This window comes from Calonectris borealis, unplaced genomic scaffold (assembly GCF_964195595.1).
Source record: "Calonectris borealis unplaced genomic scaffold, bCalBor7.hap1.2 HAP1_SCAFFOLD_146, whole genome shotgun sequence".
NCBI classification, from domain to species: Eukaryota; Metazoa; Chordata; class Aves; order Procellariiformes; family Procellariidae; genus Calonectris; species Calonectris borealis.
In genome coordinates, this window is record NW_027441532.1 from 46,328 (window position 1) to 115,529 (window position 69,202).

The 69,202-nt window shown below is 56.2% G+C and overlaps 1 protein-coding gene and 2 long non-coding RNA genes across 24 annotated transcripts; 2 read left to right on the forward strand and 1 right to left on the reverse strand.

The window, feature by feature from the left end:
* Window positions 1-5,387: 5,387 nt before the first annotated feature.
* On the reverse strand, window positions 5,388-36,281 carry LOC142077082 (uncharacterized). 21 transcript variants are annotated; one of them, XM_075139260.1, is made up of 20 exons: window positions 36,189-36,274; window positions 35,020-35,040; window positions 27,469-27,520; window positions 26,711-26,902; window positions 26,404-26,515; window positions 26,018-26,216; window positions 24,757-24,798; window positions 21,764-24,167; window positions 20,337-20,404; window positions 14,446-14,584; window positions 9,787-9,940; window positions 9,285-9,541; window positions 8,804-8,889; window positions 8,260-8,375; window positions 8,056-8,173; window positions 7,540-7,663; window positions 6,956-7,084; window positions 6,507-6,652; window positions 6,095-6,220; window positions 5,388-5,541 (listed from the first exon to the last, which is right to left on the reverse strand). In XM_075139260.1, the coding sequence occupies exons 10-20, from the start codon at window positions 14,539-14,541 to the stop codon at window positions 5,421-5,423; spliced, it is 1,473 nt and encodes a 490-aa protein (XP_074995361.1). In that variant the 5' UTR covers window positions 14,542-14,584; window positions 20,337-20,404; window positions 21,764-24,167; window positions 24,757-24,798; window positions 26,018-26,216; window positions 26,404-26,515; window positions 26,711-26,902; window positions 27,469-27,520; window positions 35,020-35,040; window positions 36,189-36,274; the 3' UTR covers window positions 5,388-5,420. The 21 variants fall into 21 exon arrangements, with proteins under 21 accessions (XP_074995361.1, XP_074995362.1, XP_074995365.1 ...); XM_075139261.1 differs by lacking the exon at window positions 26,711-26,902; XM_075139264.1 differs by lacking the exons at window positions 26,711-26,902; window positions 27,469-27,520; window positions 35,020-35,040 and having other exon boundaries at window positions 21,764-23,239; window positions 23,914-24,167; window positions 36,189-36,281.
* Window positions 36,282-36,376: 95 nt separating this feature from the next.
* On the forward strand, window positions 36,377-41,635 carry LOC142077083 (uncharacterized). 2 transcript variants are annotated; one of them, XR_012671536.1, is made up of 5 exons: window positions 36,377-37,209; window positions 37,334-37,457; window positions 37,829-37,951; window positions 38,309-40,154; window positions 40,803-41,635. It is a non-coding gene; the product is annotated as an uncharacterized LOC142077083 (long non-coding RNA). The 2 variants fall into 2 exon arrangements; XR_012671535.1 differs by having other exon boundaries at window positions 36,393-37,209; window positions 38,309-41,635.
* A 3,345-nt stretch (window positions 41,636-44,980) lies between these two features.
* LOC142077078 (uncharacterized) lies at window positions 44,981-45,581 on the forward strand. Its single transcript, XR_012671532.1, has 2 exons — window positions 44,981-45,148; window positions 45,300-45,581. It is a non-coding gene; the product is annotated as an uncharacterized LOC142077078 (long non-coding RNA).
* Window positions 45,582-69,202: the final 23,621 nt, after the last annotated feature.

The following is a 69,202-nucleotide window of genomic DNA, read 5'->3' on the forward strand; positions in this document are numbered from 1 at the left end:
GGCTCCAGTGAACGTCGGAGGTACGGGGTAGAGGAAGCCCAGAGCCCCTCGCTTTTCCGGCTGCGAAGGGCTTGCGAAGGGAAGGTGCGAGCCGCCAACACCTTTCGGTCTCGGCTGATTGTGAGTTGGAGCCCGACGGGGTGCTTCTCCGTTTTGGAGTTCGGCTCCGGCACGCTGAACGGTTGTACGGCAGAGCAAGCGCGGAGCCCCGGTGCTAGTGGGGCTGTGAAAGGGCATGTGTGGTGCTGGGCACTGGGGCTGCTGGATGCTGGGCACGGCTGGGTGAGGGCACTTGGGTTGCGGCGTGTTGGGCACGGGGGGTGCTCAGTGCTGAGCATGTCCGTGTGCTGAGCATGTCCGTGTGCTGGATGCTGGGCGCTTGGCGTGCACTCTGCGAGGCGCTGAGAGTGCTGGCTGCTGAGCAGTTCGGGGAGATGGGTGCTGGTGGCTTGGCATGTACCGGCGTCGAGCAAGCAGCCCGCAGCACCTGGACATGCCCAGCACCCAGGAACCCAGTGCCCCGCACACCCAGCCACCTCCAGCACTCAACCCCTGAGCACCAGCATCCGAATATCGAGCACCTGGCCGTCGCGAGCACTGCCAGCTCCTGAGCAAGCCCAGCAACACACATCCAGTACACCGTACCTGGACATGCCCAGCACCCCCAGCTCCCAGTCCTTGGACATGCCCAGCACCGGGACATGCACGGCACATAGCATGCCAGTGCCCAGCATGCATCCCCTCTCCATGCCAGAGGGACAACCCAGCTCACCTAACTGAACGTCCCCATCCATCCTGTCCCCATGCCAGAGGGATGTCCCCGCTTCAGGAGAATGGCCCCATCCAATTCCCCTGGGCTCCAGCGAGTGTCAGAGGTACGGGGTAGAGGAAGCCCAGAGCCCCTCGCTTTTCCGGCTGCGAAGGGCTTGCGAAGGGAAGGTGCGAGCCGCCAACACCTTTCGGTCTCGGCTGATTGTGAGTTGGAGCCCGACGGGGTGCTTCTCCGTTTTGGAGTTCGGCTCCGGCACGCTGGACGGTTGTACGGCAGAGCAAGCGCGGAGCCCCGGTGCTAGTGGGGCTGTGAAAGGGCATGTGTGGTGCTGGGCACTGGGGCTGCTGGATGCTGGGCACGGCTGGGTGAGGGCACTTGGGTTGCGGCGTGTTGGGCACGGGGGTGCTCAGTGCTGAGCATGTCCGTGTGCTGAGCATGTCCGTGTGCTGGATGCTTGGGGTGCACTCTGCGAGGCGCTGAGAGTGCTGGCTGCTGAGCAGTTCGGGGAGATGGGTGCTGGTGGCTTGGCATGTACCAGCGTCGAGCAAGCAGCCCGCAGCACCTGGACATGCCCAGCACCCAGGAACCCAGTGCCCCGCACACCCAGCCACCTCCAGCACTCAACCCCTGAGCACCAGCATCCGAATATCGAGCACCTGGCCGTCGCGAGCACTGCCAGCTCCTGAGCAAGCCCAGCAACACACATCCAGTACACCGTACCTGGACGTGCCCAGCACCCCCAGCTCCCAGTCCTTGGACATGCCCAGCACCGGGACATGCACGGCACACAGCATGCCAGTGCCCAGCATGCATCCCCTCTCCATGCTATGGGGACAACCCAGCTCACCTAACTGAACGTCCCCATCCATCCTGTCCCCATGCCAGAAGGATGTCCCCGCTTCAGGAGAATGGTCCCATCCAATTCCACTGGGCTCCAGCGAGTGTCAGAGGTACGGGGTAGAGGAAGCCCAGAGCCCCTAGCTTTTCCGGCTGTGAAGGGCTTGCGAAGGGAAGGTGCGAGCCGCCAACACCTTTCGGTCCCGGCTGATTGTGAATTGGAGCCCGACGGGGTGCTTGTCTGTTTTGGAGTTGGGCTCCGGCAGGGTGGATGGTTGTGCGGCAGAGCAAGCGCCGCGCCCCGGTGTCGGGGGGGCTGTGAAGGGGCTGCCCAGGGAAGGGGAGTGCCCCCAACAGCTCCCAGTCCTGTTTTGTCCTGTGTTGGATCGCCATCTGCTGGGTGTCCGCTTCGGAGCTGGGCTCTGCTGACTCTGAGGGAGAGGGTGACGTTAGGTGGGAGAAGAAATGCAGAGGTCCGGTGTTGATGGGGCTCAGAAGGGGCCGCCAAGGGACAGGGAGTGCCACCAACATCTTTCCCTCCAGGCTAATTGTGTGTTGGAGCCGGATGGGTGCTTATCTGCTTTGGAATTGGGCTCCGGCAAGGTTGTTTGTTGTGCGGTAGATCAAGCGCAGAGCCCCGGTGTTGGTGGGGCTGTGAAAGGGCATGTGAGGTGCTGGGCACTGGGGCTGCTGGATGCTGGGTGGTGAGCATGTCCGTGTGCTGGGCATGTCCGTGTGCTGGATGCTGGGCGCTTGGCGTGCACTCTGTGGGGCGCTGGGAGTGCTGGCTGCTGGGCAGGTCAGGATGCTGGGTACCGGGGGTGCTGGTTGCTTGGCGTATACCGGTGCCCAGCACCCAGCCCGCAGCACCTGGACATGCCCAGCACCCAGGAACCCAGCGCCCCACACACTCAGCCACCTCCAGCACTCGGCCCCTGGGCACCCGAGCACCAGCACCCCAATATCCAGCACCTGGATATCGCGAGCACTGCAGGCTCCTGAGCAAGCCCAGCAACACGCATCCAACACACAGTACCTGGACGTGCCCAGTACCCAGCACCCCCAGCTCCCAGTACCTGGACGTGCCCAGCACCGGGACATGCACGGCACACAGCGTGCCGTGATGATCTGGCAGCCTAGCCGCTCACAGCAGACCACCAACGATCCCCCACCAGCGCTGGGTTAGTCCTCTGAGGCCCTGCCTATCCGCCAGGGACCACGCTGCTCAAGACTGATTAGGGAGAAGCAGAGGGGGGCGGTGGCGGAGCAGCAATCCCAGGAGACAATTAAACCAGGAGATGACTTGCCATCCACCTTCAAAGCCACCCATGGCCTCTGTCAAGATCGCACCCAGGCAGCCAGTGCAGCCAGGTCTGATTCAATTCCACCTTTTTCATGAGTTTTGCCTTTCAGCCCCGCAGTGTGCCTCCTACTAGAGCAGGGCACAGCGAGCATGCTCCTCGGGACAAACCTGCGCTTGCTGCTGCCTCCCGGGGATGCATCCACCAAGTGGAGACAGCAAAGGGCCCTGCGAGCTGGGATGCTCAACACCATGGTCCCAAGGACCAAGACGAGGTACCTTTCTAGGGGTCCGTGCCAGCAGCGGCACCCGCTAATCGTGAACCCTCGGAGGCAGGGAACCTCAACTGCTGCTACGGTTCTGGCCTCGGGGCCACCAAGAGCAGCTATGGGCCACCAACATTTTCTTGGGGCCACCTGCAGAGCGTATGCTGGCGGCTGCTCCTGAGACAACTCATTCACCTTCGTTTTCTCAGCTAATATGGGTGCTGACCAAGCCCCGGGCCATGGCCAAATGAATTAGCCTTTGTCTGATGGTTGGTGCCTCCTAAAACAAGCACAACTAGCTCGGTAATTGCCACGCTTCTGGCTCCAGCCTCCATCCTGCACGGGGAAGAGGTGTGAGGTCTCGCCGGGATGCGACTCCAGTTATCCCGAGAGGCTCACGCTGGGGGAGAACCTGGCCCAAACCCTCCTGCGGCACCACGGGGCTGCAGCGAGCTGTCCCAGGAAGCCTCACGAGAAATGCCCAGCCCAGGTCTGGAAGCCAGCTGGGAGGTGGATAGCTTGCATTAGCAAGACTAAGAACGGCGGCTGACACAGCTCCGGGGCTTCTGCGGAGGTGTCTCGCTGCAGTCAGGCCCCGACAAAGGCTTGGAGTTCAGAGAAGCCCCAAATCTCTCTTGGTGATGAGTTTGTGAGCGCTCAGCTCCACTGAGGCAGAAGCTCCGCCCCCCCAGGCCCCATGGTCGCCTCCGGGGGGCTGCCCTGGCCCCGGTCCGGAGCCCCGGTGGAGCCGGGAGGAGGAGGGGAGAGGGGCAGAGCGGCAGGGGGGGGTGGGGCAGGGCGGTGGCGTGGCCGGAGAGGGACAGGAGCCGGACAGAGGGACGGGAGCAGGACAGAGGGAGGAGGAGAACGGGGGGGGGGCTGGGCAGGGAGTGGAGGAAGGAAAACTGGAGCCTGCAGGCAGGGGAGGCACCTCGGCTCCCAGGATGCTGCAGGGTGAGGGACCACAGCTCCCAGCACGCCGCAGCCCAGGTCTTCCTTCCTCTTCGTCTGGGGTCGGTCATGTACAAATCTTCCCGCTGTCCCTCCCCAGATCAACTCCAGGTCGGCCTTGGCTTTCCTGGCCCTACCCCTCACCATCAGACAGCACCTCTCGGCTTCTCCTGGGTCACCTGCCTCTGTCCCCACCTCCTGTACCTTCCTGTCCGTGCCTGAGCTCAGTGAGGAGCTCCTCACTCATCCATGCCGGCCTCCTGCTGCCTTTGCTTCATTTCCCACTTGTCGGAAGGGTCCTTTCTTGAGCTTGGAGGAGGTGGTCCGTGACTATCAAGTAGCTCTCCAGGACCCCTTTTCTCTCCAAGGCCATATCCCCTCGGATTCTTCCAGACAAGGAAGGATCTCTGACAAGGTTGAAATCTGCTGTCCTGAAAGCCAGGGCTGTGGTCCTGCTCCTTGCCCTGCTCCCTCCCTTCCGCATCCTGAACTCCACCATCTCAGGGCCACCGCAGCCAAGGCTGCCGCTGACTTTCAAATCCCCAACCAGTTCTTCCTTGTTCACCAGTGCCAGGTCCAGCAGAGCACCTCTCCTTCTTGGTTCCTCCATCACCCGTGCCACGAAATGCACTCTCAAAATCTCCTAGATTGCTTGAGCCCTGCTCGATTGTCCTTCCAGCAGGTGCCAGGGTGGTTCAGCTCCCCCATGAGGACCAGGGCCTGTGAATGTGAGGCTTCTTTCACTTGTTTGAAGAAGGCCTCATCTACAGCTCCCTCCTGAACAGGAGGTCCCTAGCAGGTACCTGCTAACACGGCACCCACATTGGTCTGCCTGCTGATCCTGACCCGTAAGCTGGCTCCTGTCCCACCCCGAGCAGGAGGCAAGTCCACCTCCTCGCCTCCCCAGACGGTCCTTCCTGAAGAGCCCGTGTCCCTCCACCGCAGCCCTCCCGCTGTGCCATCTACCCACCACACCTCCGAGGTCCCAGTGTGGTCCCAGCCCTGTCATCACACACAGACTTCTGGCCCTGCTGGTGGTTCTCCACGCCGCGTGCGGGAGCGTGCTGGCACTTCGGGGAGGCTCCAGCCGTGCTCCTCTGTCGTGCTGCCTGTGTGTTGGGATGTGCAGGAGTGGGGCTGCACGTGTTCGAGCTGTGGGCTATGTGTGGACTTTATTCCCTCCTGCCCCTGCGAGCAGTTCCGGGATCACACAGGGGGTGTGTATAATGCCTTTAGACCAATCCATCACCAGGCACAGGCCTGTCAGTCCGGCTGGGAACAGCCCCAGAGCTCTTTATTTTGTATTTATAGGTGGATCTCGGCAGCTGAGAAGCCTCCCAGCCCCTTTGCTAACAGCCGCTGCCACAGCCGCCGCTCCGGCACCTTCCCCTCTGCTGCGGTACTGGCATCTAGTGCTAGGGAGGAAGAAAGAAAAGTCTATGAGCGTATGGACAGGGAGAAGGCAGAGACATCCTGCAGGCGTAGCTCAGGCCCCCTGTGATGGGACCTGCTTGCGATGAAGCCTCAAGGTGCCTGTGAGGTGGCAGAGGCCCCTGATGCCCAAGCCCAGGAGAAGGTCCCAGGTGCAGCTGATCAGCCTGGGGCTGAGTCAGGTTGGGCCAAGACCTTGAGTGTCTTAGGAGATGTCCCCCCTCGGGGCAAGGTGTCTTGGCCCAGGACTCTGCAAGGGAAGGCCATGCTCTCTGGCTTGCAAAGGGGAGAGCCAGCCATCAGAAGAATCCCTCTGCCTTCAGCCAGGACTTTCACGTCCCGCAGGGAAAGCCAGTTCTGGGTGCCCAGGCAGTCCCCTTGCGTGTCAGGGAGGTCCAGCCCAAAGCCAGCCTCCAGAACCTGCTTCTGTCTCGCAAGGGGTGTCAGAGAAATGCCCCCTTTCCCCCAGGGCTGCCCTCCGTAGAGGGATGGGCCTTGCAGCCGCGGGAAGCACCATCCCTTTTTGGAGACAGTTACCAGGGGAGCTGCCTCTGCTGCTCTTGATGCCGCCTGTTGTTCTCAGCGACGTGCTTGAATATGTTCCTCCGTGCCTGATGCGGCTCCAGCCTTCTGAGGACCTGGAGCGCTCGTGGGGAAAGGTGGCTGCAACAACAGGGAGACATCATCCCTCAGCCTCTGCCGGAGACCCCTTCTGCCTCTCCCCTCATCCAGCCTCTGCAGCCACCCGGTCCCGCGTGTACCCACCCTTTCACCCTGTGGTGAGCTCTGGGCCTTGGCTGTGGGGGTAACCCAGGTCACGCCCGTGTTAGGAGACATCAGAGGGTGTCCTATGCAGCCCCAGGACGCAGGGACGGGGGTCCTGGACATCTCTGCGGGGTCACGGCTGCTCGACTGCCCCAGGCTGTGGCCAGAGCTGGCGCACACTTACTCAGGCTGGAGTCTCTTCAGCTGGGCTGCTGCTGCCATCTCCTCTGCTGGGAGAGGGTTTTCAGCCTTCCTCCACCTCTCGTTGACCTCCTTTCCCCTGGGCTGGGCTGGAGGGTGGGGAGTCCAAGCGCCTCCAGTGCCGAGTGCCTGCCAAGGAGGAGACGCTCTCAGCAAACCAGACGGCAAACAGAGGTGCCCTTTCCCAGACGACCTCTTGAAAGGAGCCCGCAGCAGGACCCGGGAGCCGGGAGACTCGGCGCCGCGTGCCCGTCGTCTCGGCTGACGGCTGCTTTTGCCCCTCGGATCCTGCTGCCAACCTCTCCCTCCTGGGGATGAGCAGGCAAACCCCTGCCCTGCAGCTGGGTGCCCGTCCTGCTCCCACCCCCTGGAGACCTGCCGCCCTGGGTGCCCCCACAGAGAGGGTCGCTGCTGCTCTCAGCGGTGTCGTACCTGGGGCGGCTGTCGGTCCTCCCCTGCAGACCAGGCTTCCCACGCCGCCCATTCTGCCTGGGCTTGCTGTCGCCGCTCTTGCCACCCGGTCTTCACTTGCTCCCACTCTGCAGACAGCTGCCAGACCTCCTGGAGGGGACGGAAACGCAGCAGCAGGCAGCATTAGTCTCGGCTCCTGGAGGGGCTTCCTTTGGGTCTGACCCGCGTTGGTGCCCCTTGCCTCAGCCGTCAGTCGGCAGCGCTTTGCCCCTAACAGATCAGGGGCCGTGGAGTCATGCCAGGCTCCTCAACTCATGGCAAACAGAGCTGAGTGACCAAAGACCTCCACTGTCAACGACCTAGAAAGGACTTGTCCATTTTCCATAGCCCCTGGCCAGCATAACGTGTTTCATGACAACCCAGGGGGCAAGAACAGGCAGGCAGGGTGTGCAGCACCCTCCTTTTCGTGAAGAAGATCCGAAGGAGGTGACAGACAGGTCACAATGAACGCGTGCCAAGGGATCCTTTCAGGATGGCTCTCTGCACAAAGAGGCTTTTGCCGAGTCTCAAACAGCACGGTAGTTACGGCAAGGCAGAGCACGTACCTGCAACGCTCTCCTGCAGCCTTCAGAGGACGGGAGTGCAGCGGTGGGCCTGGCTGGAGGAGCTGGCTCCTGCCTGCCTGCCTCCTTCGTCCTGGGGGAGCTGCCCGGACATGGGGGGAGCACACTGCGGAGAGACACCAGGAGGAGTCGGCATGAGCACGGGGCAGTTTCGTGTCCCATTTTCGTCTGGTATCAAAGCTCCCCAGGCTGGCAGAAGAAGCGGGGGAGGTGGGGCCGTTTCCCATGGCAAGGGGGAGCCTCTCCTGAACCCCATCCGATGGATGGGAGAGGACCGCACCTCAGGTCTGAAGTAAGGGCAAGCAAAGTGATGTGGGGTGCGCTCAACATCCGCCGCCTTCCCCACTAAGGGGCCTGCGATGGGGCAAACAAGCTCATAAAAACCGTGGCGCAGGTGTCGGGGACCTTCCCGAGTCCCTACAGCCAGAGTGTCCAAAGGGGATGTCCCTCCTACATGGGTGCAAGGATCCCTTTCACCCCTTCCCACAAGGGTCTCACCTGGCAGAAGTCTCCTTCCCCATGTCTTGCTGCCTTGTGCCTGGCCCCTGGCTTGGCAGCACGGGGAGGGAAAGCTTCACCCGCCTCTGCAGCAGCTTGTCAGGATGCCCCTCTGCACCTGGGAAAGGAGGAAGCTCTTCAGAGCAGCCCCATGGAGTGCGTTTTAACCGGGCTGTGGTCGCCCAGCGTGGGGCAGGGCCCCACCTGGACAGCAGGGACCCGCTCCCGTGCCTCTTCTGATCTTGTGCTTTTCTGCAGCCTTCTCGTGCCAGGTGGAGAAACCCTTGGCCACTGCTTCGCGGATCACCAGGAACTGAAACCTGGAAAGCAAATGATGACACAGGCTTGAAGAAGGGTGACCCCCTACCCTCTGCAGCTTCCCAGCACTAATCCTCCTGACTGTCGTGCAAGGCATGGCATCCCTTTCCTTTGTGGCCATGCACAGGTTTGATTGGCAAGCTCCCCCCAACACCAGAAAACGTCGCTTAAAATCCTCTCTGCGTGCAGTTGGTTCTCTCTGATGGGAATGACAGTAGGCTGGGCGTGAGAGACACGATCACGATGCCCGGTCACTCCAGGAGAATACACGCGTAGCCCCAGCTCAGCATTAGTTAACCAGAAACCAGTCAGTTCAGGATTGATCCCTGACTCCCTGCTGAGTGTCGAGCCCCGACAACGCACGCTGCTGAGCAGAAGCTGGGAAGCCACCCGCTCGGTCGCTCGAGGGCTGCAGAGGAAACGCACTCACCTTGGGAACGCGTGGGCAGGAGCAGCCTGTGTCTCCCGAGCGGTGGTGGCTCCACTGGAGACAGCTGCACCTGGCATCCACAGCCTCTGCAAAGTGACACAGAGCTGTCAGAAGGTTTCCAGGGCAGTTTTCTCTTGGCTCCCAAAGGAAGCAGACCTGTCTCCTGCTCCAACAGAAAGCCACTTCTCCAAACCCCTATTCCAAATCCTCCTCCGTGAACATTAGCCCTTGCTCTGCTCTGGAGAAGCTGCACAGCAAACACTGAGACTGCGCAGTAACACTGCTGGGCTTTCTGTAGGGCAAGGATCCAGAAACTCAGCAGAAACTTTCTTTGCTAATGGAGAAGTCAGCGGGGGTGAGCATGGGGAAAGGCGTTTGACTGGCCTGCCACGTCCAGGCTGGCCAACGGCGACTGGGTTGCTCACCCTTCAATAGGCTTCCCAAAGACACTGGAGCAGCCCTCAAAACCGGAGCGACTTACAGTGCGAAGCAGTGCAATCCGGCTGGCCTTGCTCGCCAGCCCTGTGACGCAGTCGTAATAAAACCGCATGCACAGGACGTCGTCTTTGCAGGACAGAACGCCAATGCCCTTGAAGGCGAAGGCGAGGCGCTGCCTGTTCCTCAGCTGGAAAGAGTACAAGAGTACGGTCTCTTGCACACAGTTCTTCACCACGTGCCGCGGGAAGGAGGTGGCTTGCGATAGCCACTTGTAGTTCAGTGGCTTGATCTTGACATCGCCTGTAAGGAGGAGGAACATTGTCACTGCCACAGCAGGCCAAATTTCTCTGTAAGGTTCATAACAAAATGCCATAGAAAAGGTCGTTTATAGAAACAGCCCTTGGGGAGTGGTTTGTTTTGGGGGAGCTCAAGCCGTCCCCCGACCTTTGGAGGCAATTCTCTATTTCTCTCAGCCCTTTCCAAAGAGCAGAGAGCGCGCACCCCACCCCCAGGGGGAAAGTGGAGGGTGGCCGCTGCCTTCTCACCAGGGATAACCACTGTGGGGAACGCGAGCTCCTGCAGACGTAACGCATCCACGTCCAGCCGGAAGACGGGTCTTCGGACCACATACACCTCTCCTTCGCCGTGGAATTGCTCTTGGACCATAGCGAAGGTCCCGAGTCCTGTGACCAGGACACCCTGCCCAGGAAAAAGACAAAAAGGCTCATGAGTGAGTACTTTAGAGATGGGAAAAGGGAAAGCTTTGGAAAAGGCCCACATTCTCCATTTGTTTTCTTCCCCTCCTCAACATATTTGCTAACCTTCTCCCTTGGCTGGAGAAGACCCCAGGCGTTTCCAGCACAGGGAATACCTATGGAATCGTTCTTGGCACGGACCCAGCATAATCCCCAGTCTCTCTGCTTGGTCTCTCCACTCTGACCACAGCAAAGGGTGAAGCCCTGTCGTGTGCCAAATGCTTTCTCAGACTAGATCTGGACTTGGTTTCCCTCCTGGTTGACCAAGAAGCAGCTCTGGGCACACGGGGTTGTCTCGGCGTGCTGCTGTGATGCTCAGGGAGGGATCACTCCCCGGGGTCCAGGCTCTCCAGGGCAAAGGAGGACCAAGACGCCAGCCCACCTTGTCCAGCTTCAGCTGTCCCAGGATGTACGCAGACACAGCATCCCAGATAGACACAACATCTGGAAACAAGGGAAAGAGGTCTCAGGCTCCGGGCCAGCCAGCTCACAGCCTCTCGGCAAGCTCCTCGCCCAGGGGGTGACAGATGCAGGTGTCCACAAACAGCCCAGACAAACACCGCCACGGCTGCGGAGCTGGGCTGTGCCCCAGTTTCAGACTGCCAGCCTTACTCTGCTCCAGGGGCAGGGCTGGAGCAGAAATGGGGAGGTGGGAAGGGCTCAGGACCAGGGCTGTGGCCATCTAACCCCCAGAAAGCGATGGCACCCCAGCGCCCAGGACATGATCTGCCAGCCTGGTGGCACAAGAGGATCCCCTGGGAAGGAACAGAGGTTCTCCCAAAGGAGACTAGTTCAAGGTAAAGGGTTGATTTACAGCAGAGGCATTTCCAGCTGGCTTGTGAGAGCCCTGTGGGACCTGAAGGACACCCCAGCTCGTGGGACACAGGATCCCTTTTCATCCCAGAGCCAGAACCCCATGGCCCCGCGCAGCCCCCCTCGTGAGGGGACCGAGCCATTTCCACGGGAGCCTTGGGGCTCAGGGCAGCCCCAGCACCATGACCCGGGAGTCCTGGTTGCCACATTGTCCCGAGCCCGGTGGGATCCTCAAGCAGGGCTCTCGCGGCCGCCCCCAGCCCTGTCCAGCCACCCCCACACCCCAGCAGCTGCAGCTTTTGACAGCTGACAGCCCTGGTGCGACCCCTCGGGAAGGAGCTCCCAAAACCCATACCCTTGGTGGAGAGCTGCAGGAGTGTGGGGAACAAGCTGCTCAGCTCCAAGCCGACGGCCACGGTGCAGCAGCCCTCCATCGCGCTTGCCGCTTGCCCTCAGCTCAGGGAAAGGGATGCTCTTCGCAGCTCCTCGCCCAAAATTCCTTTCCAACGTGCCCCTGCTCTGCCTGTCAGCAAGGGTGCTGCCTGTCAGGGAGGGTCCCCCAGCGCAGCCCCGCTGCCTCCCGACCCCGCTCCTGGCTCTGGAGCAGCTCCGAAGGGCAGCAGTGGGGAGCCCCTGAGCAGTGCCCAGCAGCGCCCAGGCCTCGCCGGCAAGTGCCGGCACCGCCGCGGCGCTGGGGAGACCTCCCGGTGATGTGGGTCATCCCCCTGTGACATCAGCCCGCATCATTTGAAGGTGCATTATGACACCAGCAGGGAGACAGCACAAACGGGGAGAGAGGAGATAGATTTCCCCTCTTGTCCTGGGAAATGGTCATCCCCTTTCTCCCCACTGCTGTTCCAAAAACCCTGTCTGCCCCCTGCACCAACATGTCTCTGCTATTGGGAGCCCGTCTGGGCAGGTGGGGTTTGGGGGTTGGCTGCGGTTGGGCAGTTGCAAGAGATGGGATTGAAGGCCTGTGGGATGCAACAGCCCCTCCAGCGTGCCCGAACACTCCTCTCTGCTGTGTGTCGCTTGTGTGGCAGGAGTAGGATGAGCTTTACCGCACTGGTTTTGGCTGGGATGGAGTTAATTTTCTCCCTAGGAGCCCAGATGGTGCTGTGCGTTGGATTTGTGACCAAAACAGCCCTGATAACACACCAATGTTTTAGCTATCGCTGAACAGGGCTTGCACAGCATCAAGGCCGCTTCTGTTTCTCACGCTGACCCACCAGCAACTTGGCTGGGGATGGGCAAGAAGCTGGGAGGGGACACGGCCGGGACAGCTGACCCCAACAAACCAAAGGGATATCCCACACCATATGACGTCGTGCTCAGCAATAAAAGCTGGGGAAAGAACGAGCAAGGTGTGGTGGGGGGGTGTATGTTCGAGGCCATGGCGTTTGTCTTTCCAAGTTACTGTCATGTGTGATGAAGCCCTGAACATGATGAATAGCAAAAGGTTCAGTTGCCCTAAATTTCGGCATCTGCTGCCATTTCAATTGGCCAGAGGAATTTCCCAACAACCTCCATGAAGATGCCCCCAGATGTTGCCTGGTCTCTCAGAGTTGCTCCAGCAGAGCTTGCAGCTACCTGCACGTATCTTGGACCATCTCTAGTACCTCACATGTCACCAGGTGTTTGTGTCCGAGCAGCTCACTGCTGCCCTCCATCTCCATTAATTAGCATCAGAGCTGGGACAAGGACCCTTTCTGGCCCCAGGACTGAAAACACAGGAGGAGGCGCCTTCATTGACTCAGCTGAATCCCTTCCCTCCGCAGGGGTAAAGGAGATCCCTCCCTGGCACTGTCTGGGTGTCCTGCCTAGTGACGGGACAAGGAAAGGCAATTCTCATGCCCAGTTTTTTCCCTGAGATGAGAAACGACACTGCCGGAAAGAAATCTCTCTCCCTGGACAAGGAAGGGAACATCCGTGACGCCTTCGGCCTGTTTCACAGCAGGTTCCCCTGGAGCCCCAGGGACACCTGAAGGGAGCCCAGAGGGGGAAGAAAAAGTGACGCCTTGGGCTGGTCCTCTGCTGCTGAGCCGGGCTGGGCTCCCGGGACGGAGGGAGCTCCCGGCAAGTGGGCAGCGCTGCAGAGAGACAGCTCTGCCCAGGAGCAGCTCCTCTGCAAAGCGCAGCAGGGCTGAGGGCACTGCCTGCAGGCACCGAGGGGAGAGGAGCGAGGCAGAGAGAGGTTAAAGGCAGCCTGGAGTAGGAGGATCCTGAGAGCTGACTGGGGGAGGAACGTTGCAACCACAGAACGAGCTGAAACTGGCAGATGCAAGCAGAATGAAGAAGAAAAGGACCAAGGAAACAATTCCAAGAGAATGAGGTAACTTCAGAAGAAGGCCAGCCCAGCGACCAGGAACACCAGTATTGAAATCAAGAGACCACCGACCAGAATTAAGTGATTGGACTTGGGGATCGGGTGAGGGGTGGTACGTTTCGGGAAATCTCTCTGTAAGGGGTCTGCGATCTGCAGTAGGGGTCCCTCCTTGGAGGCACCCAGCTCGAGCTGCTCTGCATGTCAGATAAATAAACCACTTATTTACTCAGCAGATTGGCGACTTGTCTTCTGTGAGCAGGAACCTAGGGCCGAGCCCTGTTGAGGTGGCACCTGCATAATTCCTACCATGAGACCGTGGTGGCGGCTGCGTAATTCCTGAAACAAGAAGCCAGGTGCCTGCTTCTGCCCTCTCACCTCCTCAGGCACATGTGACATCACAAGAAGCTGGAGAAGCCAGCTGCATGCTCCTGCCCCAAGAGCTGCAGCGCCACCGCTAACATCACAAGCGCCTGCACAAGCCAGGTGTTCATTCATACCCAAACAGCTCCTTACACACCAGTGACATCAGAAGCAGCTGTACAAGCCAGGTCCTGCTCCTGCCCCATCACTGCTCAGCCACCTGTGACACCACAAGTACCTGCGCAGGCCAGGAGCTTGCTCCTGCCATATCAACTACTCAGGCACTTGCGACACCATAAGCAGCTGCACGTAGAATGTTCCGGCTCCTGCCCTATCACCTACTCAGGCACATATGACCTCACAAGCACATGAACAAGCCACGTGCCTCCTCCTACCCTATCACCTACTCATCCACCTATGACATCGCAAGAATCTGCACAAGCCAGGGGCTGGCCCCTGGCCTCACACCTCCGCAACCACCTATGACAACACCAGCACCAGCACAAGCCAGGGGCCTGTTCCTAACCTACCGCCTACTCAGCCACCTATGACATCAGAAGCACCTGCACGAGCCAGCTGCATGCTCCTGCTGTAACTGCTACAAAGCCACCGGTGACATCACAACCAAGTGCACATGCTCCTGGCCTATCAGCTACTCAGCCATCAGCGACAACATAAGCAGCTGCAGAAGCCAGGGTCTTTCTCCTGCCCTATCAACTACCTGGGAATATCACAAGCAGCAGCACAAAGCAGGGGCCTGCTCCTGCCCTAACACCCACTCAGCCACAAGTGACATCACAAGCACCTGCACAGCAGGAGTGTCCTCACTGCCAACACCCCGGCTTTTCCACCATCTCCCCGTGCTCCCCTCTCCCCCAGGCACCTTTCTCACCCACGCCACCACCTCCCAACGCCCCTGTCTGTCTCTGTGTTTGTGTGGCAGATGTCACCTCGGAAGCATTGTCCCAGCCGGGTCCCCTGCACCTCCTTCTCCCTCTGCTCTCATCGTGACTGTCCCAGCTGTCTGATGTGCTTTTTGACCTCATGGGTCCTCTCGTCCTGCCTCCCTTCTGCTGTTCAATCCTGTTCCTGCAAGACAAGTGACGACCAGGCGGTGCCTCCTGTCATGAATGAGTAGTTTGAAGGCCGCTTGGAAGATCACTGACAAAGAGATCGGCAAAAGGTGATTTTAATAGAAATTTATAGAAACGTGACTTAACAGAGTTCGATGGCAAGGTTCACTCTATTACTCATTACATGGATTAAGTATACACAGAGAAAATCGTGTCAGAGTTGCGTTGGAATGATTTGTACAGAGACTGAGGATAAAATGACCAGGTGACCCGCCTGGTGGATGAGGGAAAGGCAGTGGATGTGGTCTACCTGGACTTCAGTAAGGCCTTTGACGCTGTCTCCCACAGCATTCTCCTAGAGAAGCTGGCGGCTCACGGCCTAGACAGGTGCACTCTTCGCTGGGTAAAAAACTGGCTGGACGGCCGAGCCCAGAGAGTTGTGGTCAACGGAGTTAAATCCAGTTGGCGGCCGGTCACGAGCGGTGTTCCCCAGGGCTCAGTGCTGGGGCCGGTCCCGTTCAATATCTTTATCAACGATCTGGACGAGGGGATCGAGTGCTCCCTCAGTAAGTTGGCAGACGACACCAAGCTGGGCGGGAGTGTTGATCTGCTCGAGGGTAGGAAGGCTCTGCAGAGGGACCTGGACAGGCTGGATCCATGGGCTGAGGCCAACTGTATGAGGTTCAACAAGGCCGAGTGCTGGGTCCTGCACTTCGGCCACAACAACCCCAGGCAACTCTACAGGCTTGGGGAAGAGTGGCTGGACAGCTGCCCGGAGGAAAAGGACCTGGGGGTGCTGGTCGACAGCTGAACATGAGCCAGCAGTGTGCCCAGGTGGCCAAGGCGGCCAACGGCATCCTGGCCTGTATCAGAAATAGTGTGGCCAGCAGGAGCAGGGAGGTGATCGTGCCCCTGTACTCGGCACTGGTGAGGCCGCACCTCAAATCCTGTGTTCAGTTTTGGGCCCCTCACTACAAGAAGGACAAGGAGGTGCTGGAGCGTGTCCAGAGAAGGGCAACGAAGCTGGTGAAGGGCCTGGAGCACAAGTCTTATGAGGAGCGGCTGAGGGAACTGGGGTTGTTTAGTCTGGAGAAGAGGAGGCTGAGGGGAGACCTCATCGTGCTCTACAACTACTTGAAAGGAGGTTGTAGTGAGGTGGGTGTTGGTCTCTTCTCCCAAGTAACTAGTGATAGGACGAGAGGAAACGGCCTCAAGTTGTGCCAAGGGAGGTTAGGCTGGACATTAGGAGAAATTTCTTTACTGAAAGAGTGGTCAGGCCTTGGAACAGGCTGCCCAGGGAAGCGGTGGAGTCACCATCCCTGGAAGTATTTAAAAGACGTGTAGATGAGGCGCTTAGGGACATGGTGTAGTGGGTATGGTGGTGTTGGGTTGATGGTTGGACTCGATGATCTTAGAGGTCTTTTCCAACCTTAATGATTCTATGATTCTATGAAAAGGGCAAGGGAGACCCTCCCCTTGAGTCACGAGGTTCCTCAACGGGAGGGTCCCCCTTACCCTTTTACCCCCAATCCTCACCTGCCCAATCAGCTACTCAAACACCAGTGACCTCTCAAGCACTTCAACAAGACAGGTTCCCACACCTACCCTATCAGCTAGTCAGCCACCCGTGACATCACAAGCACCTGCAGAAGCAAAGTTCCCATGCCTCCCCATCAGGAACTGGGCCACAAGTGACATCAACACCTGCACAAGCCGGGTTCCCACGCTTGCCATATCAGCTAGTGGCACAGGTGCGGGGACCTGGCTCGTGCTGGTGCTTGTGATGTCACGGGTGGCTGACGAGCTGTTATGGCAGGCACGGGAACCAGGCTGATGCTGCTGTTTTGATGTCACTGGTGACTATGGATCTCATATGGCAAGCGCAGGAACCTGGCTTGTGCAGGTGCTGATGTCACTGCTGGCTTAGTACTTGATAGGGCAGGCGCGGAACCCGGCTTGTGGATGCGATTATGTCACTTGTGGCACAGTTCCTGATAGGGCAGGTGTGGGGATCTGGCTTGTGCAGGGGCTTGTGATGTCGTGGCTGGCTGACTAGCTGATCTAGGAGGTGCGGGAACTTGGCCTAGGTGCTGCTCTGATGTCACTGGTGGCTGTGTAGCTCGTACGGCCGGCGCGGGAACCTGGCTTGTGCATGTGTTTATGTCACTGCTGGCTGAAGTATCTGTAGCTCGTACGGCAGTGTCATTTTTTTCGTGACATCCTCTCCCCATCCTGAAAGTTGTCCTCGAAGGCCGAGAATTGCCCCAGGGGTGCCCCAGAAGCCTACCATTCGGCGCGGGACACTTTACCTCCATCATCGCGCTGTACCCCCAGGAAATGATCGTTCAGGAAGGGCTCCCACTGAAAGCATAACTCGAGTAGGACTGCCTCAAGAATATGAGAGCGATGCGCCATCCTCTCCTATGCAAGATGCTCTCCCCCTTTCGACCCCAGTAATACTTTAGGAGTACGGTTTACAGACAGAAGTGCCCACTTGAAAAACGGTGTTTGGTTCGGTGAATCTACAGCCATTTCTGCAGACGGAAAAGCAGAGTTAACTGAGGAAATGAATGTTTCGCCCAATGACCTGAGTCCCTGGCCAACACCTGAGCCTTTGAAGCTGGAGCCAGCACAGTTGATACTGACTCCGAGGCTGTAGGGGCTGGAGCCACCCCGTGCCTTGGCAACTGGCAAGAGCTGCTGCACTCCCTTCAGAAAAGCTGCAGGCAGGGCTACGTCTCCACTTGTCTTTTGCCTGGGAGAACCAGGAGAACAGCAGTGGCCTCGAGCCTAACCTGGTATTTGAGCCCTGCATTGCTGCCACCCCAGTACTTCAGAAAGGCAACTAACAATTGCACTTGTGACCGGTCCCCCCTGCTCCTGACCCCTGGTAATATGGTTAGCATAACGAACCCCATTTTATGAGGCAAAGAGCCATGCCCTGTGACCGAGCTGGTCACCTAGCAGTCCCCTTTGCCCTCCTCATCAGGCCCTGAAGGTCCTGTGCACCAGGCAGACGACTTCTCCCTCTCCCTATCGTCCTCAAGTTTCCCGGGTGCCTGGCTGACTTCTTCCCTCCTTACAGGCCTTGAAGGTCCCAGGCACCCGGCCAACCCGGTTCTGATGACCCTGCCACAGAACAGGGAAGTGCAGCAGCACACAGAGCACCGTCTATAAAGTCCAGCAGCACTTTTCCCCTCTTCTCCTCCAAGGGCTAATTTGTGGAGGAAATGACAAATGGCACCTTCCTCTCTTGCAGGGCAGAAGTTTTCCGCCTTGATACAACACATAAAATTGCACGGGAATGGTGTGAACCTCACGGAGTTGCCTGGGTCTTCCACCTGCCCTACAGACCCAAAACTAGCAGCACTTACATAAAGACGCTTTAATATCGGGCAGGTACCCACCCGATGCCCAGTGGAATGAGCCCATTTTCCTGCTCTCTCCAACCCACAAACCCTTTAAAACCCCCATTGTCAGTCTGTTGTTTTTCTCACGTTGACATGAGAAAAGGACATATGGAAACCCATTTCTACCTGGGGAATCCCTTTACCTATCACTGAGTCCCAGGCACCCAACCAACCAGGTTGTGATGACCCCGTCACAGAGAATTAACAGGAGGACAAACAGGAGGAGGAGAAAAAGAAGGACGACAAACGGGATGAACTGGTGGATGGCAGGTGGAGGAGGAGGAAGGGGGTGAAGAGGACACGGAACATAGAAAGAGAATGAGAACAAGGAGGAAGAAGAGAAAAAAAGAAGGAAGAGGAAGAACATGAGGAGGAGCCAGAGGAGGAGAAAGAAGAGATAGAGGAGGAACACGAGGAACAGTCAGAAGAGGAACACGTGGCACAGGACTAGGAGCAGGAGGAAGAATAGGAAGAGAAGAAGGATGAGCAGGAGGAGGAACAGAAGATAGAGGAACAAGATACAGGACACGAGGAGGACAAACATGAGAAAGAAGAGAAAAAAAGAGGAGGAAGAGGATGATGAGGAGGAGGAGGTAGAGGGGCAGGAGGAGGAGAAGGAGGAAGGAAAAGGAGAAGGAGAATGAAGAGGAAAGGGAATATGAGGAGGAGGAAGACGAAGAGAAGGAAAGGAGGATGACATACAGGATGAAGAGGAACAGAACAAAGAGGAGGTGGTGGAGGAGGCGGGGGGGAAGAGGAGAAGAAGGAGGAGAAACAGGAAGAGGATGAGCAAGAGGATGACAGGAGAACAAGGATGACTAACAGGAGAAGGAGGATTAGGATGAAGTTGGGGACGAGTGGGAGGAAGGGGGAGGAAGAGGAGGAGGATGAGGACAACTACAGCAACGACAAACAGGAGGACAGACAGAAGGAGGAGAAGGAGGGTAACAGGATGACAATGAAGAGGAGTAGGAACAGGAGGTGCAGGAAGACGATCAGGAGGAGGAAGAGGGGGAGGACAGGAGGAAGTATTGAGCGCTAAATGTTCCAAAGCACGCATACAGCAATGTACAATGAGAAATTACAAATAAATATACGTGGTCACAAGTCCCCACGGTCACCTTTTTTCCTTTTTCCCTTCCAGGTGACGCTGGTCAAGCCCCAGGCACCTGCAGCCATTTGCTGTACACAACTCCCCTGATGCTGCATATCTGATACACGTTTAATAAAACAACGTAGCCCAGAGATTTTGTCTGTTCACCTTGAGCTGGGGGGAAGGTGCGTAGGTGCGTGAGGACGATCTGCTTTATCCCTTTCATTTTTAGTCCTCAGCAAAAACACTGCAAGATTCGGACTTGAGGACAGCACTGAAATCAAAGGGTAAGCGACCAAGAAGGCTCCAACCGCACACTTCCACCTGATGGCCTTAAACAAAACACAGCTGGGATCCTGATTGCTCGCTTCAGCCTGGAATAGTCCTGTTCCTCATCTGAAAGATCCTGCGTGCCTGGCTGAGGACAGGGACAGACACAATCCACACAGAGAGCAATCAGAGCTCAACCCTGCACTTCCCTTGGTCACGTTTCCTTGGAAAACTTCTTTGCTGGGTTGTTTGAAAATCTGTAACTGCAAGAACCAGGAAGAAAACCTCCCTGACGGGTTGACTGGAACTTCCTGGCTGTGGTAAAACCATCTGCCCTCGGTACCCCCATTTCACAAGAGCCGGCAGCACAGCTGGGGTGGGGGGAAGGCACAAATCAGACCTCGGGGCCGAGAGACGAGCACAAGCATCTGCCAAGGGAGCTGCATCCAACCAGGAGCGCTCCCCACTTGCTTCTCTGGCAACAAAGCCCCGGTGCGTGCTCCCACCAGGAGGGAGAAACAACTTCCACTTCTCCAAATCCCCATTTATGAAAGACTGTCAGCAGACATGGGGCTGTCCAGGAGCATGAGAACCACATGAAGGCCAGAAGACAGCAAAGACACCTGGTCTGACCCCCCCGCAGAGCATGCCTGCTCCAAAGCGTGGCAGCCTCGTGTCGGAGGGGAGGCAACTCTACCTTCCCCTGGCCTGCTGGCGTGAAACATCGGTCTCCAGATGTGAGGGCTCGGGCTGGCGACACTTGGGGTAGCAGCAGGAACGCTTTGGCCTATGCACAAAGCGTTCCCAGAGCTTTCTGCTGGCATTTGCACAGCTCACAGCCCAGGACAGAAGCGTCCGTGACCGCCACAGGCCTCACACTTCCGTCCCACCTGAGGTGTGTATCTTAAATTTCACTTCCCACTGGTCAAACATTCCTCTTCAGAGCTCTCTTTAAACTGAGGGCTCGCGGTAAGGGAGAGAAGAGAGTTCCTTACCTCTTGCGCAGTCAGGGCATGTTCCCCTGCTAAAAGCGGCCTACTCAGGCCTCCCATTTGGGTAGGAGCTGTTAAAAGAGTAAAACCAAGTCTTAAGTTTATCCATTTGCTTGTTTAAAGAACCTACCATTTGCAGCGTTAAGCCCCCAGAAGACTACTTGCCACAGACACTCTAAGCAAGCTGCCATAAAAGGCAGCTCAAGAGAATCACAAATAACCATTTCTGTACTCTCTGGGAGAGGCTTTCAAGGCTCTTTAAAGGATTTAATTGGATTTGTGTGCTTAACACACCATTGCGTGGATTTACAATTTTACTGCCAAAGGTTTCATGTACTACAGAGATCTTTAAAACAGCAGCTGTAATGATCTCATGCATAAATATACACAAAGATGCTCTGATATCACGCATGTTCATAACTCAGTGGATGCTCCTACCAAGGGAGTGGCTCCCTTCCGTAGCCACTGAACAAGTAAAAGGATGGAACAAAATGACACGGTCAAGCTCTGAAGCAAAATTTCTATTTTCATTTAGCTTTAATCTAGAGCTGCATTGAGTGGTGAAAAGTGCCAGCCTGACAGCTCTGAAGCACAAAGCGCTTGATCCTCTGTGCCAGAACCGCACAGGCACTGGCCAGGCAACCTGCCTGCCTACTTGTTGCCCTGCCAATACAGTCTATAATTGAGGAAAGTAAAATGGAGATATAAATGTTCTTCCTCCGAGTATTTGATGCTGACAGCTTCTCGCCTCCAGCCTTCCTGCACTTCAGGAGCTCAGAAAATGACAAGAAGAGAAAGCAACGAACACTGGCACTGCACGACTCAGGGAGTGGCTTTTCCACTCAGAACGGTGGTTGCTCTTCATCGTTATGAAGACTAAATGTCTGGTTTTGGGGGAGTGCCTTGGAAGCAATGCAGGGGCCCAATTTAACAGAGTGTCATCTAGAGAGAGGGAGACAGTCTGTGGCCCAAACGTCTCGCACAACAGCCACAGTGTGAGAGAAAGGGAAGCGTTATCCTCGCTGTATTGCTGAGACACCAACTTCACTAATGATCAGACACCAAAGATAAGTAACCTTCCCCAGGTCTCACTAAGCATGCACTCACGTTTTCCAATTTCCTTTCCCGGAACTATACAAAAACTCTCTCTACAACCATAAATTACACGTGCCCGGGACCATTCCCTGGAATGGAGGCCAACTGGCACAATTACCCTTGTCCATTTGGTTGCGTTTTGTTGTGCAAAATTTGGATGCAGGGTAACTGCATCCAAAATGCCCACGGGGAAATCCCCTGGCCCATTCCCACTCGTGAGTGGTGCCGAGGAATTTGCGGAGCTTTCCAGCTGACGTGGGACAAACCTGTACCTGTAAACCTCCAAGCGATTTAGCACTGCAGATGATCAAGGTCCAGTTCACGGGAACACTCACCGGTGCTGTTTAATTCAATACCACAGGTGCTGCCACAAGTTTTCCCTCAGACAGCACCTCACGCTAACATACGCGGGGTAGGTTTTTTCAGTACTCTCTTAGAGCAGCAGTAAACAGAAGCAGAAGAAAGCAATATGAATAAACCAAGCTCATCCACTAACTCTAGCATAGAAGAGTGGCTCATTATCTTAAGAATACAGCCTAAAGAGCATCTGGCTTCAAACCCAATGTTCAACTGGAATTAATTGTTTCCCTTACTGTGACAAACAGGTAGAAGGGGGGGGGGGGTGTTTGGTTTTTTTAGTTTTAGATTTCTTTCTTTTAAATAAAAAAGGGAACAAAAGGTATTAAGCGTCTGCAAAGAGACAAGGCACTATCAAAGGATCTAGTAACAAGAAGTGATGGGGACAGAAATGGGGACAGAAAATGGGAAGGGTCAGCAAGCACCTAAGCACAACCCACAAGTGAAGCGATCCTGCCAGCATAGCACTTTTTGCCATCAAAATACTCGATCAGCAACAGTTCAGTCCTTCAAACAAGAGGACAGGAGAGCAATTAAAAAGTGAACAGGGAACACATATCTTGAAAGACAATGCCTGAAGAGGCAGTTAATTTGGAGGAAGGAGAGATTGGAAGAGATCTCCGGGCCCATCATAAACTCACTGAACTCCATGTTAAGCAATAAGGGGTTGGCTGGGTGCTTTCTACTTTCTTTATTTCCACTGGAAGGCTGTTGCAGAACCCAAACCTTCTAAGCCTTAAAGAGTTTTCTTCCAGTTTTCAGCTTAAATTTACTCAGGGCCAGGCGGCACGCATTTTCTCTGGTGCCCACACCTTCAGGCTTAGTAACTGCTCTCCCTAAATGGTATTTCCCTCTTCTGCATTTACAGGAGTCACCCCACTCTTCTCCCACTTGCTTTTCTAGCCGAAGCAAATCAAGAACTCCTGATGCCATCACGCACCTCCATCTCCCATGTCCCAGCAATCCCTGCAGCTCTCCTCTCCAGTTATTCCAGGGGGAGTTCATCTTTCTTGTACGTGAAGGACCAGCAGAGCAACCCCGTCAGATGAGCTGGGCTCTGTGCAATGGCATTAGCTCTTCTCCACAGTTCCTGAAAATACTTTGCCTGACACACTGCAGTGGAGCACTTCCTTATGCCCACATCACACTGTTGGCTCCCAGCTGCTCTCCTGTGCTTCCCTTTAGCTACCTGTAGGTCTTCTTCCCCCTCCTCAGTTTTGGCCACCTGAAGAACACCCAGCTTAGGGCTCTAAAATTCTTGTCAGCTTTTCGTCCACCAGTACCCCCGAGACCTTCTCGGCAGGGCTGCTCTCAATCCCTTCATCCCCCAGCCTGTATTGATACCGGGGGTTGCCCCGACCCAGGTGCAGGACCCTGCACTTGGCCTTGTTGAACGTCACGAGGTTCACACGGGCCCACTTCTCGAGCTTGTCCAGGTCCCTCTGGATAGCATCCTGTCCCTCAGGCGTTGTCGACGGCACCACATATACACAAACACACAACATATACAAACATTGCCATATGTTTACACTGCCTTCTCAGCACAACGTTTCTGTTATGGCACCAAGAACTTACGGGTACGAAAATTACGAATTTTAAGTGCTCTTTTAAAGCCCGTTATAGTTAAATCAACAGTAGTGAGAAAACAGTCAAGAATTTGACTTGCAGAATGGGAGATGATTCGTGACTATCTCAACAGCTTTTACTATTGATGAAGCTTACAACCACCTCACTACCTGGGAATGACATTCTTTGTTAGGATTGGTCTGGTTAGAAACTCAGCAGGCTGGCTCGTTCATCACTGCAATTCTTCAGTCGGAGGAAAGAAAGAACTGAGGAAGACCTAAGCAGAAAGGCGGCCAGCAGGTACCAGTTTCAATTAACTTTCACCTGGGTGCAGAATGAAGCTTCTTTCTAAACATAAAAATTGCATCTCTGTCAGGGTATTGGCTCCTCCAGGAAGTGTCTTTTTTCCACCCTTTGCCTCACTAAAGAGCTTTTTGGCCAGATGCTTTTCTTCTGATGCAGAAATGTGAAAGTATTGGCAATCTTGCACATTTGCCGAGGAAAGCTGTTGCCCACTTAGCTCTGTAGCTCTGAGGGTAGATGCTGCAATGGTCACGCTCACCTGCAAACAGCGCTTGTCTTTGCCTTACGCCCTCACGTATCACAGGTGAGCCACGTCATGAGAAAAACATGCTCAGTTACAACTTCCTGGCTGGATGAGCAGGGACACCACTAGCGGGTCTGCAGGTCAGAAGCCCAGTGCTGGTGCCACACCTCAGGTTCTTGACACAATCATAGGTCAACGTGAGAAACTGAAAAGTGGGGTGGTTACTATTGGAATGCCAAAAATAAAGGAGAGAGATGGCCTGTGTGGGACTAAAGGAAAAGAAAGGAAGATCTTACTCTCTCTCTATTACATCTTCCAAAATGAAATGGAATATGTAGAAAGCAATCAAGACAGGATTAACAACTACCAACAAGCAAAACAGATTTCCTGGATTTATTCTGGAATCCTATAATCCCTCTCCTAAGGAAGCGATCTGCCTTGAAGATGCAAGACAGTCTGCTGCATTTCTACGCTTGCTCAGCTACATTTTCGTTCATCAGTTAGCACGCAGCCTGGGTTTTAAAAGAGGTTGTACTGGATAGAAGGGTCAGACTTGGATTGAACTATCACGTGAAGTCGAGGGGAGAAGAATACAACAAAACATATTTACCACGAACTGGTATATAGGGGACAAAACAGGAATCCATTTGGCACGGCAGACTTGCCATGCTTTAGATGCTGCCAACATCTCTGTCAGAAGCTGTCGTTATTTTATGGGCTATTGTTATACTCATGAAACAGCCAGCCTTCATTGGCGTGAGGACTGGACTGAGACCCTGTGAATTACTGTGCTCACTGACTCAGTCTGCAGGAACTAAATTAATTAATAATTAGAAAAAAAAAACAACCAAAACCCACCTGTAGCACAAAAGAGGGCCTTCTTCAGAAATGAATGGCGCTCTAGATAAAACAACGGATTAGATGAGTTTCTAATGAATTCTTAAGTTCTCTGTCCTCTGCTTTGGCAGGTGTTGATTCAAGATCTCTCTGTACTCAGAAGCTCTACGGTTGGATATCCCAGCAGGAGCGGTGGGGGACAGCAGCCAGCCAGACCAAGACCTACTACTTGTTCTTTCTGTTAAGTCAATAAACCTTTAGGAGCATAAAAGTTACTCCTCGGACAGAAAAAGCAGAACGGGATGAAGGAAGGGGCTTGAGATTTTTAGAACTCGTCTCCCATATATCATATCCATATAGCACGAAAAACTTTCTTTTGATCACATTTCGCAGCTCCTTCATAGCCAGAAGGAATTTCATCACAGGAATTTTCATACCACTAAACTGGCAAAAAGGTGTACAAGCCTTTTTATCCATCTTTATCCTTTTACACTTGTTCCATAAAACCATTTTCCACTCTCCAGCTCACGATCTCACCAAGCAGAAAAGTCCTATCTGCCACACACTTGTCATAAACTAGGTGGGACATGACAAAGTTTCAGAGACATCAGTGTTTATAAGATTAGAAACTTTAAAACGCAAAGAAGAAAAAAAAAAGAAAAAAGGGTGGTGGGGGAAAACTTATTTTCTACCTTGACTGCTAGGTTCTTAAGCTGCCAGTATTTAGCTTAGAAATCCAACCCTCCAAGGCATAATGGGCAAAAGAGCACGTTTTATGTGAAATTAAATTATGCTTCTCTTGATTTAAATACAAAAAGTGAGCTCCACTGCTACATTCATCCACAAGAACGCCCCCAACTTCACAGACACCCATAAATTATTTTTGTAAACAGCAAATTACTAAACATAGTACGACACTCCATGAAAGAGAAAAAGAATGCACACAATCAGCATCTTCCTTTTTGACCAGAAAATGAAAATCTCTAACAGCAGATAAGCCTGAATTAAAAATCCATCAAATCTAGACCCCACATGGGGTATGGGTTATGATACGCCACATATCTGGACTCAACTCTTGAAAGCAATCATGCACTAAGGACAATTTTAGGTTGTTATGCAGAGGTTTAACTAGAGCCTTGGCAACTTAATCTGGGACACGAATGGTATTTGCATTACACTACCATGTGCAGTAAAGAAAACTGGTCTTGCAGTTCGATTCCAGCGCCGCATCCTCAAACAAAACGAGGCTGCTACCTTTGAGGAACATGGATGGAAATCTCACCTGCCATCCCGAAGTGACGCTGTGGCATTGCTTCACTTTTTGTCACTTTCCTCGGGCTTGGTCAATCTTTTGCAGAGTCTGAAGCCAAGGCCCATAGCTTTTTCCTGTTTGTAACAGCGGATGTCTGGGTCTTCACAGGTCGGTTTGTTGTGGGGCACCGCTTGTACCCCGCCTTTGCCTTCATAAATGCATCCTTCCACTAGAAAAGAAAAGGAAAATTACCAGTCATGCCAGTCATGACATTAGACTATCCACAGGGCAACAGAGTGCACTGCTTGCAAGAGGATTTGGTACAGTAAATAATCCTTAAATATCTTGATTTACTTTCTAGTTGGAATGAAATGAAAACATACGTTTAGCAATAAATGCAGCATGATGCTCCTTACCTTGCACTCGTTCTCTCTAACAGATCTGCCTTGTGGCAGGATCACCGTCGCATGTGTATTGCTCGCTTTCATTTCCGTCTTAATCTGTCAGCTGGCACTTGCCACCTCCAGACTGTAGCAAGGATAAAAACGATTCCGTTTACAAGCAGCACAGCACCCTGTGAACCCGCTCTATGAAGTCCTGTATTTATAGAAATGGCTATAAATAATAAAAATCTGCAGGGACCACTGACCCACATACGTGCCGTATTTTTGGAATAGGGCCTAGGTATTAAATCTACAAACTAAGGACTGCGACACCTCTCACCTTGCCCCTTTCCTCCTTCCCTCCGTTTCGTGTGGGAGCTCGTTCCACCAGTGAAGGCACACCACAAAACCAGCCTCACAGAGGGGAAGGGAGGGGAGGGGCTAAGGGAAGAGGCGGAAAGGAAATACACAGAGAAGCAGCTTTGCCCTCCCTGGTTAAAGCCACAGCCCACTCAGGAATCACCTTTCCCGCCTGCAGAGGGAAAAGCACAGAATCGCTAGCAGTGAAGTACGTAAGCTCTTCGTATCAGCATCGCTGCTTGGAGTAATCGAATTGTTCTGCGGAGTCATTTGACAAGCCGACAGGCTGCTCAACAAATGAGAACCAGAACGCATGCCATTTGCGAGATGAGGCAGCAATAAGCTTCTAATCGGTTCCCAACAAGAGCAATTCAAGTGAGGTGGTGTATTAATGGATTTTGTTCTCTGCAAAGCCAAGAAGCAAACATTAACCGCACTCCCCGAAGGGGAGGGAGCAAACTGAGCGCGGGCAACTCATCGGCCCCTTTCAGAGTTTCAACACTCAAGATAAACGAAAACAAACCCATGTAAAAAGTTAAACAGTGGCCAAGAAGCACTTTTATAAAATGCATATAGGGGCCTGAACCAAACCTCAGAAAGACTTCCAACATTGATTTTCGTGACTGTTAGACCAAGGCCTAGAATGAAGCCAAAGCTTCTGCTTGCCAGGTCATGAGAAGATAACTTAAACGAGCTACACAGTAAAGAGAAAACGCCAAAGGCAATAGCGGAGCTTACTGTTTTCCTCCATTCAACCAACTGTGCAGTAAACCAACTTAACCCAGCCAGCCTAAGTGTTAATGTTAATCTTAATCAACATTAATCTTCAAAGTGTTATCATCCTGTGTATAGCCCTCACCCAGAACTGGGTTAAAAGACCAGTTAATAAGAAACCAGAATGATGAAGCTACTGAGTGGGTGTTTGATTGGAGGAGATCAAGATGTATATGTTTTAATTTAAGAACACTATGGTGATAGATAGTTTAGTTTGTTGTGGATTCTATATTGCTCGCTTCTGTAATTTTAAACAATGAAGACTTGTTGCTTAGAAGTTAGGTAACTAACAGGTGTGTGTTTTAGAAGTAGTGATAATTAATTTTAGCTATGGAAACTATAAACAGACGTGGTCCAAGCATGGCTCAGGGACAAATTGCGACCCTATAAGGTAAAGAGGAAGTAAGTTCATGAAGAGTTCACTACCCTACCGACCACCAGAGACCACCCGAGACCCCCAAGAAGACCCTAAAGGTTTTAGTGCGCATGTGTTTAAGATGATGTAATATTATAATTAGTTCTCGGAAATGTAATGAATATGTAACAAGGAAATTTAAAATATGTATGAGAAGCATGGATATAAACAGAAAGGTGACTAGACCAGGTGTGCTTGATTTGTGGCAAGTCCACCGAGCACCCAGGCCTGAATACAACAATATCTCTCCTGAGCGTGTGGAATTGGTTACTTGCACGCCGGGCACGAATCCGCTTTTCGGACAACAGTTTTTGGCGATCCAGGTGGGACTGCTGGGAAGCCTTGCCCGGATCGACTTGTCGGCTCTTGGTGGGGAGACCCTGCTCTCTGGACTCCAGCGCGCACCGACCTTTTGATCGGGGACTCCGTGAGTATTCTCCCCGACCAGAGCAGGTGAGCGACTCAACGGTGCAACGCTAAGGTAAATGAGATATTGTTCTGGAGTATAAAACTGTGCATGCATTTGGTAAGGAATTGTGGCCACAGGTAAAGAGGTATATTCATATGCGTTTGACAGTGACGACTGGAGTATATGAAGTTGTAGGCGCCAGGGGTAAACCGGTATATTCATATGCGTTTGACAGTGACGACTGGAGTATATGAAGTTGTGGTAAAGAACGTTCTTTTTTGGTAAAGATATGGGAGCTCAACCATCAAAAGTAACACCTTGTTCCCCCTTAGGATGCATCATTAAACATTGGGGAAAATTTGGGGGTGATCCTTTGAGAAAGGATAAATTAATTGAATATTGTACTAAATGGTGGCCAATGTATAAATTAGAAGATGAGGAAAAATGGCCAGAATTGGGAACCTTGCAATATAATACTATTTTACAACTAATGTTATGAGGTACCTTATGTAATTTGTTTTTTTTTTCTTTTTGTTTTGTTTTTTTTTTTCTTTCTTTTCTTTTTTCATAATCTTTTCGATTATGAAATTCGGAAAAAAAAAAATGTAAACTTTTAGGTTTAGATTCTAATGTGATGATGATGATGATGGAAAATAAGGAACCAAAAGTGCACTGTTGTTCTGCATGTAGCATAGGAAAATGATGTTTAAAACTAGGAGAAGAAGAGGAGGATACACAAATGTTAGTACCACCAAGTAAAAATGAAACTTCTGAAACCGAAGCAAGAGGAAGCAATACTTTTAGTCCGATAGCCGGCAGGACTAGAACCCAGCAAGGGTCTGTATTGTTAGCACCCCTTCGCCAGGCAGTGGGCCCAAGGGGGGAGCCAGTATTTGTGAAAGTACCATTTACAACTTCTGATTTAATGAATTGGAAAGAATTAGCAGGATCATACAGAGAGAATCCAGAAAAGGTGTATAGATCCTTTCGAACAATTATTGAAAATCATAATCCAGATTGGAAAGATATTCAAATTCTTTTGAATAATTTGTTTACTCCTGAAGAAAAGAGGGTAGTATTAGAAAAAGCAAATATGGAAAATGAAAGAATAAATGCAAGAGAAGGTCCTGCTCATTTTATGCCAACTCAAGACCCAAATTGGAATCCTAATAGTAATGATGGTAAATTGATGATTAAACAGTATCAACAATTAATTTTGTAAGGAGTAAAGAATGGAATATCCCGCCCAAAGAATTTGGCGAAATTGACTCAAATAATTCAGGAAAAAACAGAGGACCCATCCACCTTTTATGAAGGATTATGTGAGGCAGCTAGGAAATGGACAGACTTAGATCCTGAGAGTGATGAGAATAGAGCAATATTTACTACTTTGTTTGTAGGGCAAGCTGCTCCAGATATTCGAAAGAAATTGCAGAAAGTGGATGGGATTACAGGAATGACTATATCACAGTTAATTGAAATGGCTTATAAGGTGTATAACAATAGGGAAGAGGAGGAAAAGAAAAATCAGGAAAAAGAAAAAATAAAAGATAGGAAACAAAAAGCTGCTATTTTAGCAGCTGCTTTTGTAAATGCCCAAGGATCAGCTGGAGGAAGAGGCAGAAGATATTTGAGAGGTAGAGGTAGAGGGTATTTGAGAGGAAAAGGCAGAGGAGGTAGAGATATGTTTAAACAATATACCCCATTAGGATTTAATCAATGTGCTGTATGCAAGAAACAGGGACACTGGAAGAGTGAGTGTCCGGAGAACAAAGGAGCAGTCGTGACTCAGTCACAGCAGATACCACCTGAAGCTGATTTACTTATGATGGGAGGAGATTCTGAATGATGGGGACCGGGGGTAGAAAATGATATTTTCCCAGCTGAGCCCCTGGTTCCAGTAAAGCTGGGAGATGAAGTAGTCGATTTTTTAGTAGATATTGGAGCAAAATATTCTGTTATAAATACATGTAAAGGACCAATGAGTAAATTTAATGTATCTATTGTTGGGGTCACGGGAAAGAAGGAGATAAGGCCTTTTTTGAAACCTTTAAAATGTAAAATTGGAGGAAAAACACTGATGCATGAATTTTTATATATACCGGAATGCACCATGCCTCTCTTAGGACGGGATTTATTGAATAAATTGGGAGCACAAATCAACTTTAAAAAAGGAAGAATCCAAGTTCATTTTCCTGAAGCTAATGCCTGGCAAGCCCAAGTTTATTTATTACAGACAAACACAGATGAATCTGAAGAAATTCCAGAAGAGATTAAAGATGCAGTTTACCCTTTTGTTTGGGCAACAGAGAAACCAGGAAGAGCGAAAAATGTGGAACCGGTAAAAGTTGAATTGAAAACAGGAGCTCGACCGGTAAGAAAGAAACAGTATCCTATTAGTATAGAAGCCAGAAAAGGTTTGGAACCAATAATAAATACTTTTCTTAAACACGGACTTTTAAGAGAATGTCAATCTGATTATAATACTCCTGTCCTTCCAGTGAAAAAGTCACATAACCAAGGATATAGGCTGGTTCAAGATTTAAGAGCGATAAACCAGTTAGTGGTGGACATTCATCCAATAGTCCCTAATCCATATACGCTGTTAACAACTATCAATGAATCAAATGCATATTTCTCTGTTATAGATTTGAAAGATGCTTTCTTTTGTATACCTCTGGAAGAAAACAGCCAAAAGATTTTTGCCTTTGAATGGGAAGATCCGTCGACTGGGAAGAGGACTCAGCTCTGCTGGACCGTGCTGCCACAAGGGTTTAAAAATAGCCCAACCATCTTTGGAGCAGCTCTGAATAAGGAACTGGAACAGTGGTCCGGTAAGGAAGATCAAATCACCCTCCTTCAATATGTTGATGACATCCTATTGGGAGCAGATACTACTGAGATCTGCAAAGCAAAGACTGTTAGCCTCCTAAACTTTTTGGGAATGGCCGGGTATAGGGTGTCAGAGAAGAAAGCACAAATTGCAAAACAAACTGTAATTTATTTGGGGTTTGAGATTTCCCAAGGACAGCGAAGATTGGGAAATGGTAGAAAAGAAGCCATTTGCAGGATGGCACCCCCTCAATCTAAAAGAGACTTGAGAGGATTTTTAGGAATGGCTGGATGGTGTCGCCTTTGGATTCCAAATTATGGTTTGATGGCAAAACCACTGTATGAGGCAACCAAAGGCCCTGAAGAATTGTTAGAATGGACTCCAGAGTGCCGAAAAAGTTTTGATGACATTAAACAGACTTTAATGAAAGCTCCAGCTTTAGGACTTCCAAATCTGACCAAACCCTTTGAGCTATCTGTTCATGAGAAGAGACATGTAGCTATGGGGGTTTTGACTCAACTTTTGGGAGACTGGAAAAGACCAGTGGCTTACTTTTCCAAACAATTAGATAAAGTAAGCTCAGGATGGCCTAGCTGCTTGCGGGCAGTTGCGGCAACAGTTCTCATCATTCAAGAAGCTAGAAAATTGACATTGGGACAGAAAAGAACGGTTCATGTCCCGCATGCGGTACTTGCAGTACTGGAACAAAAAGGACATCATTGGTTAACCCCTAGTCGTTTGTTACAATATCAGGCTTTGTTAGTGGAACAAGACGACATCATTTTGAAAGTGAGTACAATTTTAAATCCTGCCTCTTTAATGTCAAGTGAAAAAGAGAGTGATCTTAACCATGATTGTTTACAAGTTATCGAACAGGTGTATGCCAGCAGGCCAGATCTGAAAGATGGCCCTCTCCAAACTCCGGATGAAGAATTATTTACTGATGGAAGCAGCTTTGTTGTAAAAGGAGAAAGGAGGGCTGGTTATGCCGTGGTAACTTTAACTGAAGATCGAGAAGTAAAAGCATTACCTCCAAATACATCCGCCCAGAAAGCAGAAATTATAGCCCTCACAAAAGCCTTAAATTTGGCTAAAGGTAAAAGAGTTAACATCTATACAGATTCTAAATATGCTTTTGGAGTTGTGCATGCTCATGGAGCAATATGGAAGGAGCGAGGACTTTTATCTGCTAGCGGTACCCCTTTAAAATATGGAACCGAGATTTTGAATTTGTTGGAAGCAGTACAGAAACCTAAAGAAGTTGCGGTGATTCATTGTAAAGCTCATCAAAAAGGGGACTCAAAAGTAATACAAGGAAATCGAAAAGCACATGAGGCTGCTAAACGTGTAGCATTAAATACTATGATTTATGTTTTAATTCCATCAAAAGAAATTCAGGTGGAATCCCCAAATTATAGTGAGAAAGAAAATAAATTAGCTATGCTATTACATTGTAAGAAAAATGATCAAGGATGGTGGATAACTTCACATGGACAATGTATAGTAACCCCTGAAATTATGAAGAAATTAATGGTCAAAACCCATGCTGAAACACATATGGGAGCAGAGGCAATGGTGGAATCAGTAAGACGATATGCGATAGGAACCAAAATGTTATTGATTGCTAAAAGTGTGAGTAATAAATGTGAGATTTGTCTTAGGAACAATCCGAAAATACAAATCCGACCCCCTCCTGGAGAGGTAAAAAGAGGCATAACTTCCGGTGAGTATTGGCAAATAGATTTTTCAGAGTTACCGCGATGTAACCAATACCGATATCTATTGATATTGGTAGATACCTTCTCTGGATGGCCGGAAGCTTTCCCGTGTCGAACCAACAAGGCAAAAGAGGTTGTGAAACATTTGTTGAAAGAAATAATTTCAAGGTTTGGAGTCCCTTTAGAAATGTCCTCTGATAGAGGCCCACATTTTGTAGCAGAGGTTATTAAAAATGTGAAGAACCAAATATTAAAGAAACAAATTCCTCAAATATATCCAGAAGCTCAGTGGAAATAGATTGAAGCTTTACCATTTGCCTTGTTAAGAATTAGGGTGACCCCGAGAGTTAGAGAAAAAGTAAGTTTATTTGAAATTTTGTATGGTAAACCTTATGATCCTTAATCTAACAGGAAGATCTAAACAAATGCATGTAACAGGAGAAAAAGTATTAACTGAATATCTTTTATCTTTGAGTAAGGTGTTGAATTCTTTGCATAAGTATGTCCCTTTGAAGACACCTTTACCTCTTGAATTTCCAGTACACTCATTTAATCCAGGGGATCAAGTTTATTTGCGAATGTGGAAGGATGACCCTCTTGGAGAAAAGTGGAAAGGACCTTTCCAGGTGCTGTTAACAACAAACACTGCTGTGAAACTGGAAGGAATAGATTCTTGGATTCATTATACGAGGATTAAGAAAATTCCACCTGGACTGTGGACATCTGTATTTAAGGAACCATTGAAGTTAACTTTGCGGCGTGTTCAATGAGATACTGGAGATGCTGCTAAATTAGTGTAACAATTTGATTTTGAACAGAATTAAATTAGAGAGAGAGGGAAGATGTGGAATGTGTTGTTGTTAATAATAACGATCAGTCAGATTGATTCTCAATTTTTGTTATAGAAATCAAAATATCTGGGAACTTTTAGCCCGAGAAGTAACCAACATGTCTTCCTTTTGTATTGCAGCCGAGAATTTTGTGGGAGGGATGTATAGTTCTTGTTTGGTAGGAAAAGGTATAAATTATACCTCCCAAGCACTTTCGACTATTGGTATGGAAATGACACAAATAAGAGAAGCCACACTTGAAAACAGGGCTGCAATTGACTATTTACTTTTAAGACACAATCATGGTTGTGAAGAATTTAAAGGAATGTGTTGTTTTAATTTGAGTGATAATTTACAGTTAGTAGAGAAGAAAATCCAACAAATAAAAGATTTGGCATATGGGTTTAAAGAACGGGAAGGATTTAGATTTTTCTTGGTTGTTCTCGTGGCTTCCAAATTTAAATTGGCTTAAACAATTATTTTTGTTTGTGGTACTGATCGTTATTTTAGTTATGATTATATGTTGTATGATTCAATTTGTATCTTTTTGTAGAAAATAAGTATTGTGAGACTCATGATGCTTAACATCATAAGTCTCAAAGGGGGGAATTGTTAATGTTAATCTTAATCAACATTAATCTTCAAAGTGTTATCATCCTGTGTATAGCCCTCACCCAGAACTGGGTTAAAAGACCAGTTAATAAGAAACCAGAATGATGAAGCTACTGAGTGGGTGTTTGATTGGAGGAGATCAAGATGTATATGTTTTAATTTAAGAACACTATGGTGATAGATAGTTTAGTTTGTTGTGGATTCTATATTGCTCGCTTCTGTAATTTTAAACAATGAAGACTTGTTGCTTAGAAGTTAGGTAACTAACAGGTGTGTGTTTTAGAAGTAGTGATAATTAATTTTAGCTATGGAAACTATAAACAGACGTGGTCCAAGCATGGCTCAGGGACAAATTGCGACCCTATAAGGTAAAGAGGAAATAAGTTCATGAAGAGTTCACTACCCTACCGACCACCAGAGACCACCCGAGACCCCCAAGAAGACCCTAAAGGTTTTAGTGCGCATGTGTTTAAGATGATGTAATATTATAATTAGTTCTCGGAAATGTAATGAATATGTAACAAGGAAATTTAAAATATGTATGAGAAGCATGGATATAAACAGAAAGGTGACTAGACCAGGTGTGCTTGATTTGTGGCAAGTCCACCGAGCACCCAGGCCTGAATACAACAATATCTCTCCTGAGCGTGTGGAATTGGTTACTTGCACGCCGGGCACGAACCCGCTTTTCGGACAACATAAGGACGTCTCTAAAGTCACTTAAAAAAAAAAAAAAAAAGCTAAGTCCTTATCCTGGAATGTAAAGACACCACCTTGGTTCCCACGCAGAGCGGCAGAGATGGCCCAGCAGGGTCATGTCCCCATGTTCCAGGTCAGATAAAAAAAGCACAGGATATGTTTGTGGGGTCGGTTTGATGTATCCCTTCCGTTTTGTGAAAGCTTGGGGAAGCATGCGTTATGCGGTAGGACCGGTGTGACTTTAGATCTGAGGTTAAAAAAGGTGCTGCACTTCAGTGCAACTCCCTGAGTTGCTTTCATCACCAAATAAAAAAAGATTTGCTTTCTCCAGTGTGGGGGGAACAGGAGCTCGCAAGGGGATTCCAGCTACACCGCAGGGTAGCAGTTACCACGTGCTTAACTTCAAAGCTATGCTTAAATCCCACCAAGTGGCTATTAAAGGTCACAGGAATCCCAGAGATCTAACATAAAAAAAAATCCCCAGAAAATACCACACAAAAAACCGGGTTCGCATTACACGTTACCCCTCACCCCGCGAACTCGCCAGACTCCAGCTGGGAAGCCAGAACATTTGTCCCCTCCCACCCTCCGGCGGCTGCCAAAGCAGCGGCAGAGCAAGGACAGCAAGCTCCCGCTCGGGCTGACTGGACCTGCCAAACCACTGGCCGAGCACCGGTGGCGGGGAGAAGCGTTCAGCTCTGCCTCGGAACGGCAGCAGCCTGGATTCATCAGGCTGCTCCCTGCAGGAAACAATCCCAACTGCCTGGATCTTGCCGATGCAAGGACGCATTTAAAGATGAAGTGTTTTCGAGCGAGGGAAACAAGGCCTGAGCAATAATAATCAGGCTGGCAATTTTCCAAGGCAGCTGAATATTCCCAGTCCCCGAACAGGGCAGCTGGAGTGAAAGCCCCGGGAGAGTTAACAGAAAAACACACTACTCCTATTACTGCAGTAACGAAAAATGCTGGGGTGGCTCAGGGGGGCTCTGGGAGTCGGGCTGCCCGGTGCCTGTGCCCGGGGGGGTCTGTCTCCGTCTCCCTCCCCTCCCCAGCTCTCGGGTCACTCCCGGGGCTGCCCCGGCCGGCCCGGCTCCAGCGGACCGGGACCCCATCACACCGGGCCGTTTGGAGCGCTTCCCCACCACCCCCGGGCGGCCCCAGCCCTCACCTCAGCCGAGCCGCAGCTGGAGCAGAGGCTGCGCCTCCCGAGACCAACATGGCCGCCGCGAAGCTCAGTGTGGGGAACTGACCGCTCCCAGCATGCCCCGGGAACCAACATGGCCGCCGGGCAGCCCCGCGCCCCAGGACTACAGCTCCCAGCATGCCCTGGTGCACACCCTCTCCCAGCATGCCACGGGGCGCCCCTTCCCGCTCTCTGGCCCTGCGGGGACACCGGCCCCAGCCCGGCCCCGCCCCCCCCGGCCCCATGGCCGCCTCCCCGGGGCTGCCCCGCCCCCGGTCCGGAGCCCCGGTGGAGCCGGGAGGAGGAGGGGAGAGGGGCAGAGCGGCGGGGGGGGGTGGGGCAGGGCGGTGGCGTGGCCGGAGAGGCACGGGAGACGGACAGAGGGACAGAGAGAGGCGACAGAGAAGGAGAGAAGAGCGATGGCCTCCAGGGTGGAGGCGTAGGAGGAGCAGAAAGGGCCGGGGCAGACAGGGAGGAATTTAGAAAAAATAGGGACAAGGAGCCAGACAGAGTGAGAAAGAGGAAGAAGAAAAGAGCAAAGGGCTACCGGGTGCAAAGGGAGCAGTTAAAAAATGGGGACCCAGAGCCTGACCGAGAGGGACAGAGAAAGACCAAAAATACCAGTTCTGGGCAATTGCTCCCATTTCCTGAGCACGGCCCAGGAACTGCATTAGCGGGAGCCTCAAAATACGTGCTGCCGGCAAAAGCCCTGCCTTGGGCCCAATCCTGCACCCTAATATTGGTGATGAACATCGCCTTGCAGGGGGGCCAGGGCCAGGGCAAAGAAAAACCCGTCGGGGGGGTGCGGGTGGAATCGCCCAGCTGTTTTCTTGTTTGTTGGTTGGTTTTGCTTTTTTAAAACAATACTATTTAAGCTCTTAATACGACCTGCAAGGCAACAGGAACGAGGCATACCAGACTGGGCACGTTTGAAGCCCGACCCCATTCAACAGCCGCACAAACCACCGCTCACTGCCGCGGCGCACACTCCACCGCCTGCCTGCAGGTACAGGCAGCCCCCCTGTTTCTGGAGCCGTCCCCAGGAGCGGCACCACCAGGCAGCTCAGAAAACGTGCTGCCAGCAAAAACTTGAGCACAGCTTAATTCTGGGCAATTTTTCCTCACTTTAGGCCTGCTGGTTAAAGACTCGTCCATCGAGAGATGGCTCAGGACCACGCCAGGGCCGGCGGCGCTGCTTTCTGGATCCCGTGGTGGCGATGGGCAGAGGGACAGGCGATCAGATCCTGGGGCCAGGTACGCGTGCGGGGTGTCGGGGTCACCCCCGCCTGGTTTTTCCCAGCGAAGCCCCAGCCAGTGCCAGCCCCGTGCTGCAGCCCCGGGGCTGAGGCTCAAGGATCCGGGCGTTTCTGCGGGTGCTGCACCCGGCCAGACCCCGCCGCCGGCTGCCAGCTGCCCTGGGCTTCCCCCCGTTGTCTTCAGCTCTGCTTTCTGCCAGCAGCTGGGGCACAGCAGAACGTCTTGCCTGCGCTCCACAGCCATCCTGACCCACGTCTGCAGCTCGTACGTGGTGTCCACGTGATTTGGGGGTGGCAGGTCTCTGTTGTGGCACCCTGGGAACGGGGGCAAAGCAAACCCAATCCCTCCCTTCCAATCTTTGTCCCCAGGGTGACTGAGAAGATACCTACCGTGTGCCGGAGAGCATCCTGTGGGGAGGTGACAGCCGTTGGCAGAGCGGCACCAAGACCCGCCTGACAGCAAAGGCGCCCGGTAGCCTCAGAGCAGCCCAGGTGAGCTGTTTCTCTTGGAGACCAGCAAAGCAGCCTTCCTCCGCCCCTGGTTTTGGTGAGATATGGAGCAGCACAAAGATGTTTCTCAGGCATCCAGGCCTGAGGAGGATTTCCCAGTGCCCCCGTGAGAGATCCTGCTCCTGGAAGCACCTCCCCATACAGCAAAGGCCGTATCCAGCCACCCGGCTCTGGGCGTAGCTGCCCCGAAGGGTGTCTCAGGGTGGACGGGGTCATCTGCCTGGTGGCTCTGACAGAGAAATGATGAGCTGAAGCCCCGTGGTCATTGCCGGCTGGTTCAAAGTCCCCGAGTGCCTCAGCCTTTCTCCCTGAGAGTGTTTAACCCAGGCACTTTTTCAGGGCATGACGGATGATGTGAAGGTGGATGCTGGTGATGTCCTGGTGGCTCTGTCCCACTTCAAAGTTGTGATGTCTGAGATCTGGGGCCACCTGAAGGCTCTGGCGGAGATCTCCAGGGAGTTTGTGTTCAATGTTTTGATACCTTAAGGCTACAATGTCCTAGGGTCATGGGGTGCTAGGGTTACAGGATGCTAGGGCTATGGGGTTCTAGGGTTATGCAGTGCCAGGGTAACAGTTTTCTAGGGTTATCATGTCCCCTGTCTGCACTTAGGGAGAGCTAGAGTTATTGGGTGCCAGGGTTATGGGGTTCTAGGCTTACAGTGTGCTAGGGTTATGGGGTGGTAGGGTAACAGGATGCCAGAGTGTGAGTGGGCTAGGGTTAAAGGGTGTTATTGTTATGGACAGTATCTGGGCTTTTTGGTCCTGGCTTCCCTGAGTTGTTTGGGGTTTTTATGCCTTCACGTGTGTTCTGGATGTTTTTTGGAGGTCCTATTTTAGCTTGTTTTCTTTTTAGGGTTCGGACTGGGGACTCTGGTTTGTGCATGATGTGTCTTCTAGTTGTTTTTTTGCTGTTCTGGTGACTTGTTTTGCATTTTCTGTCTTGTAACCATCATTTCTGGTCTAATATGGCTGTCCGGGTCGGCTGCTGTCGCTTCTGTTGCCGTCCAACTCATTTCCAATGGATGTTGGACTGTTTTAGGTAGGTGTGGATTATTTGCGGTCGATGGAGAACGACTGCCAGATGACTAACGGGCCCTGTCGGAAGGCTAAGCGTACTTCTCCGTTTGTGTAGACTTTCAAAGACACAGTCATTTCCCCTGCCTTGAGGAAGAGTCATGGGAAGACACCAACCGCACGGAAGGACAAGGGTTTTGCCTAGGGTACGTGGCTTTTTGGTTTCTGCTTTTGAGTAAGCAACCTGCAAAGAGGCTGCTGTCATTAAGTTTAGTGGCATTTTGTGAAGTCCTGAGTTGAGTATGGCGTGACTTGAAACATGGCTGAAAAAATGGTAGAGGTTTGTCTGCATGTTCTGGCTGCTTCGGGTTTGCATGTCTGCTCGTGGTGGTGAATTCATACTGTCCTTAGCTCCTACCTCAAGGCAGGACGTGTGCTTAGGGTGAGGTTGGTGCGAATCTGTATTTCAAATAGACTTCTTGATCATTTTGAATTTTGGGGGGCCAGCTTCTTCTCAGATCTGTTCAGTCATCCTTGGTTTTGCCTCTTCACGTAACTGGTGAAGAGCTCGTAGGAGGAGCAGGAGAAGGGTCAGCACTGCCGTTTCCATGTTGGTCGCTTGTGCTGCAGTTATCAGGGTTATCTTCCACCCGCAGTTTCTTTGCAGGAATCTCGTTAAGCCACTTGTCCATTTTGTGAGGGGTAGCGGACTTAATGGGAGACCTTTTGTTCCTCATTAGTGGCTCAGGGATTTACCTGTTGTTTTTTGTTTGTTTGTTTGCTTTTTATTTGCTGTGCTTAATTTAAAAAGCTTGTGGTAGCTCTTTGGATTTCTGTCTTTAAAGAAAGTCTCTAGGATTTCTACCCAGGAGTGAAGTGTCCAGAAAAGACTGTCCTTGTACGCTGCTGTCAGCCTTCAGTTTAGAGAAATGGCTGGTAGTGGTGAATGTTTAACGGTAATGTAACTCAAATGCATCTTGAATATTCAAGCTTTGCCTTTGTTCCTGATATGCCTGGGGGACGATTCTCAGCAGGTCATAAACAGTGTGTTCTGCTGTGTTTTAGCCGTTCAAAATAGTGTATCACCAGAAGTGTCTTCCTTAGGCCTACACAGAGCAAGAACCTCCAGTAGCAAGGGCATGCTGACCCTTGGGCAGCTTCAAAGCGACAGGTAAATATAAACAGGTTAACAAACTAGACCTGTGGTAGCAGTGCGTGCATCCAAGTCCACCTGACTCTCCACACTTTCTCAGCACGTCACAGCTTTTCGTGGGTGAGGGTGGATGGAGTCCCTATAAGCAGGTGTTGTAACTGGCCAGGCAGTTGACCTAAAGAAATGAAAAATTACCTTTGAAGGGAATGGCGTGCCTTTAGATGTAGGGCTGTATTGCCTTTTCCTTCCTTGGTCTGAGCACAGTGTGCTGAGAGGTGTTTCCCTCTGGGGGAGGGAAACTCATCCAACAGCCATCATCAGCCTCAGGGCTTGTGGTCCTTGATGGAGGCCTAAGTGCTTGGGACAGTTTGACCTGTGTTTCTCATTCTGCTGCCAGGTTTTTCCTTTAATGGTTGCTCTCTAGTTTATTTGTCTTTATAGTGTTTTGTAAATATTCTCTCTTCTCCATAGCTCTGAGCACTGAACTACATGTTCCTTTTTCTGAAAACCCATAAATAGCTTTGGAGTTTACCTTGGGAGCAGAGAAAATGGGGACTCCTTAGAGTTGAGAAGAGAATCTAATATGAGAAACGCTTCAGTGATACACATCTTCTGAGGTTGAAAGTACCTCAGATTTAACTTTTTGGTTGTTTTTGCATTCTTTAGCAATATCTACTTAAAAGTCTACTTCAGCAAAAGAAGAAGAAATGACTTCGCTTTCTGTGTCTGACTAAAAGAACTAACCTGAACATAGAGAAAACTGATGTGAAGAGCCATTTTTGGGGGTTATTGGGTACCACATCTGACTTGTCGAGCTTTCCCTGTGCGTGGGGTGGTGGTTTGTACACGGCATTGCCCAATTTTCTTTCTGAACTGAACAAGTTACTCTTTCACAGCTTTTTTTAGTAGTCTTTCACTTGACGTGCAACTTCTTGCTCTTCACGTGTCAGCTAACGGCTTCCAAAAAGACAGGAGGTGACTCGGCAAGAAGGTGGGACGTTCCTGCGTTCGTTTCTGGCATCTGATGCTCGGTCCACCTCCTGTCAGTTGCCAGATGCAAGGCAAAGGGCTTCTCCTCATTAGAAATTACTTGTCTGATTTCAGAAATGGTCTACGTACACTTGAAAATGAAACTTTTCCTAATCTCTTTGTGCACTAGTAGAGAAGCAGTGGGGATTTTTCAGGGCTGTGCCTGTGGAAGAACCTTTAGGAAATCCTATCCCTTGGCTCTCAGATGGGGAATGAAGAGTTTGAGAAAGTCATGGGTGTTTCTGGTGTTCCCCAAAGCAGTGGGTTCAGCTGCTGCAGAACCTGGACATTCCTCTGAGTACGAACAGAGGAGGGGATAAAGGGTCTTCAGAGGCTGTTTCTTCCCAGGGGCTTTGTGAGCAGAAAACTCGCCCTGAAACTTCTTCTCCTGAAAGGTTTGCTATGCTCTGTACCGGCTGCTCCATTTTGGATCGTTCTTACAAAAACAAATGGGGTTTTTGTTGCTTCTATGTGTTTTTTCCCCTCTCTGCGATGTGAAATGCCTCTGTTTTGGAGAAAACAATCAGGTCCCTCTGGATGGCATCCCTTCCCTCGAGCGTACCGACTGCACCACTCAGCTTGGTGTCACCTGCAACCTTGCTGAGAGTGCACTCGACTCCCACTATCCATGCCATCGATATTAAACCGTATCGGTCCCAGTATGGACGCTTGAGGGACACCGCTCCTTGCTGGTTTCACGTTGGGCATTGGGCCACTGACTGTTGCTCTTTGGTTAACGCTTTCCCTTCCTCATGAGGAGCTGGGGAGGCTGTTGGGGGCGGGACGGAACACGGGGAGCCCCCGCATTCCCTCCTGGGAGACCCCCAGACAGAAGGCCAGAGCCGGCAACCCCAGAGAGTCCTTAGCAGCCAACAGACAGAACGGACCATGGCGCTGCCAGCCCTGCGGCTCTCACTGTGCAGCCCCCAGGCCCCCCTAGGCGCCCCAGGTGCTTCAGCCTTTTGTCCGTCCCAAAACCTTCTACCCCCAAGGTAGGGACCGACCCTGACCCCTGCAGCCCAGGGACGCTCTTGGGGGAAGGAGCGGAGGTGAGCACTGACCATTACTCCTGTGTCTCTCTCTGGCTCAGCCAACCTGTGCCGCTGCCTGGGCAGGAGCAGCCCTTCCCGGCAGCCTGGGCGCCCGCGGCGCGGATGGCACCCCAGGCACCCCCAGCAGTTATGGCATCCCCAGCAGATATGGCCATGTCTCCCATTTCACCTGCTATAAGCGAGTCTCCTCCCTGATCTGCAACCCTGTCCCACTGACACAGCAGCTCAGCCCACGGGGAGTGCCCCGGCCACAAGCTCCCCACGTGCCAGGCACAGAGCTGGGGGACGTCGATGATCGGGGCTGGCTCGGCGGGTGCCCCTGGAGGGTTACCCCGGCCCGGCACAGCTCCCCCTCAGCCATGCAGGTCTGCAGATGGCTCCATGCAGCTGCTTCTTTGACCCCCGAGTCTTCCACATCCAGTGGACGAGCACCAACCCGCCTCCACCAGCCATTGCCACACCCGGCCACGGCGCTGCTCCTCTGCCAGGTGCTGCCCTGTGGGGCCACAGGGGCTGCGGGACACCCCTGGCCTGGGCAGCCCCCGGGACCCCTCAGGGCCAACGGCAACACCTTGCACCCCACACCCGTCAGGGGAGAGCGGTGGCCCCAGCCCCCCTGGTGCTGCCGCTGTGCTTCCCCAGCTACCAGCACGTGGGGAGGCAGTTTGCACAGCTCAGACTCTCGGACGCGGCCATCCCCGCAGCAACATCCCCCTGGGCAGCGATGTCCTCCTCAGCCCCTGTGCTGCCCCCCACATCCAAGCCGCTGGGGACCCGGCAGGTGACATTGCACTGCCCAAGGAGATGCTTCTGGGTCGCTTCCTGGTCAGCCAGGATGGTCCCAGCAGCCTCTCCATGTCTGGGGACCCTGGTGGCTCCAGCAGAGCCATCCCCCACTGCAACATCAGCTCGCTTTCGCCGCCCGCGGAGCTGCTCGCCCCCGACTACGGCATCCCCGAGGCCACCATCGCAGTCCTGAGCCTCGAGCAACGCACCACCGTCAGGATGGAGCCCCAGGAGCTGTGGTGGGATGCGGGGACGGAGCTGCCACCACGCCAGCCTGGCATGTCCCAGCCTGGCATGTCAGAAGAACGGGAAAAAGCAGAAGAGCAGCTGGGCAAACCCACCCAGCAAGCCCAGGGCTCTCGCAGCCAGCACTGGGGTGGGAGCGTGGGATTAGACCCACAGCAGGCATGAGATGAGATTGGGGGGTGGTGAGGGGGGTAGTGGTGTAGTTGCAGGGGGGTGGGGGGGTGGTCTTACATGAGAAGAGATTTGATGACACATTTGCTCTTGGTTTTTTTGCATTAAAAGCAGCCACTGCTCTGTGCTTGTGTGGGAGGGGGAGGGAGCGCAGGGGGCACCGAGAAACAGAACCCGAGAAGTGCAAATGCCCCACTGAGCCCCAAATCAGAGCCGGCGAGCCCCGAAGGGCACCGAGCCACCCCCAGGGCTGAGTCACTTCCAGCAGGGGAGACAATGGGGAGGGCTGACTCCCCTGTCCCCTTGCCCAGGGGAAGGAGCCTTTTGGCAGGGGAGCCAGGACAGACGGGTCCCTGCAGGACTCACGGGCACGGCCCCACGCAGAAAGCAGCACTGAGCCCCTGGGACAAAGACAGACCTGGGGGGCTGGGGCCGGGGCCGGGACAGACACACAGGACAACAAGGGCTGCAACGCCTTTGTCTTGAACACAACCAGCGTCCCCTCCCGCGGGGACAGGGCTCAGTGCAAAGCCCTTAAAAGCCCCAGGACAATCACGCCCTTCCTCGGGTCCCACCATGCTCAGCTCCAGAGCCCAGCTTTGCCTCACTGCCACAGCGAAATAGCCCCAAATCACCCCAATAATGCTGAGGGAGGGAGGCCAGGCAGGGACCCTCCTTCCCCTGTCTGGCTGCACCTTGGGCAGCCGCAAGACCAGGAAGGGGGGAAAAATGGAAAGGGGGAAAAAAACCCGTATCTTTCCTTCAGGAAGCAGCATCGCTGTCCCGCTGTGCTGGCGAGAGCTTCCCGGGTCTGGCTTGCAGAAGGTGCAGGGTGAGGTCTCCATCGGGGCGGCCCCCCGGTGCCAGAAGTCGGGGGTCTGAGCCCCTTCCTTAGGGCAGTCCCAGCGATGCCGCTGGGGTGGTGGGTGCCGGTCTGGATGGTCCTCGCCCTGTGGGCGCTCTCCAGGGTCTCAGTGCTCCACCAGTGAGCAGCACTTGCTCAGCAGCTCAGGGAAGCACAGCGTGGACTTGCGCACGCCCAAGGGCAGCAGGATGCAGACAGAGGCGATGGCGCCGAAGGGGCTGAAGATCCCCGTGATGGTCTGCAGGAAGGTCTTGTGGAGCGGCGGCAGCACGTCCTGCTGCTGGGGCAGCAGCTCCTTGTCCTGGCTCTGCCTCACCCCAACCAATGCAGCGCGCGGGAGCTGCCAAGCACACGCAATGGTCACAAGTGCATCGGCCATGGGGCACAAGGAGGCTGACAAGCGGATGCTGCTCGTCAGTGACTGGCAGCCACAAACCAGGCAGCTCATGGTCCTGACCCAGCTCGGCTGAATCAGCCTGTTCTTTTTCCCATCAAATATTCTCCCCAAATCCCCTAAATTCACCCAAAAAAACTCCCCCCACGAGACCCGCGATCTCCTGCAGAGATGGGGGCATCTTCCTGCAGGCACGAACCTCGGGGCACCCTGCCCGCCCCGTGCTCATCCCCCTGCGGCTGCCCATCAAGGTGAGGGGGGGTGTTCCTAGGGGGGTCCCCGCCGCCCTGGGGGAGGGGTCCCCAGCGATGTCACCTCGCTGTCACCCTGTCCCCAGGGCCGTGGCCTGCTCCGTGGGGTACAACCACTGGGGCTGATGGACGACCAGGGGTGAGTCTACATGCAAGGGAGGAATTGCTACGGGCAGCTGGGGACCAGGGACTGGTTGGACCACATGGAGATCACACAGGTGACTGCCACTGTCCCCACAGGTGTCCTGTCCCCATCTCTGACCCTATCCCTCACCCCAGTGTCATCCCTGTAGGTGCCATGTCCCCATCGCTGTCCCCACAGGAGTTCTGTCCCCGTCACTGTCCCCACCCCAATCTCTGTCCTTGCAGGTGCCTTGTCGCCATCCCTGTGCCTGTGACTGTCCCCACGGGTGCCCTGCCCCTGTCCCAGATTGGCCCAGTTGCCCTCTCTTGCCGCAGAAAGCAAATTCCTTTCCATAGTGGCCATGCAAAAGGTCCCTCGGATGGAAAAGGTCCTGAAAGAAGGCCCTGCAGATGGCCCTGCTTCCAGCACCACGTTGGGCTGAGCTCAGAGCCATGGCCGTCTGTAAAAGCCTTCTTCCCTGTTGGGGTGAAGGACTGTTGCGAACAATTAAAGAAGTCGACACTGTTTTGCAACTTCTCCGTTGTGTTTTTATTCATCTCTTTCTCGAGCTCCTTGTGTCCCGAGGACCGATGGACTCCTCTGCCTGGGCTGGGTCACGAACCTCCCGCCCCAGGGCACGAGCATCGCACCACAGCCGAGAGGCCGCTCTCCCGCAGGGGAGGCAGAAAGGGTCACTGGTGCTTGGTGTCACAGGGAGCTGTCATGAGTGTTCCTCCAGGGTGACACAGTTGCAGGTCGCTGGGAGGTTTGGGCCATTCAGGCTGGTGGCTGCCCCTCTGGGGGGGGTGGGGGGTGTGTGTGTACCTGAGTCACGTGATCCCCAGCATGCCCTGGCTGCACCAGTGACAGAAACACCGGGCAGAGCCCGCACCCATGCATCACAGCCCTCTTCCAACAGCCACTGAACAAGGGAGGAAGATGATCAAAGAGCTGCATGGGAGGAGTCCCGGGGAGCTAGCGGCTATGGACCTGCCTCCTACATCGACAAAATTCCTCAGGGAGCTACTTTGGAGGAGTCTGGGGCTGACAGTCAGGACTTCAGTTGTCTCCAGAGATGGCCAAAAGTCTCTGGGAGCTGCTTGGGAGCAGTCACGGGGAGGTAGAATACATGGACCTACCTTGAACATGTACAAAACTCCTTAGCTAGCTACCTTGGAAGAGTCTGGGGCTGCTACCTGGGACTTCAGGTTGCATGATGTGTAGAGGGGACCCTCCCTTTGAACATCCAGCCCAGCACCGGCAGTCGGGGTGCCAGGAGGAGCTGTGCTTCGGTACCAACCACTTCCGAAGCAGCTCGAACCCCTTCATATGCTGCCAATATCTCCTTCCCAGTTGGAGTATAGCGGGCCTCGGATCCTCTGTATCCCCGACTCCAAAACCCTAAGGGTCGACCTCAAGTGTCCCCTGGTGCTTTCTGCCAGAGGCTCCAGGTAGGGCCATTCTCCCCGGCTGCGGTGTAGAGCACATTCTTTACATCTTGTCCTGCCCGGACTGGCCCAAGGGCTACTGCACGGACTATCTCCCGTTTAACTTGTTCAAAGGCTTGTCGTTGCTCAGGGCCCCATTTGAAATCGTTCGTCTTCCGGGTCACTTGATAGAGAGGGCTTACGATCTGACTGTAATGTGGAATATGCAGTGTCCAAAAGCCCACAACGCCTAAGAAGGCTTGTGTTTCCTTTCTGCTAGTTGGTGGGGACATGGCTGTTGTTTTGTTGATCACATCCATTGGGATCTGACGACGTCCATCTTGCCATTTTATTCCTAAGAACTGGATCTCCTGTGCAGGTGCCTTGACCTTACTTTGGTTCATGGCAAAGCCGGCCTTCAGAAGGATTTGGACTATTCTCTCCCCTTTCTCAAAAACTTCTTCTGCTGTGCTGCCCCACACAATGATGTCATCAATGTATTGCAGGTGTTCCGGAGCCTCACCCTGTTCCAGTGCGGTGTGGATCAGTCCATGGCAAATGGTAGGGCTGTGTTTCCACCCCTGGGGCAGTCGGTTCCAGGTGTACTGGATGCCCCTCCAAGTGAAAGCAAAGTGTGGCCTGCACTCTGCTGCCCTAGGGATTGAGAGGAATGCATTAGCGATATCAATTGTGGCGTACCACTTGGCTGCCTTTGACTGCATTCGTATTGGAGTTCTAGCATGTCCGGCATGGCCGCACTCGATGGCGGTGTGACTTTGTACAGGCCACGGTAGTCTACTGTTAGTCTCCGCTCTCCATTAGACTTTCGCACTGGCCATATGGGACTGTTAAAGGGTGAGCGAGTCTTGCTGATCATTTCTTGGCTCTGCAGTGGACGAACCAGCTTATGGATGGGAAGCAGGGAGTCTCGGTTGATGCGATGTTGCCACTTGTGCACTGTTGTGGTAGCGATTGGTACCTGCTGTTCTTCAACCTTCAGCAACCCCACAACAGAAGGGTCCTCTGAGAGACCGGGTAAGGTGGACAGCTGTTTGATTTCCTCCGTCTCCAGGGCAGCTCTACCAAAAGCCCACCGGTACCCTTTTGGGTCCTTGAAATACCCTCTCCTGAGGTAGTCTATGTCAAGGATGCACGGAGCCACCAGCTCGTTTACGGGTTCTGCCTCTTCCTCCTCCTGTTCTCGTGATGGCCCTGGTTCATCTTCATCCCTTACTAAACGAGCTGATTTTCTTGTGCATTTCTTCTTCTGTATAGAGGCGTCTGATACCGGCACAGGTTGGTTCTGTGGTTCAGCCGCAGTGACTGTCGAGGGGGTTGGAGTAACTGCAGGGCCGGTTGCATCACTGTGTTATCAACACAGTTCTCGTACTAAATCCCAAACACAGCACTATAACAGATACTAGGAAGAAAATTAACTCGCTCCCAGCTGAAACGAGGACACATCACCGGTGCCCAGCACCTGGACGTGCCCAGCACCCCCAACATGCAGCACCGTGAGTGTCCAACACCAGCCATGCCCAGCACCGGGTCGTACCCAGCACCCAGCACCCGGGCACTCCCGGCACCTGGGCACCTGCAGCATCCCACTCCCAGCCACCTCCAGCACCCAGCACCCTGAACCCCACACCCAGTCATGCCCAGAACCCAGTACCTGGACGTCCCCAGCACCCCACAGCCAGCCACCTCCAGCAACCCCAGGAACCAGCAACCCTAGTGCTCAGGACCCAGCACCCCGAGCGCCCAGCACGCACCATCCCCAGTACCCAACAGTAAGCACCTGCACATGCCCAGCACGTGGACATGCCCAGCACCCAGACAAGTCCAGCACCCACTGTACCCAGGGACCAGGACGCGCAGAGCCCAGCTCCCCGCACCCGGACATGCCCACCACCCAGTACCCCCAGTCCCCAGCACTCCCAGCATCCAGCACCTGGCTACGTGCAGCATCCCAAACCCAGCCACCTCCAGCACCTCGCACACAGCCATCCCCAGCACCCAGAAACTGGGCACCCACACCCAGCCACCTCCAGCAGCCCCAGGACCCAGCACCCTGAGCGCCCAGCACGCACCATCCCCAGTGCCCAACAGCAAGCACCGGCACATGCCCAGCACTCAGCAAACCCAGCACGCTAGTGGCCAGCACCCGGACATGACCAGCATCCCCAGTGTCCAGCACCAGTACCCGGATATGCCAGCACCCAGACATGCACAGCACCCTCACATGCCCAGCATCCAGCACCTCCAGTGCCCAGCAGCCAGACATCCCAGCACCTGCACATAGCCAGCAGTCCCAGCGCACAGCAACCAGCACCCCATGCCAAGCACCCATCACATGGACATGCCCAGCACCCAGCACCCCCAGAGCCCGGCAAACCAGTGCTCAGCACCTCAACACGCTCAGCACTCGGACATGTCCAGCACTCGGACGTGCCAAGCACCCAGCACTCCCTGTGCCCCACAGCCAGCAACCCCAGCACCAGACACACACCATCTGGACGTACAGAACACCTAGCACCCAGAGAAGCCTAGAAGCCGGACATATGCCCAGCTCCCAGCAGGCACAGTGCCCAGCACCCATCACACAGCAGCCGGACATGCCCAGCAGCTGGACATGCCCAGCACCCAGACATTCCCATCACCCAGGCATGCCAGGCAATCTGGACCCGCAGCATCACACACCCATCACCGGGAAATGCCCAGCCCACAGCACCCCCATTGTACAGCAACCCCCAGCACCCCCAGAGCCCAGTACCCTGGACCTCAACATGCCCAGCACAGGTACATGGCCAGCACCAAGCAGCCCCAGTGCTCAGAACCCAGCATCCAGCACCTATACATGACCAGAACCCCCGAGCCCAGCATCCATTCTCTCTGCATGCCAGACGGATACCTCACCTCAGGAGAACAACGTCATCGAACTCATGCAACAGGGTTCTCTGTGGAACTGAAGAACCCCAAGAGGTTCCCTACAAGGGCATGGATGCATCTCACAATCATGGGGCTTGCCAAACCCAGGGTAGTGGCCACGATCACGAGCAAGCGCATAAGCCCAGTGCTGTTGAGCCTGTGAACTGACTGCCAAAGGACGGTGAGGGCCACCAACATCCTTCAGTCCTGGCTAATTCCGTGTGGAAGCTGGATGGGGTGCTTGTCTGTTTTGGAGTTGGGCTCCGGCAGGGTGGATGGTTGTGCGGCAGAGCAAGCGCCGCGCCCCGGTGTCGGGGGGGCTGTGAAGGGGCTGCCCAGGGAAGGGGAGTGCCCCCAACAGCTCCCAGTCCTGTTTTGTCCTGTGTTGGAGCGCCATCTGCTGGGTGTCCGCTTCGGAGCTGGGCTCTGCTGACTCTGAGGGAGAGGGTGACGTTAGGTGGGAGAAGAAATGCAGAGGTCCGGTGTTGATGGGGCTCAGAAGGGGCCGCCAAGGGACAGGGAGTGCCACCAACATCTTTCCCTCCAGGCTAATTGTGTGTTGGAGCCGGATGGGTGCTTATCTGCTTTGGAATTGGGCTCCGGCAAGGTTGTTTGTAGTGCGGTAGATCAAGCGCAGAGCTCCGGTGTTGGTGGGGCTGTGAAAGGGCATGTGAGGTGCTGGGCACTGGGGCTGCTGGATGCTGGTCATGGCTGGATGCTGGGCACGGCTGGGTGAGGGCACTTGGGTTGCTGCATGTTGGGTGGCGAGCATGTCCGGATGCTGGGCGATTGGGGAGCCCTCTGCGGAGCGCTGGGTATGCTGCTTTTTGGCACGTACCGGTACCAACCACGCAGCCCGCAACACCTGGACATGCCCAGCATCCAGGAAACCAGCTCACACCCAGCCACCTCCAGCATTCAGCACTCAACCCCTGAGCACCAGCACCCGAATGTCCAGCACCTGGCCGTCGCGAGCACTGCCAGCTCCTGAGCAAGCCCAGCAACACACATCCAGTACACCGTACCTGGACGTGCCCAGCACCCCCAGCTCCCAGTACTTGGACATGCCCAGCACCGGGACATGCACGGCACACAGCATGCCAGTGCCCAGCATGCATCCCCTCTCCATGCTATAGGGACAACCCAGCTCACCTAACTGAACGTCCCCATCCATCCTGTCCCCATGCCAGAGGGATGTCCCCGCTTCAGGAGAATGGTCCCATCCAATTCCCCTGGGCTCCAGCGAGTGTCAGAGGTACGGGGTAGAGGAAGCCCAGAGCCCCTTGCCTTGTGCGGCTGTGAAGGGTTTGCGAAGGGAAGGTGCGAGCCGCCAACACCTTTCGGTCTCGGCTGATTGTGAGTTGGAGCCCGACGGGGTGCTTCTCCGTTTTGGAGTTCGGCTCCGGCACGCTGGACGGTTGTACGGCAGAGCAAGCGCGGAGCCCCGGTGCTACTGGGGCTGTGAAAGGGCATGTGTGGTGCTGGGCACTGGGGCTGCTGGATGCTGGGCACGGCTGGGTGAGGGCACTTGGGTTGCGGCGTGTTGGGCACGGGGGGTGCTCAGTGCTGAGCATGTGCGTGTGCTGGATGCTGGGCGCTTGGGGTGCCCTCTGCGAGGCGCTGAGAGTGCTGGCTGCTGAGCAGTTCGGGGAGATGGGTGCTGGTGGCTTGGCATGTACCGGCGTCGAGCAAGCAGCCCGCAGCACCTGGACATGCCCAGCACGCAGGAACCCAGTGCCCCGCACACCCAGCCACCTCCAGCACTCAACCCCTGAGCACCAGCATCCGAATATCGAGCACCTGGCCGTCGCGAGCACGGCCAGCTCCTGAGCAAGCCCAGCAACACACATCCAGTACACCGTACCTGGCCGTGCCCAGTACCCAGCACCCCCAGCTCCCAGTCCTTGGACATGCCCAGCACCGGGACATGCACGGCACACAGCATGCCAGTGCCCAGCATGCATCCCCTCTCCATACCAGAGGGACATCGCACCCCACCTCAGGAGAACGTCCCCATGCTAGAGGGATGTCCCCACTCCACTTCAGGAGAATGGCCCCATCCAACCCCACGGGGCTCCAGTGAACGTCGGAGGTACGGGGTAGAGGAAGCCCAGAGCCCCTCGCTTTTCCGGCTGCGAAGGGCTTGCGAAGGGAAGGTGCGAGCCGCCAACACCTTTCGGTCTCGGCTGATTGTGAGTTGGAGCCCGACGGGGTGCTTCTCCGTTTTGGAGTTCGGCTCCGGCACGCTGAACGGTTGTACGGCAGAGCAAGCGCGGAGCCCCGGTGCTAGTGGGGCTGTGAAAGGGCATGTGTGGTGCTGGGCACTGGGGCTGCTGGATGCTGGGCACGGCTGGGTGAGGGCACTTGGGTTGCGGCGTGTTGGGCACGGGGGGTGCTCAGTGCTGAGCATGTCCGTGTGCTGAGCATGTGCGTGTGCTGGATGCTGGGCGCTTGGGGTGCACTCTGCGAGGCGCTGAGAGTGCTGGCTGCTGAGCAGTTCGGGGAGCTGGGTGCTGGTGGCTTGGCATGTACCGGCGTCGAGCAAGCAGCCCGCAGCAGCTGGACATGCCCAGCACCCAGGAACGCAGTGCCCCGCACACCCAGCCACCTCCAGCACTCAACCCCTGAGCACCAGCATCCGAATATCGAGCACCTGGCCGTCGCGAGCACTGCCAGCTCCTGAGCAAGCCCAGCAACACACATCCAGTACACCGTACCTGGACGTGCCCAGCACCCCCAGCTCCCAGTCCTTGGACACGCCCAGCACCGGGACATGCACGGCACACAGCATGCCAGTGCCCAGCATGCATCCCCTCTCCATGCTATAGGGACAACCCAGCTCACCTAACTGAACGTCCCCATCCATCCTGTCCCCATGCCAGAGGGATATCCCCGCTTCAGGAGAATGGTCCCATCCAATTCCCCTGGGCTCCAGCGAGTGTCAGAGGTACGGGGTAAAGGAAGCCCAGAGCCCCTTGCCTTGTGCGGCTGTGAAGGGCTTGCGAAGGGAAGGTGCGAGCCGCCAACACCTTTCGGTCTCGGCTGATTGTGAGTTGGAGCCCGACGGGGTGCTTCTCCGTTTTGGAGTTCGGCTCCGGCACGCTGAACGGTTGTACGGCAGAGCAAGCGCGGAGCCCCGGTGCTAGTGGGGCTGTGAAAGGGCATGTGTGGTGCTGGGCACTGGGGCTGCTGGATGCTGGGCACGGCTGGGTGAGGGCACTTGGGTTGCGGCGTGTTGGGCACGGGGGGTGCTCAGTGCTGAGCATGTCCGTGTGCTGAGCATGTGCGTGTGCTGGATGCTGGGCGCTTGGGGTGCCCTCTGCGAGGCGCTGAGAGTGCTGCAGTTCGGGGAGATGTGTGCTGGTGGCTTGGCATGTACCGGCGTCGAGCAAGCAGCCCGCAGCACCTGGACATGCCCAGCACGCAGGAACCCAGTGCCCCGCACACCCAGCCACCTCCAGCACTCAACCCCTGAGCACCAGCATCCGAATATCGAGCACCTGGCCGTCGCGAGCACTGCCAGCTCCTGAGCAAGCCCAGCAACACACATCCAGTACACCGTACCTGGACGTGCCCAGCACCCCCAGCTCCCAGTCCTTGGACACGCCCAGCACCGGGACATGCACGGCACATAGCATGCCAGTGCCCAGCATGCATCCCCTCTCCATGCTATAGGGACAACCCAGCTCACCTAACTGAACGTCCCCATCCATCCTGTCCCCATGCCAGAGGGATGTCCCCGCTTCAGGAGAATGGTCCCATCCAATTCCCCTGGGCTCCAGCGAGTGTCAGAGGTACGGGGTAAAGGAAGCCCAGAGCCCCTTGCCTTGTGCGGCTGTGAAGGGCTTGCGAAGGGAAGGTGCGAGCCGCCAACACCTTTCGGTCTCGGCTGATTGTGAGTTGGAGCCCGACGGGGTGCTTCTCCGTTTTGGAGTTCGGCTCCGGCACGCTGGACGGTTGTACGGCAGAGCAAGCGCGGAGCCCCGGTGCTAGTGGGGCTGTGAAAGGGCATGTGTGGTGCTGGGCACTGGGGCTGCTGGATGCTGGGCACGGCTGGGTGAGGGCACTTGGGTTGCGGCGTGTTGGGCACGGGGGGTGCTCAGTGCTGAGCATGTGCGTGTGCTGGATGCTGGGCGCTTGGGGTGCCCTCTGCGAGGCGCTGAGAGTGCTGGCTGCTGAGCAGTTCGGGGAGATGGGTGCTGGTGGCTTGGCATGTACCGGCGTCGAGCAAGCAGCCCGCAGCACCTGGACATGCCCAGCACCCAGGAACCCAGTGCCCCGCACACCCAGCCACCTCCAGCACTCAGCCCCTGGGCACCCGAGCACCAGCATCCGAATATCGAGCACCTGGCCGTCGCGAGCACTGCCAGCTCCTGAGCAAGCCCAGCAACACACATCCAGTACACCGTACCTGGCCGTGCCCAGTACCCAGCACCCCCAGCTCCCAGTCCTTGGACATGCCCAGCACCGGGACATGCACGGCACACAGCATGCCAGTGCCCAGCATGCATCCCCGCTCCATGCCAGAGGGACATCGCACCCCACCTCAGGAGAACGTCCCCATGCTAGAGGGATGTCCCCACTCCACTTCAGGAGAATGGCCCCATCCAACCCCACGGGGCTCCAGTGAACGTCGGAGGTACGGGGTAGAGGAAGCCCAGAGCCCCTCGCTTTTCCGGCTGCGAAGGCCTTGCGAAGGGAAGGTGCGAGCCGCCAACACCTTTCGGTCTCGGCTGATTGTGAGTTGGAGCCCGACGGGGTGCTTCTCCGTTTTGGAGTTCGGCTCCGGCACGCTGGACGGTTGTACGGCAGAGCAAGCGCGGAGCCCCGGTGCTAGTGGGGCTGTGAAAGGGCATGTGTGGTGCTGGGCACTGGGGCTGCTGGATGCTGGGCACGGCTGGGTGAGGGCACTTGGGTTGCGGCGTGTTGGGCACGGGGGTACTCAGTGCTGAGCATGTCCGTGTGCTGAGCATGTGCGTGTGCTGGATGCTGGGCGCTTGGGGTGCCCTCTGCGAGGCGCTGAGAGTGCTGGCTGCTGAGCAGTTCGGGGAGATGGGTGCTGGTGGCTTGGCATGTACCGGCGTCGAGCAAGCAGCCCGCAGCACCTGGACATGCCCAGCACGCAGGAACCCAGTGCCCCGCACACCCAGCCACCTCCAGCACTCAACCCCTGAGCACCAGCATCCGAATATCGAGCACCTGGCCGTCGCGAGCACTGCCAGCTCCTGAGCAAGCCCAGCAACACACATCCAGTACACCGTACCTGGACGTGCCCAGTACCCAGCACCCCCAGCTCCCAGTCCTTGGACACGCCCAGCACCGGGACATGCACGGCACATAGCATGCCAGTGCCCAGCATGCATCCCCTCTCCATGCTATAGGGACAACCCAGCTCACCTAACTGAACGTCCCCATCCATCCTGTCCCCATGCCAGAGGGATGTCCCCGCTTCAGGAGAATGGTCCCATCCAATTCCCCTGGGCTCCAGCGAGTGTCAGAGGTACGGGGTAAAGGAAGCCCAGAGCCCCTTGCCTTGTGCGGCTGTGAAGGGCTTGCGAAGGGAAGGTGCGAGCCGCCAACACCTTTCGGTCTCGGCTGATTGTGAGTTGGAGCCCGACGGGGTGCTTCTCCGTTTTGGAGTTCGGCTCCGGCACGCTGGACGGTTGTACGGCAGAGCAAGCGCGGAGCCCCGGTGCTAGTGGGGCTGTGAAAGGGCATGTGTGGTGCTGGGCACTGGGGCTGCTGGATGCTGGGCACGGCTGGGTGAGGGCACTTGGGTTGCGGCGTGTTGGGCACGGGGGTACTCAGTGCTGAGCATGTCCGTGTGCTGAGCATGTGCGTGTGCTGGATGCTGGGCGCTTGGGGTGCCCTCTGCGAGGCGCTGAGAGTGCTGGCTGCTGAGCAGTTCGGGGAGATGGGTGCTGGTGGCTTGGCATGTACCGGCGTCGAGCAAGCAGCCCGCAGCACCTGGACATGCCCAGCACGCAGGAACCCAGTGCCCCGCACACCCAGCCACCTCCAGCACTCAACCCCTGAGCACCAGCATCCGAATATCGAGCACCTGGCCGTCGCGAGCACTGCCAGCTCCTGAGCAAGCCCAGCAACACACATCCAGTACACCGTACCTGGACGTGCCCAGCACCCCCAGCTCCCAGTCCTTGGACACGCCCAGCACCGGGACATGCACGGCACATAGCATGCCAGTGCCCAGCATGCATCCCCTCTCCATGCTATAGGGACAACCCAGCTCACCTAACTGAACGTCCCCATCCATCCTGTCCCCATGCCAGAGGGATGTCCCCGCTTCAGGAGAATGGTCCCATCCAATTCCCCTGGGCTCCAGCGAGTGTCAGAGGTACGGGGTAAAGGAAGCCCAGAGCCCCTTGCCTTGTGCGGCTGTGAAGGGCTTGCGAAGGGAAGGTGCGAGCCGCCAACACCTTTCGGTCTCGGCTGATTGTGAGTTGGAGCCCGACGGGGTGCTTCTCCGTTTTGGAGTTCGGCTCCGGCACGCTGGACGGTTGTACGGCAGAGCAAGCGCGGAGCCCCGGTGCTAGTGGGGCTGTGAAAGGGCATGTGTGGTGCTGGGCACTGGGGCTGCTGGATGCTGGGCACGGCTGGGTGAGGGCACTTGGGTTGCGGCGTGTTGGGCACGGGGGGTGCTCAGTGCTGAGCATGTGCGTGTGCTGGATGCTGGGCGCTTGGGGTGCCCTCTGCGAGGCGCTGAGAGTGCTGGCTGCTGAGCAGTTCGGGGAGATGGGTGCTGGTGGCTTGGCATGTACCGGCGTCGAGCAAGCAGCCCGCAGCACCTGGACATGCCCAGCACCCAGGAACGCAGAGCCCCTCACACCCAGCCACCTCCAGCACTCAACCCCTGAGCACCAGCATCCGAATATCGAGCACCTGGCCGTCGCGAGCACTGCCAGCTCCTGAGCAAGCCCAGCAACACACATCCAGTACACCGTACCTGGCCGTGCCCAGTACCCAGCACCCCCAGCTCCCAGTCCTTGGACATGCCCAGCACCGGGACATGCACGGCACACAGCATGCCAGTGCCCAGCATGCATCCCCGCTCCATGCCAGAGGGACATCGCACCCCACCTCAGGAGAACGTCCCCATGCTAGAGGGATGTCCCCACTCCACTTCAGGAGAATGGCCCCATCCAACCCCACGGGGCTCCAGTGAACGTCGGAGGTACGGGGTAGAGGAAGCCCAGAGCCCCTCGCTTTTCCGGCTGCGAAGGCCTTGCGAAGGGAAGGTGCGAGCCGCCAACACCTTTCGGTCTCGGCTGATTGTGAGTTGGAGCCCGACGGGGTGCTTCTCCGTTTTGGAGTTCGGCTCCGGCACGCTGGACGGTTGTACGGCAGAGCAAGCGCGGAGCCCCGGTGCTAGTGGGGCTGTGAAAGGGCATGTGTGGTGCTGGGCACTGGGGCTGCTGGATGCTGGGCACGGCTGGGTGAGGGCACTTGGGTTGCGGCGTGTTGGGCACGGGGGTACTCAGTGCTGAGCATGTCCGTGTGCTGAGCATGTGCGTGTGCTGGATGCTGGGCGCTTGGGGTGCCCTCTGCGAGGCGCTGAGAGTGCTGGCTGCTGAGCAGTTCGGGGAGATGGGTGCTGGTGGCTTGGCATGTACCGGCGTCGAGCAAGCAGCCCGCAGCACCTGGACATGCCCAGCACGCAGGAACCCAGTGCCCCGCACACCCAGCCACCTCCAGCACTCAACCCCTGAGCACCAGCATCCGAATATCGAGCACCTGGCCGTCGCGAGCACTGCCAGCTCCTGAGCAAGCCCAGCAACACACATCCAGTACACCGTACCTGGACGTGCCCAGCACCCCCAGCTCCCAGTCCTTGGACACGCCCAGCACCGGGACATGCACGGCACATAGCATGCCAGTGCCCAGCATGCATCCCCTCTCCATGCTATAGGGACAACCCAGCTCACCTAACTGAACGTCCCCATCCATCCTGTCCCCATGCCAGAGGGATGTCCCCGCTTCAGGAGAATGGTCCCATCCAATTCCCCTGGGCTCCAGCGAGTGTCAGAGGTACGGGGTAAAGGAAGCCCAGAGCCCCTTGCCTTGTGCGGCTGTGAAGGGCTTGCGAAGGGAAGGTGCGAGCCGCCAACACCTTTCGGTCTCGGCTGATTGTGAGTTGGAGCCCGACGGGGTGCTTCTCCGTTTTGGAGTTCGGCTCCGGCACGCTGGACGGTTGTACGGCAGAGCAAGCGCGGAGCCCCGGTGCTAGTGGGGCTGTGAAAGGGCATGTGTGGTGCTGGGCACTGGGGCTGCTGGATGCTGGGCACGGCTGGGTGAGGGCACTTGGGTTGCGGCGTGTTGGGCACGGGGGTACTCAGTGCTGAGCATGTCCGTGTGCTGAGCATGTGCGTGTGCTGGATGCTGGGCGCTTGGGGTGCCCTCTGCGAGGCGCTGAGAGTGCTGGCTGCTGAGCAGTTCGGGGAGATGGGTGCTGGTGGCTTGGCATGTACCGGCGTCGAGCAAGCAGCCCGCAGCACCTGGACATGCCCAGCACGCAGGAACCCAGTGCCCCGCACACCCAGCCACCTCCAGCACTCAACCCCTGAGCACCAGCATCCGAATATCGAGCACCTGGCCGTCGCGAGCACTGCCAGCTCCTGAGCAAGCCCAGCAACACACATCCAGTACACCGTACCTGGACGTGCCCAGCACCCCCAGCTCCCAGTCCTTGGACACGCCCAGCACCGGGACATGCACGGCACATAGCATGCCAGTGCCCAGCATGCATCCCCTCTCCATGCTATAGGGACAACCCAGCTCACCTAACTGAACGTCCCCATCCATCCTGTCCCCATGCCAGAGGGATGTCCCCGCTTCAGGAGAATGGTCCCATCCAATTCCCCTGGGCTCCAGCGAGTGTCAGAGGTACGGGGTAAAGGAAGCCCAGAGCCCCTTGCCTTGTGCGGCTGTGAAGGGCTTGCGAAGGGAAGGTGCGAGCCGCCAACACCTTTCGGTCTCGGCTGATTGTGAGTTGGAGCCCGACGGGGTGCTTCTCCGTTTTGGAGTTCGGCTCCGGCACGCTGGACGGTTGTACGGCAGAGCAAGCGCGGAGCCCCGGTGCTAGTGGGGCTGTGAAAGGGCATGTGTGGTGCTGGGCACTGGGGCTGCTGGATGCTGGGCACGGCTGGGTGAGGGCACTTGGGTTGCGGCGTGTTGGGCACGGGGGGTGCTCAGTGCTGAGCATGTGCGTGTGCTGGATGCTGGGCGCTTGGGGTGCCCTCTGCGAGGCGCTGAGAGTGCTGGCTGCTGAGCAGTTCGGGGAGATGGGTGCTGGTGGCTTGGCATGTACCGGCGTCGAGCAAGCAGCCCGCAGCACCTGGACATGCCCAGCACCCAGGAACCCAGTGCCCCGCACACCCAGCCACCTCCAGCACTCAGCCCCTGGGCACCCGAGCACCAGCATCCGAATATCGAGCACCTGGCCGTCGCGAGCACTGCCAGCTCCTGAGCAAGCCCAGCAACACACATCCAGTACACCGTACCTGGCCGTGCCCAGTACCCAGCACCCCCAGCTCCCAGTCCTTGGACATGCCCAGCACCGGGACATGCACGGCACACAGCATGCCAGTGCCCAGCATGCATCCCCGCTCCATGCCAGAGGGACATCGCACCCCACCTCAGGAGAACGTCCCCATGCTAGAGGGATGTCCCCACTCCACTTCAGGAGAATGGCCCCATCCAACCCCACGGGGCTCCAGTGAACGTCGGAGGTACGGGGTAGAGGAAGCCCAGAGCCCCTCGCTTTTCCGGCTGCGAAGGCCTTGCGAAGGGAAGGTGCGAGCCGCCAACACCTTTCGGTCTCGGCTGATTGTGAGTTGGAGCCCGACGGGGTGCTTCTCCGTTTTGGAGTTCGGCTCCGGCACGCTGGACGGTTGTACGGCAGAGCAAGCGCGGAGCCCCGGTGCTAGTGGGGCTGTGAAAGGGCATGTGTGGTGCTGGGCACTGGGGCTGCTGGATGCTGGGCACGGCTGGGTGAGGGCACTTGGGTTGCGGCGTGTTGGGCACGGGGGTACTCAGTGCTGAGCATGTCCGTGTGCTGAGCATGTGCGTGTGCTGGATGCTGGGCGCTTGGGGTGCCCTCTGCGAGGCGCTGAGAGTGCTGGCTGCTGAGCAGTTCGGGGAGATGGGTGCTGGTGGCTTGGCATGTACCGGCGTCGAGCAAGCAGCCCGCAGCACCTGGACATGCCCAGCACGCAGGAACCCAGTGCCCCGCACACCCAGCCACCTCCAGCACTCAACCCCTGAGCACCAGCATCCGAATATCGAGCACCTGGCCGTCGCGAGCACTGCCAGCTCCTGAGCAAGCCCAGCAACACACATCCAGTACACCGTACCTGGACGTGCCCAGCACCCCCAGCTCCCAGTCCTTGGACACGCCCAGCACCGGGACATGCACGGCACATAGCATGCCAGTGCCCAGCATGCATCCCCTCTCCATGCTATAGGGACAACCCAGCTCACCTAACTGAACGTCCCCATCCATCCTGTCCCCATGCCAGAGGGATGTCCCCGCTTCAGGAGAATGGTCCCATCCAATTCCCCTGGGCTCCAGCGAGTGTCAGAGGTACGGGGTAAAGGAAGCCCAGAGCCCCTTGCCTTGTGCGGCTGTGAAGGGCTTGCGAAGGGAAGGTGCGAGCCGCCAACACCTTTCGGTCTCGGCTGATTGTGAGTTGGAGCCCGACGGGGTGCTTCTCCGTTTTGGAGTTCGGCTCCGGCACGCTGGACGGTTGTACGGCAGAGCAAGCGCGGAGCCCCGGTGCTAGTGGGGCTGTGAAAGGGCATGTGTGGTGCTGGGCACTGGGGCTGCTGGATGCTGGGCACGGCTGGGTGAGGGCACTTGGGTTGCGGCGTGTTGGGCACGGGGGTACTCAGTGCTGAGCATGTCCGTGTGCTGAGCATGTGCGTGTGCTGGATGCTGGGCGCTTGGGGTGCCCTCTGCGAGGCGCTGAGAGTGCTGGCTGCTGAGCAGTTCGGGGAGATGGGTGCTGGTGGCTTGGCATGTACCGGCGTCGAGCAAGCAGCCCGCAGCACCTGGACATGCCCAGCACGCAGGAACCCAGTGCCCCGCACACCCAGCCACCTCCAGCACTCAACCCCTGAGCACCAGCATCCGAATATCGAGCACCTGGCCGTCGCGAGCACTGCCAGCTCCTGAGCAAGCCCAGCAACACACATCCAGTACACCGTACCTGGACGTGCCCAGCACCCCCAGCTCCCAGTCCTTGGACACGCCCAGCACCGGGACATGCACGGCACATAGCATGCCAGTGCCCAGCATGCATCCCCTCTCCATGCTATAGGGACAACCCAGCTCACCTAACTGAACGTCCCCATCCATCCTGTCCCCATGCCAGAGGGATGTCCCCGCTTCAGGAGAATGGTCCCATCCAATTCCCCTGGGCTCCAGCGAGTGTCAGAGGTACGGGGTAAAGGAAGCCCAGAGCCCCTTGCCTTGTGCGGCTGTGAAGGGCTTGCGAAGGGAAGGTGCGAGCCGCCAACACCTTTCGGTCTCGGCTGATTGTGAGTTGGAGCCCGACGGGGTGCTTCTCCGTTTTGGAGTTCGGCTCCGGCACGCTGGACGGTTGTACGGCAGAGCAAGCGCGGAGCCCCGGTGCTAGTGGGGCTGTGAAAGGGCATGTGTGGTGCTGGGCACTGGGGCTGCTGGATGCTGGGCACGGCTGGGTGAGGGCACTTGGGTTGCGGCGTGTTGGGCACGGGGGGTGCTCAGTGCTGAGCATGTGCGTGTGCTGGATGCTGGGCGCTTGGGGTGCCCTCTGCGAGGCGCTGAGAGTGCTGGCTGCTGAGCAGTTCGGGGAGATGGGTGCTGGTGGCTTGGCATGTACCGGCGTCGAGCAAGCAGCCCGCAGCACCTGGACATGCCCAGCACGCAGGAACCCAGTGCCCCGCACACCCAGCCACCTCCAGCACTCAGCCCCTGGGCACCCGAGCACCAGCATCCGAATATCGAGCACCTGGCCGTCGCGAGCACTGCCAGCTCCTGAGCAAGCCCAGCAACACACATCCAGTACACCGTACCTGGCCGTGCGCAGTACCCAGCACCCCCAGCTCCCAGTCCTTGGACATGCCCAGCACCGGGACATGCACGGCACACAGCATGCCAGTGCCCAGCATGCATCCCCTCTCCATGCCAGAGGGACATCGCACCCCACCTCAGGAGAACGTCCCCATGCTAGAGGGATGTCCCCACTCCACTTCAGGAGAATGGCCCCATCCAACCCCACGGGGCTCCAGTGAACGTCGGAGGTACGGGGTAGAGGAAGCCCAGAGCCCCTCGCTTTTCCGGCTGCGAAGGCCTTGCGAAGGGAAGGTGCGAGCCGCCAACACCTTTCGGTCTCGGCTGATTGTGAGTTGGAGCCCGACGGGGTGCTTCTCCGTTTTGGAGTTCGGCTCCGGCACGCTGGACGGTTGTACGGCAGAGCAAGTGCGGAGCCTCGGTGCTAGTGGGGCTGTGAAAGGGCATGTGTGGTGCTGGGCACTGGGGCTGCTGGATGCTGGGCACGGCTGGGTGAGGGCACTTGGGTTGCGGCGTGTTGGGCACGGGGGGTGCTCAGTGCTGAGCATGTGCGTGTGCTGGATGCTGGGCGCTTGGGGTGCCCTCTGCGAGGCGCTGAGAGTGCTGGCTGCTGAGCAGTTCGGGGAGATGGGTGCTGGTGGCTTGGCATGTACCGGCGTCGAGCAAGCAGCCCGCAGCACCTGGACATGCCCAGCACCCAGGAACGCAGCGCCCCTCACACCCAGCCACCTCCAGCACTCAACCCCCGAGCACCAGCATCCGAATATCGAGCACCTGGCCGTCGCGAGCACTGCCAGCTCCTGAGCAAGCCCAGCAACACACATCCAGTACACCGTACCTGGCCGTGCCCGGTACCCAGCACCCCCAGCTCCCAGTCCTTGGACACGCCCAGCACCGGGACATGCACGGCACACAGCATGCCAGTGCCCGGCATGCATCCCCTCTCCATACCAGAGGGACATCGCACCCCACCTCAGGAGAACGTCCCCATGCTAGAGGGATGTCCCCACTCCACTTCAGGAGAATGGCCCCATCCAACCCCACGGGGCTCCAGTGAACGTCGGAGGTACGGGGTAGAGGAAGCCCAGAGCCCCTCGCTTTTCCGGCTGCGAAGGGCTTGCGAAGGGAAGGTGCGAGCCGCCAACACCTTTCGGTCTCGGCTGATTGTGAGTTGGAGCCCGACGGGGTGCTTCTCCGTTTTGGAGTTCGGCTCCGGCACGCTGGACGGTTGTACGGCAGAGCAAGTGCGGAGCCCCGGTGCTAGTGGGGCTGTGAAAGGGCATGTGTGGTGCTGGGCACTGGGGCTGCTGCACGGCTGGGTGAGGGCACTTGGGTTGCGGCGTGTTGGGCACGGGGGATGCTCAGTGCTGAGCATGTGCGTGTGCTGGATGCTGGGCGCTTGGTGTGCACTCTGCGAGGCGCTGAGAGTGCTGGCTGCTGAGCAGTTCGGGGAGATGGGTGCTGGTGGCTTGGCATGTACCGGCGTCGAGCAAGCAGCCCGCAGCACCTGGACATGCCCAGCACCCAGGAACCCAGTGCCCCGCACACCCAGCCACCTCCAGCACTCAGCCCCTGGGCACCCGAGCACCAGCATCCGAATATCGAGCACCTGGCCGTCGCGAGCACTGCCAGCTCCTGAGCAAGCCCAGCAACACACATCCAGTACACCGTACCTGGCCGTACCCAGCACCCCCAGCTCCCAGTCCTTGGACATGCCCAGCACCGGGACATGCACGGCACACAGCATGCCAGTGCCCAGCATGCATCCCCTCTCCATGCCAGAGGGACATCGCACCCCACCTCAGGAGAACGTCCCCATGCTAGAGGGATGTCCCCACTCCACTTCAGGAGAATGGCCCCATCCAACCCCACGGGGCTCCAGTGAACGTCGGAGGTACGGGGTAGAGGAAGCCCAGAGCCCCTCGCTTTTCCGGCTGCGAAGGGCTTGCGAAGGGAAGGTGCGAGCCGCCAACACCTTTCGGTCTCGGCTGATTGTGAGTTGGAGCCTGACGGGGTGCTTCTCCGTTTTGGAGTTCGGCTCCGGCACGCTGGACGGTTGTACGGCAGAGCAAGCGCGGAGCCCCGGTGCTAGTGGGGCTGTGAAAGGGCATGTGTGGTGCTGGGCACTGGGGCTGCTGGATGCTGGGCACGGCTGGGTGAGGGCACTTGGGTTGCGGCGTGTTGGGCACGGGGGGTGCTCAGTGCTGAGCATGTGCGTGTGCTGGATGCTGGGCGCTTGGGGTGCCCTCTGCGAGGCGCTGAGAGTGCTGGCTGCTGAGCAGTTCGGGGAGATGGGTGCTGGTGGCTTGGCATGTACCGGCGTCGAGCAAGCAGCCCGCAGCACCTGGACATGCCCAGCACGCAGGAACCCAGTGCCCCGCACACCCAGCCACCTCCAGCACTCAACCCCTGAGCACCAGCATCCGAATATCGAGCACCTGGCCGTCGCGAGCACTGCCAGCTCCTGAGCAAGCCCAGCAACACACATCCAGTACACCGTACCTGGACGTGCCCAGCACCCCCAGCTCCCAGTCCTTGGACACGCCCAGCACCGGGACATGCACGGCACATAGCATGCCAGTGCCCAGCATGCATCCCCTCTCCATGCTATAGGGACAACCCAGCTCACCTAACTGAACGTCCCCATCCATCCTGTCCCCATGCCAGAGGGATGTCCCCGCTTCAGGAGAATGGTCCCATCCAATTCCCCTGGGCTCCAGCGAGTGTCAGAGGTACGGGGTAAAGGAAGCCCAGAGCCCCTTGCCTTGTGCGGCTGTGAAGGGCTTGCGAAGGGAAGGTGCGAGCCGCCAACACCTTTCGGTCTCGGCTGATTGTGAGTTGGAGCCCGACGGGGTGCTTCTCCGTTTTGGAGTTCGGCTCCGGCACGCTGGACGGTTGTACGGCAGAGCAAGCGCGGAGCCCCGGTGCTAGTGGGGCTGTGAAAGGGCATGTGTGGTGCTGGGCACTGGGGCTGCTGGATGCTGGGCACGGCTGGGTGAGGGCACTTGGGTTGCGGCGTGTTGGGCACGGGGGGTGCTCAGTGCTGAGCATGTGCGTGTGCTGGATGCTGGGCGCTTGGGGTGCCCTCTGCGAGGCGCTGAGAGTGCTGGCTGCTGAGCAGTTCGGGGAGATGGGTGCTGGTGGCTTGGCATGTACCGGCGTCGAGCAAGCAGCCCGCAGCACCTGGACATGCCCAGCACGCAGGAACCCAGTGCCCCGCACACCCAGCCACCTCCAGCACTCAACCCCTGAGCACCAGCATCCGAATATCGAGCACCTGGCCGTCGCGAGCACTGCCAGCTCCTGAGCAAGCCCAGCAACACACATCCAGTACACCGTACCTGGACGTGCCCAGCACCCCCAGCTCCCAGTCCTTGGACACGCCCAGCACCGGGACATGCACGGCACATAGCATGCCAGTGCCCAGCATGCATCCCCTCTCCATGCTATAGGGACAACCCAGCTCACCTAACTGAACGTCCCCATCCATCCTGTCCCCATGCCAGAGGGATGTCCCCGCTTCAGGAGAATGGTCCCATCCAATTCCCCTGGGCTCCAGCGAGTGTCAGAGGTACGGGGTAAAGGAAGCCCAGAGCCCCTTGCCTTGTGCGGCTGTGAAGGGCTTGCGAAGGGAAGGTGCGAGCCGCCAACACCTTTCGGTCTCGGCTGATTGTGAGTTGGAGCCCGACGGGGTGCTTCTCCGTTTTGGAGTTCGGCTCCGGCACGCTGGACGGTTGTACGGCAGAGCAAGCGCGGAGCCCCGGTGCTAGTGGGGCTGTGAAAGGGCATGTGTGGTGCTGGGCACTGGGGCTGCTGGATGCTGGGCACGGCTGGGTGAGGGCACTTGGGTTGCGGCGTGTTGGGCACGGGGGTACTCAGTGCTGAGCATGTCCGTGTGCTGAGCATGTGCGTGTGCTGGATGCTGGGCGCTTGGGGTGCCCTCTGCGAGGCGCTGAGAGTGCTGGCTGCTGAGCAGTTCGGGGAGATGGGTGCTGGTGGCTTGGCATGTACCGGCGTCGAGCAAGCAGCCCGCAGCACCTGGACATGCCCAGCACGCAGGAACCCAGTGCCCCGCACACCCAGCCACCTCCAGCACTCAACCCCTGGGCACCCGAGCACCAGCATCCGAATATCGAGCACCTGGCCGTCGCGAGCACTGCCAGCTCCTGAGCAAGCCCAGCAACACACATCCAGTACACCGTACCTGGACGTGCCCAGCACCCCCAGCTCCCAGTCCTTGGACACGCCCAGCACCGGGACATGCACGGCACATAGCATGCCAGTGCCCAGCATGCATCCCCTCTCCATGCTATAGGGACAACCCAGCTCACCTAACTGAACGTCCCCATCCATCCTGTCCCCATGCCAGAGGGATGTCCCCGCTTCAGGAGAATGGTCCCATCCAATTCCCCTGGGCTCCAGCGAGTGTCAGAGGTACGGGGTAAAGGAAGCCCAGAGCCCCTTGCCTTGTGCGGCTGTGAAGGGCTTGCGAAGGGAAGGTGCGAGCCGCCAACACCTTTCGGTCTCGGCTGATTGTGAGTTGGAGCCCGACGGGGTGCTTCTCCGTTTTGGAGTTCGGCTCCGGCACGCTGGACGGTTGTACGGCAGAGCAAGCGCGGAGCCCCGGTGCTAGTGGGGCTGTGAAAGGGCATGTGTGGTGCTGGGCACTGGGGCTGCTGGATGCTGGGCACGGCTGGGTGAGGGCACTTGGGTTGCGGCGTGTTGGGCACGGGGGGTGCTCAGTGCTGAGCATGTGCGTGTGCTGGATGCTGGGCGCTTGGGGTGCCCTCTGCGAGGCGCTGAGAGTGCTGGCTGCTGAGCAGTTCGGGGAGATGGGTGCTGGTGGCTTGGCATGTACCGGCGTCGAGCAAGCAGCCCGCAGCACCTGGACATGCCCAGCACGCAGGAACCCAGTGCCCCGCACACCCAGCCACCTCCAGCACTCAACCCCTGAGCACCAGCATCCGAATATCGAGCACCTGGCCGTCGCGAGCACTGCCAGCTCCTGAGCAAGCCCAGCAACACACATCCAGTACACCGTACCTGGACGTGCCCAGCACCCCCAGCTCCCAGTCCTTGGACACGCCCAGCACCGGGACATGCACGGCACATAGCATGCCAGTGCCCAGCATGCATCCCCTCTCCATGCTATAGGGACAACCCAGCTCACCTAACTGAACGTCCCCATCCATCCTGTCCCCATGCCAGAGGGATGTCCCCGCTTCAGGAGAATGGTCCCATCCAATTCCCCTGGGCTCCAGCGAGTGTCAGAGGTACGGGGTAAAGGAAGCCCAGAGCCCCTTGCCTTGTGCGGCTGTGAAGGGCTTGCGAAGGGAAGGTGCGAGCCGCCAACACCTTTCGGTCTCGGCTGATTGTGAGTTGGAGCCCGACGGGGTGCTTCTCCGTTTTGGAGTTCGGCTCCGGCACGCTGGACGGTTGTACGGCAGAGCAAGCGCGGAGCCCCGGTGCTAGTGGGGCTGTGAAAGGGCATGTGTGGTGCTGGGCACTGGGGCTGCTGGATGCTGGGCACGGCTGGGTGAGGGCACTTGGGTTGCGGCGTGTTGGGCACGGGGGTACTCAGTGCTGAGCATGTCCGTGTGCTGAGCATGTCCGTGTGCTGGATGCTGGGCGCTTGGGGTGCCCTCTGCGAGGCGCTGAGAGTGCTGGCTGCTGAGCAGTTCGGGGAGATGGGTGCTGGTGGCTTGGCATGTACCGGCGTCGAGCAAGCAGCCCGCAGCACCTGGACATGCCCAGCACGCAGGAACCCAGTGCCCCGCACACCCAGCCACCTCCAGCACTCAACCCCTGGGCACCCGAGCACCAGCATCCGAATATCGAGCACCTGGCCGTCGCGAGCACTGCCAGCTCCTGAGCAAGCCCAGCAACACACATCCAGTACACCGTACCTGGACGTGCCCAGCACCCCCAGCTCCCAGTCCTTGGACACGCCCAGCACCGGGACATGCACGGCACATAGCATGCCAGTGCCCAGCATGCATCCCCTCTCCATGCTATAGGGACAACCCAGCTCACCTAACTGAACGTCCCCATCCATCCTGTCCCCATGCCAGAGGGATGTCCCCGCTTCAGGAGAATGGTCCCATCCAATTCCCCTGGGCTCCAGCGAGTGTCAGAGGTACGGGGTAAAGGAAGCCCAGAGCCCCTTGCCTTGTGCGGCTGTGAAGGGCTTGCGAAGGGAAGGTGCGAGCCGCCAACACCTTTCGGTCTCGGCTGATTGTGAGTTGGAGCCCGACGGGGTGCTTCTCCGTTTTGGAGTTCGGCTCCGGCACGCTGGACGGTTGTACGGCAGAGCAAGCGCGGAGCCCCGGTGCTAGTGGGGCTGTGAAAGGGCATGTGTGGTGCTGGGCACTGGGGCTGCTGGATGCTGGGCACGGCTGGGTGAGGGCACTTGGGTTGCGGCGTGTTGGGCACGGGGGGTGCTCAGTGCTGAGCATGTGCGTGTGCTGGATGCTGGGCGCTTGGGGTGCCCTCTGCGAGGCGCTGAGAGTGCTGGCTGCTGAGCAGTTCGGGGAGATGGGTGCTGGTGGCTTGGCATGTACCGGCGTCGAGCAAGCAGCCCGCAGCACCTGGACATGCCCAGCACCCAGGAACCCAGTGCCCCGCACACCCAGCCACCTCCAGCACTCAGCCCCTGGGCACCCGAGCACCAGCATCCGAATATCGAGCACCTGGCCGTCGCGAGCACTGCCAGCTCCTGAGCAAGCCCAGCAACACACATCCAGTACACCGTACCTGGCCGTGCCCAGTACCCAGCACCCCCAGCTCCCAGTCCTTGGACATGCCCAGCACCGGGACATGCACGGCACACAGCATGCCAGTGCCCAGCATGCATCCCCGCTCCATGCCAGAGGGACATCGCACCCCACCTCAGGAGAACGTCCCCATGCTAGAGGGATGTCCCCACTCCACTTCAGGAGAATGGCCCCATCCAACCCCACGGGGCTCCAGTGAACGTCGGAGGTACGGGGTAGAGGAAGCCCAGAGCCCCTCGCTTTTCCGGCTGCGAAGGGCTTGCGAAGGGAAGGTGCGAGCCGCCAACACCTTTCGGTCTCGGCTGATTGTGAGTTGGAGCCCGACGGGGTGCTTCTCCGTTTTGGAGTTCGGCTCCGGCACGCTGGACGGTTGTACGGCAGAGCAAGTGCGGAGCCTCGGTGCTAGTGGGGCTGTGAAAGGGCATGTGTGGTGCTGGGCACTGGGGCTGCTGGATGCTGGGCACGGCTGGGTGAGGGCACTTGGGTTGCGGCGTGTTGGGCACGGGGGGTGCTCAGTGCTGAGCATGTGCGTGTGCTGGATGCTGGGCGCTTGGGGTGCCCTCTGCGAGGCGCTGAGAGTGCTGGCTGCTGAGCAGTTCGGGGAGATGGGTGCTGGTGGCTTGGCATGTACCGGCGTCGAGCAAGCAGCCCGCAGCACCTGGACATGCCCAGCACCCAGGAACGCAGCGCCCCTCACACCCAGCCACCTCCAGCACTCAACCCCCGAGCACCAGCATCCGAATATCGAGCACCTGGCCGTCGCGAGCACTGCCAGCTCCTGAGCAAGCCCAGCAACACACATCCAGTACACCGTACCTGGCCGTGCCCGGTACCCAGCACCCCCAGCTCCCAGTCCTTGGACACGCCCAGCACCGGGACATGCACGGCACACAGCATGCCAGTGCCCGGCATGCATCCCCTCTCCATACCAGAGGGACATCGCACCCCAC

What these genes read in the sequence shown, in the direction of transcription:
- LOC142077082 (XM_075139258.1), bottom strand. Translation starts at nt 11,243, where the DNA reads ATGGAGGGCTGCTGCACCGTGGCCGTCGGCTTGGAGCTGAGCAGCTTG. An exon ending in GGGAAGGAGACTTCTGCCAG is followed by an intron (nt 7,664 to 8,055) that starts GTGAGACCCTTG and finishes GTCTCTCCGCAG; the next exon opens with TGTGCTCCCCCCATGTCCGG. An exon ending in CTGAAGAGACTCCAGCCTGA is followed by an intron (nt 6,221 to 6,506) that starts GTAAGTGTGCGC and finishes CTGTTGTTGCAG; the next exon opens with CCACCTTTCCCCACGAGCGC.